This window comes from Aedes albopictus, chromosome 3 (genome assembly GCF_035046485.1).
Source record: "Aedes albopictus strain Foshan chromosome 3, AalbF5, whole genome shotgun sequence".
Classification (NCBI taxonomy): domain Eukaryota; kingdom Metazoa; phylum Arthropoda; class Insecta; order Diptera; family Culicidae; genus Aedes; species Aedes albopictus.
This window is the reverse complement of record NC_085138.1, coordinates 294,041,636-294,106,197: the sequence shown is the minus strand read 5'-3', so window position 1 is coordinate 294,106,197 and position 64,562 is coordinate 294,041,636. Positions and strand designations below refer to the sequence as shown.

Sequence of the window (64,562 nt, the reverse complement as noted above, 5' to 3'; positions counted from 1 at the left end):
TGGTAGTTCTAAAAATAGAGACAGAACAAGACGACATTTTTAGTTTGTTTTATGCACTTTTACAAACAATTTCCATTTATTGACTAATATCAAACGGGAATTAAAACAGCGTTCTAATACTTACAGTTATCGAGCAGAACGAATTAATCACAATTTGATGATGAAATTGGCTGCAAAAACACAGACTTTTTTTTCTTCGCAAGCTGATTCCAGTTTACCTGTAGGCACAAGAGCTTCCTATCTTTTCAAAATGACGACGACGAATGTTCTCCGTTGTAGCTGGGCCGGTTGCTTTTTGTCGTGCGACATCCGAGAGAAAAGTGTTTCTCGTCGTGAGTCATGTCTTTATTTATATTTACTGATACGTGTCCCGTTGTGTGCGTGACGCTGTGTGCGTGGTAGAATTTGACATTTCGGGTTAGACGTTTTCAGTTTTACTTGGTGGGTCTCGTAGCAGAAGCATAAAATTGTTTTGCTATAAAAATGAACCCCCTGCCGATTTTTTTGGTCTGGCTTTTGAAATGTTTTTCACTGAAAAAAGTTTTCAAATGGACTGTTTTCATATGCGTGACCATTGAATTATATGTGAATATCACATAGATTTTGCGAAGTTATGTGTTTTTCCAATAGAAGCTATGTGATTTCCTAATGTTTTCCACATACCGCATTAATTTCATGTGATATTTCCGAAGAAATTTTCTTGGAAATTTTCATCGGAAAATCCAATAAACAGTTATATAGCCAAACTAATGGAAATTTTCCATTGAATATATGATTTATTTTTTCAGTGTTTAGTTTCGAAAAAATATGTTTAGGCACATTTGCCTATCCGCAGCCCATCCCTATAAGATAAGGAAAATCGGCGGTTCTTACTTCCCTTTCACCTGCTTATCATGTTGTAAGATAACATTAGATAACCTCGATTGCGATCCTTTTTTTGTTTTTATTTATGTGTATTTTAACATCACGCTAATTCTATACTTACACACTTAATTTTGAATACCGTGTTCGGTAATTTTTTGACGAAAATAGAACAGCTGTATACAGCTATACTGCATTGTTTACCTTTTGCACCAGGTTTTCACAGTTGGTGTACTGAACCTCAGTAAAATCGATTACCGAAGCTACCGAAATAGTTCTGCTGTTCTATTTTCGTCAAAAAAGTGCTGAACAGGCAATTCAGGATTGAGTGTGTATAGAAGAATTCGAATGACCCCCAATTGTAGAGGTGCTAGGTGAGATGAGGAGAAAATCTTTTGTTTACATCAAAAATGCAATTTTTCGTCTTCAAAATTAACTAATATTTTGCCTTGGTAGTTGCTATTTTCCATTGAATGGCTTCGATTACACAGCGTAACAAAAATTAACTTTTGGTATGTCTCAAGAGCAAACTTATTATGCCTCTCAAGAAAAATCAGAATATGGCGATTATCTGCCTCTGGCTTCTGATATTAGCGCGACAGTCACTAATCATAACACCGTCACCAGATTCAAAAGTATATTATTCCATTATATGGGATTTGACAGCAAGAACACTGATTCCACTGAGCCACTCTTGCTGTTCGTTACAACCCGCATAGGAAAATACAGTTTGCCTTACACTCCAAACAGTGAAACTCTTCTAACTGGTAAGGTTACATTTTCTCAAATTGTTGCATATCAGTTGAACAACGTGAACCCAAGCTCTTTGTAATATCAAAAACAGCATAAACAACCTAAAGCAAATTGTAACAATATATTGTAGTGTTCAAATAATGTTGAATAATATCAGAATGAAACATTTCAATGAACAATTGAAATATGCCTTCACATTATGCCAAACGGTTTGTTTGGATATTTGGGTTTCACACTTACAAACGCACATTGTACTATAGATTACTTTTATTTAACAGTTTGACAAACTGTAGAATGCATTAGTGTTGGTTTCCCGATTCTCGACCGCATCGAAAAGCCAAGTGTCAACTTGGTCGCATTTCTGATCTGCATTTTTGTTAAAGCCTAGGAGTTCCAGCTGAAATAAAAGGCCAGCAAGGATCCCATCGTAGGGGACTTTTTGCAACGTAAGTAATAGGAGTTGGTAGGTTGCTGTTTATCTTAACAACTCGCTAATTTCTTCTATTAGATCACGATCGTGCCGGATGTGCCGCATCGAGTCGATCGTTTGTATGCAGACGGAAAAGGAGAGGACATCAGCGAGTAGAGTACACCGTCGTTGCGCTGGACTACGATGTGGCCTCGGATGTGGCTTTGGATCCGGTGTTACTGGCGATCCACGATAGGAGTGCGGAACACTGCATGATTGGATTTAGCTGGATATCGACTGGCTCAAGTACTGGATCAAGAAGTGAACAATGAGTAGTAATTGGTTCCAGTGACAGCCGAGTCTCCAAAAAAATGCATTTTCGTGGATGAATCAGAACAATTATATTACTTTTTAACACGTATTCGTTACTTTTTATTTTATTTGTTTTTTTCTTGCTTTTTTTCATTCCTCCGGGTGGGTTCACTAGTAGTACAAATGTATTGCGGCGCTCATAATAAATCCACATCGGGCGGCGGCTATATGGCCGCTAGGAGATTCCCGCAATACAGGACGCAGTGTCAAAATCGAACAGATACTGTCACCCACCCAGCAGCATCGCAGCAGCCTTCAGGTCGTTCATATCAAAACAAAAGTTTGCACTATGACAACTCAGGTGGCCAGAAATCGTAATAAAATTTATCGTGACATTGTTTCACTATACTTATACCACGACGCATACGCATCACCTCGTCGGCTTTATATTTGATAATCGGGATGTTAGTGATGCTGCAGGAGGATGTGGCTTCATCTTTTTCCATTTCCACATTGCGTCTGTTTCGCGTACATCTTCTCGCGGCCATATCGCCGCAGCCTCATGTGGATTTGATATAAGCGCCGCATGCAAAATTTTTGACCATCAGGTCGCTCATAGTGGTGCGGTCATATTTTGGCAACTTGATGGGAAAGAAGAAGACAAACGCGTTTCGCGGATTTATCTTGCAAGGCACAATAACAGAACCGTGCAACGTACTGTTATTACAACTGTATGAGACCATTAATCAATAATTACACATACAGTGCTCATTTACATTTGAATTTTGTAGTTCAACTGTTTAAGAATTGTCTGCTATACAGTGAACTGAGCAAAAAATGAATAGTACATTGACCTTATGACAAACTGTAATCGAAAAATTTTGTTCGAGAAAATTGGCGATTTTTTATTGTAACATAACTTAACCGCCTATTCCACATATTGTAATTTGGTCGATAACCGTCTATCAGACTGTTGAAACAGTTTATGGTACTGTCGGTTTATTGTTACTTTGGTGATATGTCATACTGTTGAGATCAAGCATGGGAAAACTCATTCGCTCACCCGAATGCCGGCGATGCAAAATAGCAAAAAGAACGCCAACAACCCAATGCTGAGTGAGAGCACGGCGCACTAGGAACGAACGCAACACGAACGGCTCGCCACCGACGCTACCGAAGCGAATCAGGAGAGAAACAAATAGAGTGCGAAATGAATCAGCTTGCACCGGTGTATACGACAAGAACGTTCGCTCTCTCAACTACCGAATGGCATTCAGCTGATTGAATCAAATCGCACTCACTGATTCAATTCCCAGTACTGAATGCTTCCACTGAACGCCAAATGAACGTTCCAATATGAATGCTCTCGCACCCGACTCAGAACGCAAACATTCGTTCAATCTTGGTTCGTTCGCCTTCGGCACTCAGATTCGGTAGCGATTCATTCGGCCGTCGTTGCTTGCGTCGCTCGGTGCTCGGCTATTAGAAAGAATGGGCAATGAAAGTGGAAAGATTTTGCTTGGCTGGGGGAAAAGCACAATCGCATCAGATTGTGCGTGGATGTGAGTGAGGGATACGCAATAAATTAATGATTTTTTCCCATCCTTGGTTGAGATACCGTTGTAGATAATTGTGAACAGTATGGTGAACAGTACTATTATGGTTCACGGCTATGCGGGAAATACATTCAAAAACATCTTTCACTTCGCGAAACCCACGTGCTTTTGTTTTTGGCGGGAACACTTTTTCTTTTGTTTTGCCTTGCGACTATCATGCGGCGGTATGCCTTACGAGCGTACGACCGCCGCAGGACTCTAATAAAAGATAAGCGCGACAATATGTGTCTCTGACAGATTTTGGGCCGATGAATCCGAATCCGAGCTCAGATTTGCTCCAACACGTCACAATTTTGAGTTATACCTCAATTTATGGGGCAAAATATGCGATTTTGGGCTTTTTTGACTGCAAGTTATTAAGCATGGAAATATTTTTTTTAATGAATCAAAAGGTTAATTGGTCAATCAACATCTAAATTAACGACTTATGCTAAATATTTCGTTTTACCAAATCGAATTTGATAGTTTTAAGCGATTTATGTTAGGTACGATATTTCCCATACAAGCCACCCTCCAAAAGTTGCATGCAAGTTTTCATACTTACATAAAATGCTTAAATCTATCAAATTTGATTAGGTAAAACGAAATATTTTGCATGAGTCGTTAATTTAGATGTTAATTGACCAATTATCCTTTTGATTGCTTTAAAAAAATATTTCCATGCTTAATGGCTTGTAGTCAAAAAAGCCCAAAATCGCATATTTTGCCCCTCGTTTTGCCCTATAAGTTAGCAAGAGCTCCTCAAATTTATCACATAAAATGTTCGTAAGTACCTACCGGATCTAACTGAAAGAGAATTAAATTTTCTTTCCAAAAAGTGCTCGTTTGTTTCTTTACGATGCGGAAATCGATATGAAAAAGTGAAAAAAAGTGCACTTTGCCTATGCTGCGCTATGGCAAATTTTGGCGGAGTCACTCTTTTCATAGGGTTCTCATTCCTGCCACCAGAGAAAAGAGTGATCGTTAGCTTCCGTCAAACTCACCTATTGCGATCCTGATTGCGGTAGAATGAGTTTAATATCAGGGACAGACTGGTGGTATTCGTACCTGGGTGCTGCAGGCTGAATCAAAATGGTTATCACTAAAGTGTCTCGAGTATATCAAAGTGGCGAATCCTTGCTGTTTTGACAGGTTTCCTGCTCGATTGGAACTATGAGTGTTACGACAGTGCTAAACAGCACGACCGGTCAAACGGGCGGTCAGCGTTCGAATAGTTTTACTCATGGTTTTACTCGCCGTTAACTAGTAATCCTACATTATAGAGATCTGCGGAGGCGGCCATTGTGAGCCAATCGTGCAGAGAGAACTGTCAAAGTGTGAGCCAAATGAATATGCTTATCGTTCGTAGGAAGGCGTCTTTTGAACGGTATTGCAATCGGAACTAAATAAATAAAAATTAATTATTTTTAATATCGAGAAACTGGCGGCATATGTATGTTTATTAAAAAGATAAAAAATTATTAATTCTGCTTTCAAAAGCTCATGCTTATGACGACACTTTTGTTGCTGAACTTGTCGAAAAAACTTCCATTGCTGCTTCTTGCTTCACTTCTGCCGATATGATTAGCGTAACACTTTTGCAATGAATTTCAGATTTCTTCGATTGCTCCGCTATTTCAACAAAATTTTGGAAAAAAAATTCTACCATAGTTAGAAAATGTAAACAAAACAACTTGAACCACAACGAAGTCACGCACAAAGTTTGAACATCTAGCTTTGTAACAAGTGTTGGCAGCTGTTGTAAACAAAACAAACAGCGTTGCCGAATCGACGTGTGTAACTTCCGCTCATCTCTATGTAGAGGATTTCTACCGTTAACAGTCCGCAATTGACAGTGAAAGTATGGGAGATAAAAACAAGGCAAAACAGAAGGAAAAGGAAAATTATCAAAACTAGTAGAGCAAGAGCTTAGCAAAGTTTGTAAATAAATTAGAAAGATATAGTGTTAAAAAGAAAATAGTTAGAGTCGCAAAGTATTTGGATCCGTAGGTTGTTGAATTGGGTGGTTTATTAGATTATCTAATTAGTGTTTGAATTTATTCCAGAACTTGTTATTGTAAACATACTGTCGGCGAAAGAGGAGTTGTAATGATTATTGTGTGGATTTGAAAACCAAACATTGTAAGTTGTTTTTAGTTTAGATCAATAGTGAAATATTAATAAAAGTTGAATTCACAGTTTGAGCTGCCAAAGCAAGTAACGGCTGCTACAAAAGCTGGTTGAAACATCTGAACAATAAGGATGACAGCAAATGGACTGTTCCAATTTTGACGTTTCTCCTCTTTGTTTTATCCAGGCTCGTTAGTTGTAACGATATCTCCGTTCACCGCTGTCAAAATATCTCCGTCGAACTGTAACGGCCTTGGTAACGGCTCTCACAGCTACTGTACTTATTCTATAAACCATTCCTGTCTGACTTAACCCCCCGTTTTATATTTTTCTTCGAAACACACATGATTTTTATGACTATTAAGCCTTCAGTACACGGTTTGCCAATATGCGCAAATATTTGGCTATTTGACTTATCAGACGTTAGCAGACATTTGCCGTTTGGCTATTATATGCCAATGGTCAGTACCTGAGACAAGACCGGACAACTGGCTTCTTATTGTTCTTCTTTTCTTCCAATATGTTCGTTGTTTATTTTGGTTTATTTGGCTAGTGTTGCCAAATATTAGATGTTGCTTCAAGTTGAAAATTGTTTCTACGATATTTATTACTGTAGGACTTTATTTAACTAATATAGGATAAAAGAAACAGCCCATAAATTTTGTCATTAGTTTGAGGGAATGGACAAAGGGGCACCGTCGATAGCTCCCATAGTTTAATTGATTGTCCATAGAAGAATGTTGTAAATCGAAACTAATGAAGGCTTAGTTTTAAATGATATTTGTAAACATGTATATTTCTTTGGTAAAAATATCTTATTTAGTATTATGATTTTTTTTTCAAAATTAATTACGTGTCGTGATATTCAAGAAAACAATAGTAAAAGCCGATTTTTATATAAATGGCCAGCATTGAGAACCTGTAACTCTGCTTCCTGGTAAAATATTGAGCCTAAATTTTGACGAGGAATTCCAAATGCCTTTAAAGCTAAATATTATTTTTCATTGTTTTAGCTAACAAGGTTAAATTGTTCAAATAGATCCACTCTCGCATACATCCTATTCGAAATAAGGCATCGATTTTTTGTGATAATAAGTGCCTAATTCAAACACAAAATACAAAAACTATTAACAATTCGCTCATCAATCCTTCATTTTGAGTAGGATTAAATTGATAGCACTGGGTAGCATGCTTCTGAGCAGATAAAACAGTCTCCGTAACAGCAGTGTTTGGCAGCTGAATTTCTAATTCCATTCTCAATAAGTTCAATTAATTATTATGAATAATTACATACATTTACTTGCTCAAAACTACGAATATTTAAATATTCTATCAAAATGAAAATATATGCGACTCGTATTTCCAATCGCTTTTGACAACACTGCCAACACGCGGTCGGGAACAGTCGGGCGGTAGTTTGAATTTTTTGCTTTTTTCTAACACCACAAAATCAACCAATCAGCAGCTGGTCCGTTTTGGCCCCAAATCGAGCTACCTATTGTCACGTCTCGTTTCAGGTCAGTACACGTGACAAACAATTGGCTTCTTTAGCGGTGTTCAGATATGCCATATTCTGAATCTACACTGAAAAACATTTAAACCCAAAGAATAAGTTCTAAAAACTCAAATTTGGCTAAACAGCTTATAGTTTTTACTCAGCATTGGGTTGTTTTCTCCCTCACCCCACACGAATGTTTTAAAAAACGAAGAGAGAAGCACCGACATATCCGTGGAAGAAGCCAAATTTGGGTTATCTTGACTAAACCCAAATTTGCGTCAAATAAGGCCTCCGCTGGGTGAAAATAACTTACCACTGGGTGAAAATTTTTGCAGCGATCAAATGAGATTTACCTAGTGACCACTATCGCTGTTTGAAGCAAATTTGAGTAATTCCACGGAGGTGCGAGATTGCGTCAAAAGAACTTAAATTTGGGTTGATTTGTAGTTCCGTGTACATGTCAAACTGAGCCGAAATCCAAATTTTCATGAAATTTGGTGCCGGGGAACCTATTTAAAAATCAGTTTGCAGTTTGTATGGGAGCGATTTGTCGAATCACCCCTCGTCGCATTTTGTACTGACCAGAGCTGTCAAAAGGTGATTTCAAAAAATTTCTTCAAAATTGATTTTAGATACCAAAATAAATTTCTAAAAATCTGAAAAAAATCATAGTGGCTTAGAAACAGGTACACTTTCGTATGAAATCAAAAAATCAATGTATTTGTCAAAATTTAAAAAACCCAATTGGCAAACTCACATTTGCACATGTTTGCCACTCGAGTACTGATCAGAGTTGCAAACATGACCAAATATTTGCTATATTGCCTTACTTGAAAAGTGCTCAATTTGTAATATTAGCAAATATTCGCCGTAATAAAGTTAGGCAAATATTTGCACAACTATGTTATTGCAAATTTATTTGGTCAGTATACACGCATGACAAATAAATTTGTCAAATTTTGCCAAATATTTGCACATTTGATAGCATCAAGATAGGCCGAGAAATTTCTTAGACACCCCCCCCCCGCCTCCCACCAAAATGTTGGACGTAATTTTTGAACGTTCCCTTGCATCGTAACCTACACGGAACTACAAATCAACCCAAATTTAAGTTCTTTTGACGCAATCCCGCACCTCCGTGGAATTACTCAAATTTGCGTCAAACAGCGATAATGGTCACTAAATCTTATTTGATCGCTGCAAAAATTTTCACCCAGTGGTAAGTTATTTTCACCCAGCGGAGGCCTTATTTGACGCAAATTTGGGTTTAATCAAGATAACCCAAATTTGGCTTCTTCCACGGAGCCGCACGGATATGTCGGTGCTTCTCTCTTCGTTTTTGACAACATTCGTGTGGGGTGAGGGAGAAAACAACCCAATGCTGAGTAAAAACTATAGGCTGTTTAGCCAAATTTGAGTTTTTAGAACTTAATCTTTGGGTTTAAACATTTTTCAGTGTAGCGATTTATGACCAAAGCGTGAAACCGGTGAAACCCAAGGTGAAACCATACTGCAATTATATACCGCATTTAGTTCACTACTGGACTGCGAACTGCGACATTATAAGTGCGAAAACGTAAATAAAAGTGCGCGGATGCATCAAATCAGGTTGATGTCTTCGGCGCACTATTTCTTCAATCTATGGAGAACAAGTGCTCTGAAGACACCGAGTTGATTTGATGCAATCGCGCACTTTTATTAGCGTTTTCGCACTCGTGAAAACTAGTGCGATAATCCAGTGGTGAACTAAATGCGCTATAAAATGAGCGATCAGCACATCCGAAACGTCTCGTAAAATGGCCAGCGGGGTAGCGCGGACGTCAACCACGAAGAGATGTGCCGTAGTCCACATGAATTTGACATGTTTGGGAAATTGACACTTTTGGGCACTCTGACAGCAAGGAGAATACATTTTACTAAGGTGGCGCAGATAAACATTGCAAACCACTGGTTGTCTCTTCCATTCTTCTGGTGTTCTTATGGAACTGAAATAATGACGTCACTATTTTAGTTGCATAAGAACACCAGAAGAGTGGAAGAGACAACCAGTGGTTTGCAATGTTTATCTGCGCCACCTTAGTAAAATGTATTCTCCTTGCTCTGACAGATCTGGGATGTGCACGACATTTGCGAATTAGTCATTACCAAAGTTATTACTTAAGTAAAACGTGTAAAACTAGCAAAAGGTTACCAAAATTTTGGCGTGCAATCGTTCGAAATTACACGACAACGCGGAGATAGCAAATAAATCAGTAAGAGATTGTGTAATGCATCAATTTTCAGCACAAACCATTTTGAACGTGTTTTTGTTGTGAGCTACGGGGATTCTGCCTTTTGCTGGCCCCCTGAAAATGGCTCATTTCCAATACTGATGTGGTTCCTTGACCCTATAATTTGCTATAATAAAAACATTGTTCTGTCTGAGTTTGAACCAAGGTTTCAACCCCACTGGGGCATTTGATTTTGACAGCTTTTTGATTTGACAATCTCGAATCAGCGTTAAAAAAATGTAAAGAAACCATAGAAAAAATCAACTTCAGCACTCCAGTTATAGTGGTTTCTGCTTTTGGTAGTGTTGCGTGTACGTACACGCTGCATTACACGAACACTACTTGAGTTACTGGTTGAAAATAGTAAACAAAGATCAGCTGTTCCCAGCAAAATCAAATGGGCATATTTTCAACCAGTAGATTTGCATTAGTGTTCGTGATACCGCGCTGCGAAACCACTATGATTGCCAGTTCTTTTTATTGTAAATTCAATAGTTTTTCGGTGAATTTAGGTGCAAAAATGTCGTTCTATCGTTTTTGAAATCAATCAACAATCAGTGTAGACCGTGGAAAGTGGAAGCTAGTGAAAAACACCGAAACAAGAGGATTGGGCGTATTGAGAGTTGCCAAGTCTAGTTCCTTGGATTGGAGCAAACAAAAAACGATGAGCTCCGGAAGCTACGATTCCACAATCATCGCCACGGTCACGCGAAAATTTCGCGAGGATGAGTCTGTTCTGGCTGTAAGTATATGCAGATGTACATGTAATGTTGGAGGGAACGTAATCAATAAGCGGGAGGACCTATGGCAATCTATTTTAAAACGTTCTTATCAAAATTCGCCACAGCAGATAAAAGCGCAATCGATTAATTTATTCGCTTTTTTCCGTTTGTATGTTTTCCTTGGTTGTGTGAGTCTTTTTGCAACATAAGTTCCATCATCATCCGTTTGTTTACATCACTGCGCGAAGGTCGTAGAATATTGCACTTTTTTTTTGCTGCTGATGATTGATGTGAACGGCCTTGTATAAGCACATAGCTCAGCTAATTCTAGCTATGTACAGCCAGCAAGGTTCTAAAAATGCAACAAAGAATGTCTCCTCAAAGAGAAAAACCGGAAACATTATGCCCTCCAAAATAATCCACTTAATGCTCGGCTCAAATGACGTCATCCGCTTGGGGTTTATTTGTGAATTAATTATTTTTATTTCCTTTTTTGCCAGATCTTCGAGGTTTATCAAATCATTGGAAGCAAGCACCAAAACCAATTGCTGGTCATCGTCAGTTCTAATTATACTTCGGCGCTGTTTGCCTTTTCCATTTCGCGCTACCCGCCCGAGAGCATTTCCGATTTGACTGTGGTAGCCGTTTATGCGATCGATGACTCATTTTGGATAAATCCGGGTAAGTTCTGTGCGTGGGTCTTTTTATGTTTTTGAACCGGTCTTATGGCAGATTAGTTTATTTCACTGACTTCACGCTGGTACGTAAATCTGTGCGATCGAAGTATGGGATTTCTGATTTCTGCATTACCAGACTTCCGCTGGCTTTATTCTGTTTATCACACTTCCACACTCAGGAAGTACAATTATGACACTACGACGTCAAGATCATCAGAGGGAGACCTAAACGCTTAGGTAGACCAGGAGGAGGGATTCAGACTGACGATTGGAAAACTCAGCGACCACCTGCTGACGAACGAACACGGCCTGGGACTCATCAATATCGTCGCCTCCAAAAAATCAAATGCACATACGTAGCACATTCTTCCAAGACAACCCCCCTTATCGTTACTCCTGGTGACTACTACAGTGACGGAATTGTAAACTGATCACGCAGAATGATAGTTGGCACTTCTCCGACACTAACGGCGACAGGAATTATCGTGGTGCTAACATCGATTCTGATCACTGGTGATCATCAAACTGCGCCAAAGCTCTCCGTTATCAACAATGTACGGTACCGACGGCCGCCTCGGTATGCCGTAGGATGATTGATGCAACCGAATGTCGAAACGCTAGAAGCAGCGTTGCCGGACTAGGGTGAGCTCCTTGAGGTTCCTCAAGAGGACTGATAAATTATAGACATAGCTGAGACCACCGTCGCTTACATGGTTTGGAGCCGAAGGAACGATTGGTTCGATGAGGACCACGGGGGTGCTACGGTGATCTGATTTTGTTGCCGCTTATCATGCGCAACCAGTGCTCACTAATACCAACATTCACTCAATACATCAGCGGGAGAAACGCACTTTGGCGAACAAAGTTTGCGAAAAGAGGTGTTGTGTGTATTTTCACAAGCAATTCACTCTCTCTGTAGGAACTTTACCTAAACATCGACACTCTGAAATTGAAAATTATCAATTAATGCCACTTTTTCATGATCAACACTTTTATGAGATCTAATGTGTTGTAAGCGTTTTGCACCGATATCCCTCGTAAAAAGGTCAACATTCAAATTCCACGACAGTGTTGGTGAATATTTTGGCTGGAGCATAAATTTATGCTCCACGTAAGAGCATCGCCACGGGCGTCCCTATCTGGGTCCCTATCCCTATTTCCGAACCCTGAATATAGGGACTCATGTTCACACCGGTGGTATCTAAACGGGAATGAAAAATAAGGACGCGACATGGGATTAGCGATGGGTTTCCACATTTGGGGACCCACTCAAATCTTGCACTGAGTTGCTATTCCGATGGTTTGTGAGACGTCACTTTCTTTATTTACATTTTGCGGTGAAGTGAGCTGAGCGGTGGTGTTGAAAATGAACAGCAGTGGTGTGGATCAATAAAGCAAGAGGTGAATATTGATGCACTTTGTCTTACGGGACTAGATGCTCTCCAGAACTCTATCACAAACAAACAGACGCAACACTAATAATTACCACGTACACCGGTTCAACGGTTCATTTAAAAATTCAATAGGTGGCCAACTGCCCATCTGTGGCGCTCGCAGCGTTTTTGTTCAAGTTTTACATTCGCTCAATATTGTCACCTAGTTTATGATTGGCCACTCTATTGGCCAAACTCAGTCCTTTTAGATTGGGAGAATATAGCGCATTTAGTTCACCACTGGACTATCGCACTAGTTTTAACGAGTGCAAAAACGCTAATAAAAGTGCGCGATTGCATCAAATCTACTCGGTGTCTTCAGAGCACTTGTTCACCATAGATTGAAGAAATAGTGCGCCGAAGACATCAACCTGATTTGATGCAATCGCGCACTTTTATTTACGTTTTCGCACTTATGAAGTCGCAGTTCGCAGTCCAGTGGTGAACTAAATGCGGTATATGTTTCCGCGACTATGATTTTGAATAGCAAACGTATCACTTGAAAGAAATTTGAAATTATTGTGTATCCTAGCTTAATCACTCAGATCCTGCTAATCTGAGTCAGCCGCCATAAGATTGCGCCCGTTTGATTTGTATACGGCGGCTGACAGCTCCATCCGGCGGCTGCAAAACAGTTTTAGCCAAGGTGCACACCGTGTACAAATCATACGTGCGCAGTCTGGCGCGATCTGAGGCTGCGCGTTTCGAACGCAGCTTGCTGAGAATCTAAGATAAGCGCGACAATAAAATCATCGTCATGTAAGTAAACATAATCCCCAATGCCAAACACGCTATTTCACAAAACACTCAGTAGCTGTCGGTAGTGAGCGAACGTGAAACAGGAGCAAAAATTATGTGAGCGCCGTCTGCGAACAATTTGCAAACTACAGAAAATTTGATTAAAATATTCTTAAAAAAATAAAACGATAAGAGGTGACTAGAGGGAGACTGGAGACGTCTGCTTGTCTGTGACGAAATGTTAGAAGTGTTGTGTGCTTGTCTGTGACCCTTTATGCCTTTGTGATTTTATGCAGGATTCATCAAAAGTTTGGGCATTTTTAATGTGTTTCAGTTTGTACTACGTCCGATAAAAAATGAGGACCACTTTTAGCAACGCACGGTGGTAAATCAATATGTTTTTGAAGCCCCTAAACCCAAAATAGAAACCACTGGTGAGAAGGTAGGGTGCTATCCTAAAATAGCACCCGAAAAGGAGTGGTATAATAGGGATAGCGATGAGGACTCTCGTGGCGATGCTCTAAGGAGGCACAATTCAACCTGTCAAACTCCATAGTGAAAAAATAGGTTGCCGTCCCCTTGATGAGGACTGTAGATAGATTTTGGAGCAGAAGAACGCAGCGCGGACGGTCATGCTGCAGCAGTGGTCTACTTTGATTCAGCAAGCTGCTTGATGGCGGTTGATCACGGTACATCTAGTCATCCCTGGATACAGCAAATAGATACTATTGCCTTGCCAGAGAGAGAGCTGGGTACCTGCACATGCGGGCATTGCAGGAAACGAGAAATCGGATCGACCAAGACAGCACTGCCATAATTCTGCAAAGTGACGTAAGCGCCATTCAAAATTTCGAATTTTTTTGGTATATTATACAGGGTGTTAGGTTCCCGAGTGCAAACTTTTTAAAGGGTGATAGAGGACCATAAATGGAGAAAAAAATTGTTCTACGCATATGGTCAAATCTCAACCGTTACGTAGTTATTGAACTTCCCATGTTTATGACTCTTATTGCCTTAACTGGCAATAACTTGAAAATGGTCAAACTTATCGAAGTTTTTTTACCCTTATTCGAAAGATTATTGAATTTTCTAATAAATGGCATCTTTGAATCGATTGGTTTAGTTAAATAACTAAGTTTTCTAGAGCAAAATGGCTAAAAATAGTGTATTTTTATTGGTTGTTGTCAATTATCTTTGAAACATGCGTAATAAATAAAAATTCTTTCTTTGGCAAAGTTGTGGCTCCTGTTACACACTACAATTCGTTCTTTGACACCAAACTTCTAGCTCTTATCGTTTTCTTGCAATTTTGATTTAAATGTGCGGCACTATGCGCAAAAAAGTGCTTTCCATGACAGTTGCAAATTTATGATCTGAAATGCGATGTTAAAATCGAAATTTCAACAAAACGATAAGAGATAGAAGTTTGGTGTCAAAGAACGAATTGTAGAGTGTAACAGGAGCCACAACTTTGCCAAAGAAAGAATTTTTATTTATTACGCATGTTTCAAAGATAATTGACAAAAACCAATAAAAATACACTAATTTTAGCTATTTTGATCTAGAAAACTTAGTTATTTAACTAAACCAATCGATTCAAAGGTGACATTTGTTAGAAAATTCAATAATCTTTCGAATAAGGGTAAAAAAACTTCGATAAGTTTGACCATTTTCAAGTTATTGCCAGATAAGGCAATAAGAGTCATAAACATGGGAAGTTCAATAACTACGTAACGATTGAGATTTGACCATATGCGTAGAACAATTTTTTTCTCCATTTATGGTCCTCTATCACCCTTTGAAAAGTTTGCACTCAGGAACCTAACACCCTGTATATAATATCTGGTGTACAAATAACACTGTGGTATGCCTGCTGTATTAGAATGCAAGATCTAGTCGTAATCTATCATCTATGGAAAGAAACTTAGAGGATGAGCAAGAGTTTTATGCATAATAACCAAAAATTGGGCCAAAACTCTCAATGTCGCTTACGTCACTTTGCAGAATTACGGCAGCAGCAGTAAATGTGACGCTTGCGGAGAAAAGATCACCGTTATACACATCATCGCCAACTGTCCTAATTACGAAACAGAAAGGATAGCTCAGCTGGACGCGAACATCAGCAACGATGAAGCAAACGAGGAAAAATAATTACCGTTTTTGAAAAAATGTCAGCTGTTAGATAGAACTATAATAACGAGTAGGACACAAGCCCACTGCGATGCCAACAACGTGATCACCGAGGAACTAAAAGGGTGTCTCAAGAACACGCAGAGCTGCAAAGATCAGGTCACCATAGATGCAGCCATTGTGGGTCAAGCCTCCGAAAAGCTGAGCGTATGCCATTGACTACAAAAAGGCGTACTACTCAGTACCGCACTCGTACCTCCTTAAGGAACCGCAGTTGTACAAGATAGACGGGAACGTCATCAGGTTGATGCAACACGCGATGGGTATGTGGAGCATGTCCCTACAAATTACCGACGGAACAACTGTGTTGCGGATCAGAACTCTCAGCATCAGGAGGGGGTATTTCAAGGCGATACCTTTAGTCCGCTGTGGTTCTACCTTGCGATGAACCCCCTCAGCAGTGCACTCAACCAATGCAACTATGGCTACCAACTGGTGGGGGAAGGAGTACAAGCATAACCCATTTCTTCCTTATGGACGACCTGAAACTGTTTGCGAAATCAGTACAGAGGCTACATTAACTGTTACAGCTTGTGACGGTGTATCAGCAACGACATCCTTCCAGTTTGGAATTGACAAGTACCGGCCAGTCCATCTTCGCCGGGGTCAAGTAGTGGACGCTAGCTGTTTCCGCGTCAATGAACAGGAGGAGATTCGGGATATGGTTGAAGGCGAAGCGTACTAATATCTTGGCTTCCTGCAACTTAGAGGTATTCGTCACACAGCAATCAAGAAGGAACTGTAGGACAAGTTGCTGTATCGTAGCAACTGTGTTCTGAAATACTTTCTGTCAGGCTACTAGTTGAAACGATCAACTCGTTTGCTGTGCCCTTGTTGACCTACAGCTTTGGGGTAATAAAGTGGATCAAGATTGACCTCGAGCAGTACGAGTGGCGTTCACCAAGCACCATCCAAAGGTGTCCATCGAGAGAGTCACCCTGCTACGCGCAGTAGGAGGAAGAAGCGTCACCAATATTCAGACTTCCAGATCCAGCAGTTGCGGGCATATTTCGTAGAAAGCCAGAACCGTCATGGAATGTAGTGCGCTGTATGTGAAACTGACCACGGTTACAGTGCCCTGCATCTGGCGCAGGAGGATTTCCACTTGAACTGCGACATCAAGACTGTTGACGAGATGATCGTAGCGTGGAAGCAGGAGTTTCATGGGAGCTCGAGTACATCGATAAGGCGACGTCGAAGGCGCGGCTGGTGCGGGGTGACCTCTTCTCGAAAACAGAAAGTTTCATGGTATCCATTCAGGACCGGGTAATTGCGACAAAAAACTATCGGCGGTACCTATTGCTCGAAGACGGGGAGGACCGCTGTAGGAAGTGCAATTCAGTAGAGGAAACGATCGAGCATGTCGTTTCAAGCTGGATCGTCATAACGAAGTTGACAAGATTGTGCACCAACAATCTTTGGCTTTAAAGCACAACTTGGCCGACAGATTTGTACCCTACTACAAGTACCAGCCGGACCCGGTTCTGGAAAATAGTAGCATAAAGCTGTACTGGGATCGCTAGATCATTACGGACGTCCTCATCCGTGCCAACCGGCCTGACATGACGTTGTGGTTTACGAAAAAAGGATGAAGCGGGCAACCCTCATCGACACCGCTGTACCGTTAGACTATAATATCCAATCAACGTTCTCTGCCAATCTGAGTTCTCCCAAAATCTTTCCTAAGGTCCCTAGACGAGCTGGAATTGAAGAAGGACATGAACAGCATCCCCAAAGCGGTGATTCTTGGAACCTGTAGTATAGTTAGGCGGTTCCTGAATCATCACAATTGACAGTACATCCGAAGCAGACTCATTAGGATATAAGCAAACCGATTGCCCGGGGTAGGTAAAAGTTTCCAGCGTTTTTGCTTGGAAGTGCCAAATATATGCCGAAATATATCAGGACAAGGACAGAGACTTCTTGACGGACCAATGTGAGGTTATCGAAAGAGGGAAGCAGCACCGACGAACACCTGAATGGTGCAGAGAACACAGACACTGATGATCAAGGCAGTGGAAGAAAAGACTACGTCAGCGTGACGAATAATGGGAACCAATCAACTCCCTCGCTGAGTAAAGCTAAGGATACTATTTTACTGCTTCAGACTAATAAACCAGCTGAACTGCACATCAAAATGGGCCTGGAAAAGTTGGCCATTTGTCTACACCGGCTGATTGTAAGAATCTGGGAAACGGAGCAACTGCGAATGAGTGGAAGAAAGGGGTAATTTGCTCTATTCACGAAAAAGACGACAAGATAAGCCTGGCACACAGCGTCCGTTTCGAGGTTTGCGTTTTTTTACAGTTTTCCCATGAGAAATCTGTAAAACTGAGAACTTGGGGGCGACTACCATTCTGAATGCCGCCTACAAAGTGCTTTTCCTGATCTTCCGTCGTCTATTATCTATAACGAATGAGCTCGTGGACGTTATCAAGCCGACTTTGTCGATGGCCGGTCGACAACGGATTAGATCTTCACCGTTAACGTCTTTGTAAAAGATTCCAGAAAAATAAAATCATTCAAATTGTTTTTTTTTCTCTCTCTTTCAAATGTTATGTTAAAACTAAATGATAATAGTAATAGGCCTAATTTGTTTTTATGCCAAATCTAAATGCTTTTTAATTTACAGAATCCGGCGGGCACGGTTCCATATCCAGTCATCAGTTTACGATATTCTCACATAATGAACCGACGGTGTACTACTACCAGGCCACGCCAGATGCCATCGCTTCGCGGGACAATTTCATCGGCAAGTTGAAGACCTTGATCTCCACCTTCAAAAGTGCCTCGTCGCAGGCAGCTACCGTGTCCTTCCCGCTGGATTTCACTTGGCTGGATTACTATAAGCGAGCCGACATGCTGCTCATCGATCGCAGCATAGCGGAAGGCAGCCAAGCACCCAAGTCGAGGGATTCCAAATTCAAGGAAGAGCTGGAACGTCGACGGCACGAGTACATTGTCTACGAACCGTACAAAATCTACACGGCCACGTGGAATGTGAACGGGCAGACATCGGAGGACATCGAACTGCCGGAGTGGCTCTCGACCACCGAGGATCCGCCGGACATCTATGCGGTAGGATTTCAGGAGATCGAGTGGACTCCGGAGAAGATCATCATGAACGAAACCAAAATCGATCGGACTTGGGTGTAAGTCTATGGTTGAATGCACGCTTACTAGAATAAATGACTCACGAATTTTCGCTCTTTAGTGACAAAGTTATGAGCGGACTCCATACGGGAGCGATCTATGAAGAGGTGGCGTCTGTTCGTTTGGTGGGAATGATGCTCACGGTAGCAGTGAAGAAATCGCTACGGGATCGAATTTCAGATTGCCTAACGGCTGCGGTTGGAACCGGGACTCTTAAATGGGTAATGATCGATCTCTCAGTTTGAAAGATGCATTCTGATCTAATTTTGAAAACGTTTCAATTGTAGGGAAACAAAGGTGGTGTCGGAGTGAGTTTCCAGTTGAATGAGGCTCTGTTTTGCTTCGTCAATACTCACCTGGCGGCACACACCCAGGAAGTGGTACGAAGAAATGAGGACCACGACGAGATCATCCGGAGAATGTCCTTCGAAAAAACATTCCGGGGTCGCTCGATCGACGAACATCAGTGAGTGCTACAATAGAAAAACAAAAGCTTACATGAATTAATCATAATCATTTCAGTCACATATTCTGGATCGGTGACTTGAACTACCGGCTCAATGAAGTGTCGCAGGATATCGTAAACCAGAAGGATCGCGACTACAATCAGCTGTATCCGTACGATCAGTTATACACAGAGAAGCTGAGAAAGCGGATATTCCGGGATTACAACGAGGGTAAAATATTGTTCGGTCCCACGTATAAGTACAACCCGGGAACGGACGATTGGGACAGCAGTGAGAAAAGCAGATGTCCGGCCTGGTGTGATCGAATTCTGTGGAAGGGCCAACGCATGGAGCTACTCAAGTATGACAGTGTGATGCAGTTGAGAAAGAGTGATCACAAACCGGTGTACGCGGTATTTAAAGTGAATGTAAGTATCGTTCAAATTGTTCAGTTTAGTGTTATTAGTGGCCAAGCGAGGAGGGACTTATTTCCGTAGTAAGCACAACGACATTCCGGGTAGAAGCAAAGAACAAACCAAGGACAAAATAATAAGAAATTATGCCATCATACCTCATTTTGTCATTCTTATGTTATTTATGAATAACACAAAATAACTCGCTTAGCACAATAGATGTTATCATTACAAAATATGTTATTTCTGAGTTAGAATAACCATAAATAACTGAATAATAACAAAATATGCAAGCATAGCAAAATAAGTTATTCTGAGTATCCTAAGTAAAACAACATCCCAATGGCATATTTTGCAGTCATAAGTTGTTTTGTTATTGATGAGTTATTTAGTATTTATTTTATTTTAAGTCAAATATTGATGAACAGCAAAACCTAATAACTAATTTTGTTATTATAAGAACAAACCAAGGACAAAACATTTCTGAACTTACAATACAGTTTTTTTCAATCATAAGAACAAACTTTACAATTATCATGATCTTTTTTGAAATAACTTATTTTGTACTTTACTTTGTTCTCAATAACTCGAGAATAACTTATTCAGTTATTCTACATTTTGAAATATTTTGTCCTTGGTTTGTTCTTACAAGGATAACATTAGTTATTATTGAGTTATTTTTCGGTACCAAGTCAGTTATTATTTTTATTGTTTTAGCTCTTATTCCTAACAAACCAATAACAAATTTTGCCATTCAGCTATTCATTTTCAATGACAAAATTTGATCTTCATTTGTTATTTTCTTCTACCCGGGATGGTAAGAAAGATCTATGCTTTTGTTCAATATGGTAACTTTTGGAGCAACGTTGAAGCACTCGCGAGGCCGTTGGCTATGAGAAGGTTTAAGGTCTTAGGGTTTATAAATTCTATTGCACCTGACAGGAAAACAACGCGTTATGGCAGAAACTGAATACTTGCCACATGATAATTAGTTAGCTAGTTTTTTTGTTTATCAATAATTCCACTATCAAAACAAGCAGTTAGCGGGCCTGATTACAAGTGTCACTTCACGGTGAAATCGAAAAAGTGACACCGGTAATAAGGACGGTGCAAGTGATTCCCATTTGATTAACCCACAACTTTTTCACCGTGGATTCGCAATGTGTCACCGTGAGCGATTTTCACCGTGAAGTGACACTCATAATAAGGGCCAGCATTTGGGTTAGCCTCGAAAGTTGAAAGTGCTCGAGAGCAATCATTTGAAGTAGATGGTTAAAGAATTCTACAACTAACATTTTTGCTGCATAAAGCCTAGTTTGGTGTTCGAAAGGAATCGCTCAAGAAACTTCTTGACCGATTCCTGGCAGAAACTTTCCACGGTGACTGCCATTTGAACTGTCATTTCTTCGCAACTGCGTACTGTGATCGAAGAAAAACGGTTTCTTAGGCGATTCAGACAAGTAATTTTCCATGCATCAAGATAGGCCGAAAAATTCCTTCTGAACTGCAAACAGCGCTTAAGAGTTTAAAAGAGCTGTCTTCCAAAAGCGTTTGCTCCATAAGCTTTTATGCAGCTACACTTTTGTTAGTAAAGTCTGTAGTTCACTTTCATTCAGTATATTCTTATTTTACAGGTCGAAACAAAAGATGATCATAAATTCAAGAGGGTCCACGAGGAAGTATTAAAAACAGTCGACAAGTATGAAAATGACAACCAACCACAGGTGAGACCAAAATAATCCTCAACAAAACAACCATATTCAGCTAATATTTCTCTATCGTGCAGATAACGGTCGAACAAACGGATTTGGACTTTGGTCTGATCCGCTTCAACGAAAACTATTCCCGAGAACTGCTCGTAGCCAACAATTGCCATCTGCCCGTACAGTTTAAGTTTTCCGCCAAGGACGAACGCTACAGCCACGTGTGCGAGGAATTCATCCACATTAGTCAGAAATCGGGCGAACTGTTGACGGGTGATAGCCGAAGCATACGGATAGACATTTTCATTGATGCTAAAGCCGCGTCGAAGATGCTGAGGAAACTGAAGGACGCCAAAGCCGGCGTCAAGATCCCGTTGGATATTCTGGTGTTGCATGTGGAGAATGGGCGGGACATTTTCATCACCATCTTCGGAGAGTACAAATCAAGCTGCTTCGGAGTCTCGCTGGACACGCTGATGAAGTTGAACAAGCCGATTTTCGAGTACGAGATCAATGAACTGATCGCGCTGGAGAGGGAGGAGAAGCTTGTCGATTTGACCAACGACGGAAATCAACTCGATGTGCCACGGGAAATCTGGAGGTTGATTGACTACCTGTGGAATGAAGGCATGGATACGCCACATCTGTTCGCGAATCGATCCTACGGCAAGCACGAAAGCATTGTGGAAATTCGTGACTGGTTGGACAGCTGGTCGTTGGCACCTTTGCGTATCCTTTTTACAATTATTTATTTATTATATTTATCACCATTATCAACACATCATCGAAAACGAATTTTTCTTAACCTCCCGTACATCTAGCCGTAACACCGAAACTTGCGGCGGAAGCTTTGCTTATTTTTCTAGAATCTCTTCCAGAACCAGTGGTTACCATAAGTGAACGGGAGTGCATTGTGAACGCAGATAACTACGACCGATGTCGGGAGCTGATTCGCGTGAAGCTGAAGCGCGTAAATAGGGTACTGTTTCTGTACATCTGTAGGTTGCTTATCGAGCTGATGCGGAAAAATTCGACCGTTCGATTGAATAACTTGGGTGAGTATGAGTGGTTTCCGGTGGTTATTTGTGACTTCTCACTAAGCTACATTTCAGCAACCACCTTTGGAAAGATATTGATCCGCCCTCAGCTGTCCACCGGACGAACTCCGACCGGTAATGACGTGTACGCCTACACCGAGGGAGAACGGGATCAGAGGCGGCGCTTCATGATGACCTTTTTGACCAATAGCGACAGTGTGCGGGACTTTGCGCGAGCGGAACTGATGAACGGATTTGCAAAGTAGGGGAAACTTGTTTTGATAAACCACCGTAGCTTTAGGAAACTGGAGTGTCTGAATGTTGAACATTTGTGCACGATCGTACTTTTTTTGCATGCGTTGTTGTGAGTCAAGCAATAACAGTATTGTCATATCATAAGTTGCTCCAAAAACGTACTGTATGTGATAGTATGATTATTTTCTCCAGCTGTATGAACAATGTGCATAACAATGAAAACTAGATATTATTTGTTATAACGAATTTACTTGAATAGTACTGTTATTTTGCCTATTGGTAACGTTCTGACGTTCTTGGAGCGAATTATGGTGTGAGAATTTCGTTAACTTAATCGTGAAAGTCTGGGAATTTATATTCCTCACTCTAGAAAAGAACCACACTTGTAATGATAAAAAAAAAACAAAATTTTGAATGTAATTTACTGTAAGTGTCGTGTAATATATACGTAGTAAGTGGGACCGCAAAAAAGAACAAATAATAAAGTAATAGCGCATTTCAGCGTCACCACCGATTGTGTTTTTTTTATTTCAATACTAAGGTTTTCTGACTAGAAGCTTAGCTATTCTGAAAAGGGATGGCTGAGAGTGGTTCAGCTTAAAATGTTGCTGAGTTATACTCAACATATTCCCAGATTTCCAATGTCCATGTCTGAAATACCATTTGCCGCAGTAAATGTAGTTGAAATGTAGGTAATTAAACCCGAAATCTAAAGAATATATTTGTTTACTTTGCTTACCGGCCAGACTAAGGCCTGAGTGTCCTCTGCTGTACGTAGGAGTCGTCTTCATTCGATTCGGTCCATGTGCGTCCCCAGTCCCGCACTCTGCAAAGGGTACGCAAATCGTCCTCCTCTTGATCGACCCACCTAGCTCGCTGCGCACCACGTCTTCTTGCTCCCAAGAACCATTTTAGTCGGTTTGCTATCCGGCATCCTGATGACGTGACCCACCCACCGTAGCCTCCCGATTTTCGCGGTGTGGAGGATGGTTGGTTTTCTCAGCAGCAGATGCTGCTCGTGGTTCATTTGCCTTCTCCAAGTCCCGTCTTCCATTTGCACTCCGCCGTAGATGGTACGCAACACCTTCCGTTCGAAAACTTCAAGGGCACGTTGGTCCTCTGCACGTAGGTAGAGCCTATGTTTCGTGCCCACCTACCGGTCTAATCCTAGGTTTGTAGGTGGTTAACTTCGTGCGACGACAAACTTTGTTCGATCGTAGAGTTGCGGAGTCCAAAGTAAGCTCAATTCCCTGCCACATAATTTACTATAGTGACCACCACTGTAATGTGAGTGATTGAGTGCCATAGCACGTCGAATAGAATTTAAAATAAAGTCCTGCTCAGTTGTTATCCGAGCGTGCAACAGTATACATCTCGGTATTATACCTCACGTATTCGAAATATATCCGTGTACACCAGATATTACAACTGGCGTACGAGGTGAATTTTATTTTACTTCAAGTAATAACTAAGTGAATAGTTGCCATTTACGTTTGTGCAGGGTAGTTTAATTCGTCGGTGAAGAATTATCGCCACGAGTGGAGCGAAATAAAGCTGATTCGTTCCACCGTAAGTTTGGTGACGCCACAGTAGCGCATGGATGTTTAAAGCCCTCGCCGTAACATTATATGCAGTTACAAAAGTTGTGCAGAAGTTTTTCCATCAGTTTAGAATTTCTACGAAAATCAGTAAGAAAGCGCTAAATTTCTTTTTAGTTGATATCACGTGCGTTAGGGATTTGCTAAAGTTCCCATTGTTCAACTGCTGCAGCATTGTGTGATAGAATTCCGACAAAGCCAACCGCCATAGTTCATCAGTTTGTGTTACCTACAAAGCATTATGCTTTTTCAGATAGATTATCTTGCTTTCTGTTTAATTATTGTAACACATGTACGAAAGACTCGAGTTTTCCATCAGAAAAACTGTTAAAATTTAAACCAAAAACGATTCTTGACTTAGTTAATCCAAAAAGTAGTGTTAAAAACCATGTGACGACTCAAAAGGAGGAAAAAAGGACTAGTTTCAATACAGATGAGTTCAAAAAGGACAAGTTTGTCCAGTTGCATACAGGCGATCCAGTGTACTTCAAAAACTTTAAATCGAGTGATGTGAAAAGGTGGCTGGACGCTATTTTCCTAAAGCAAATATCTCCCAATGTGTTCCAGGTTTTTTGTAGGAGGCATAAATTGCCTAAGAGCATTATGTGGAGTAGCAATGAAGCAGATAACAGGAAGCGTACCATGGAGAGGGCAGATGTTCCTGATCCAGATGACGAGTTTTATGGTTTTGTTTTTGATTCATGTTTGTTCAACACACAGAATGGCAATAGTTTGCCAAACTCATCAGCTTCTGGCAATAGTTTGTCAAGCTCATCAGCCTCTGGCAATAGTTTGTCAACATCAAGGTTCCCAGGCAATAGTGTGCCTATTCGAAATTCTTCAAGGCGTGATGGTTCAGTGCAGCAGTCAAGCAGCAATTCGGAGTCATCGAGGAATCTACCAGTTTCATCTCCAGATGATCTTGACGAATCACCAAGACATTCTGCTGCTCCGTCATATACCAATCAAAGAAGAAAACGTAAACAAGAGGTAGCCTTTGGCATTCAAAATGATTTAAGTTAACGAAGTTCACTTCGTTCGAAACGCAAAAGAAAAGATTTTGAATTTTTGTACTATTGAATTACTTTGAATTCTATCGAATACTTATGTACATAGTTAAGAAATAAGAAAATTGAATTTGTTAAAAATATTTTGAATGAATTGTAAAACCAATCTCAAGAAGAGAGAACTGTAGTGACCACCACTGCACTAAGGGCCAGAATCGCAATCTAGCGGAACAAAATTAATTACTCCAAAACGAAGCATTTTCGACACATGGTATCTTCGACAAAGTTGCTTGACATCACCAGGGGCATCTATTGATAAGAACGCAGTAGTTCGCAATTCGTCCGCATAGGTGGCGCCACTATCTAACTTCTTTGTTTTACGTTCTAGAGACTTGGCGTCTTCGGCAAAGTTGTTCATTTTGGCAAAATAAATAACTCTTTCTCAGACGTCAAAAATCCACAGCCTACTGTTTTCGAATTATTTTAAAAATAAAATAAATTAAATGAAAAACCAGTTTTTTAAGCTTATTTTGACATTTTTACTAGAAACCATGTGAGTTTAAATTTTTTCCCAATGCAAATATGTCAAACCAAACACATTCTATGGAAATATATTCAATATTATCATTAAAAATTTTAAATTAAAATACAAATTCAAAAAAATAGTGTGAATTTCAAGCCTTAATATCTCACAAAGCGCAAAAAATCGCAACTTCAAATTTTCAGCAAATACGAAGCAATACTAGGTGAACATACTGTCAAAAATTTGGAGAGGTATTTTTTGGTGTTTTTGAGATAATAGCTTTTTAGTAACACCATAAATATAAGTAGTGCCAGCGTGTAACTTTTTACTGTTGCACATTAGAGAGTTTATGTCTTCGAGAAAGTTGTTCATTTTGACTAAATAAACAACTGTTTCTTAGACGTCAAAGTTCCACGGCCTACTGTTTTCGAGTTATTGTGTATTAACTAGATTTTGTTGATAAAATTTGTCAATAAAACACATTTTGATGCAATAGTATGAACTATTTTTTTTATTGTTTTTGATTTTACGATACATAGTAGGTCATGAAAATGTCAGTTTCGTGGAGCTCCAGTTTCACAATCTCTAGAGATTGATCAACGTCCTTTCCATCCAGGAACAAATCCACGAGCTCTCAGCAAGATATTTTGCGCTCTAAAATTTAAAATGATTAACAAAATTGGTTAAGCTTAAAACATTTGGAAAATAACATGCAAACAATTAAAAGTTACCTTGAGCCATGCTGACAATAGTATACTGACATTTTCATGACCTACTATGTATCGTAAAAATTAAAACAATAAAAAATGGTTCATACTATTGCATCGAAATGTGTTTTATTGACAAATTTTATCAATAAAATCTAATTTATATACAATAATTCGAAAATAGTAGGCCGTGGAATTTTGACGTCTAAGAAACAGTTGTTTATTTAGTCAAAATGAACAACTTTCTAGAAGACATAAACTCTCTAATGTGCAACAGTAAAAAGTTACACGCTGGCACTACTTATATTTATGGTGTTACTAAAAAGCTATTATCTCAAAAACACCAAAAAATACCTCTCCAAATTTTTGACAGTATGTTCACCTAGTATTGCTTCGTATTTGCTGAAAATTTGAAGTTGCGATTTTTTGCGCTTTGTGAGATATTAAGGCTTGAAATTCACACTATTTTTTCGAATTTGTATTTTAATTTATAATTTTTAATGATAATATTGAATATATTTCCATAGAATGTGTTTGGTTTGACATATTTGCATTGGGAAAAAATTTAAACTCACATGGTTTCTAGTAAAAATGTCAAAATAAGCTTAAAAAACTGGTTTTTCATTCACGGACAGAAATGTCTTCTGATTGATATAACCTTTTCCATAGTTCTTTCAAGCTTTGAAGGTATGCTTGACATAATTGCTTCAAATGGTTGATTCACAATGATTTGATGTCTACATCAAGCATATGTTTTATTTAAATAAACATCACTGAATACCAACCATCAAATGCTTCAACCAAGCATAATATGTCATTAATTGAATCCGTGTTGACCGAGCCTCCTGACTGCTGTCTACTCAGGCATTATTCATCATGGCGGCGGTAGAAAACTGACGACGACGATATTGCGGAATTCGCCACTGTAGCTCCAGGTAAGTGTGCCGCCGAATGGGGTGTACGAATTTGAAAACTTATGATGTCTTTTTTCTAATGTTTTCCGGGTGCAGCTTCTAATCGTTCACCACCGATCGAAAGGTATGCCACAAATGCAGCAGCCTTATCACTGAAACCGAAGCTACCGGAATCAACGTGGGAATGCCTGGTTCGGACGAGGAAACATAGGTTTCGCTGGTAAAGAAGAAATTCTGCGTGTGCCACAGATAACATGATGCGAGTGTAAAATGCCGCTGGCGCTGGGCGCCCAGCTCAAGAATGCGACGAAATTGGACAAATTTGTATTTGGATAATTGTAAAGAAAATAAACAATAAACAAGATTTTGTTTTGCTGCTTGAACGATTCTATAATGGATGTGTTCAGTTCAATATATTATAGTTATAACATATTGTACTAAACACGATCATTATAGAAATGTTTATTTTAAAATAAAAGCTTTTGATGATTCCAGGAATGCAACATAACCTCATTTCAACGATTTTTTGTACATACTCAAAGCAAGCATCTGATATAGTTGGTTTGGCCCTCAAGTAAAAAGTTAAGTTAAGCATAAACATGCTTGAATCTACCATGACAATAAATGAGCTGTCAAACCGCCAACAATAAATATCGTTGATGTATGCATAATATGATTGAGTCAAGCATATGTCTTGCTCCATGCAGTTCATCAATTCTGATCATTCCAAGCTTCTGGTATGCTTCGACCGATGGTATTATGCGTAATACAATCTTAAAAAGGGCTTATATAAAAGTCAGTGCACAAATATGCTTGTTCGCGACCGTAATATGATTGATATAACTTTATTTTTTTCTCCGTGTTGAATGTATTTTATATTTAAAAAAACTCGAAAACAGTAGGCTGTGGATTTTTGACGTCTGAGAAAGAGTTGTTTATTTTGCCAAAATGAACAACTTTGCCGAAGATGCCAAGTCTCTAGGACGTAAAACAAAGAAGTTAGATGGTGGCGCCACCTATGCGGACGATTTGCGAACTACTTCGTTCTTAGCAATAGATGCCCCTGCTGATGTCAAGCAACTTTGTCGAAGACACCATGTGCCGGAAATGCTTCGTTTTGGAGTAATTAATTTTGTTCCGCTAGATTGCGATTCTGGCCCTTAGTGCACTGTAATGTGAGTGATTGAGTGCCACAGCACGTCGAATAGATTTTAAAATAAAGTCCTGCTCAGCAGTGATGGAATACAGTGAGGAATGCAGCTGAGCAGACACAAACGCAAAGCTATCTTACTCGTGAACAACAGAAGCCTGAATATATTCGCACTTCCTTCACTCGCGAGCTAACGAAGCTGGCCGCACTCGTGATTGATTCGCGAAGCAGCTCTGAACATTTTTCAATTTTGTGAAAAAAAAACGAATTTACACGGCCGACAGCTCTACCTACTTTTCAGGAACAATGAAGCACAAAACACTCTATTTGATGGATAATTACTTGTTTTGCTATTAAAATCGCACTTAAATACAATTCCCGCATCTCCACTTGTTCTTCGCGAATAAAAGTTCATGAGTGTTTTTGTTTTGCTTCATACTCATGAAGCAAGCGGGTGCGAATAAACTCACACAAGGCTTACTCTCGGCACCGTGAGTAAACCGTTTGTTGGTTTTTCACTCGCGAGTTGATTCACGATGAGAGTGTTTCCATCTCTGCTGCTCAGTTGTTATCCGAGCGTGCAACAGTATACATCTCGGTGTTATACCTCGCGTATCCGAAATATATCCGTGTAACACCAGATATTACAATTACGTAAGGTAATTTTAGTAAACTTTCGACACCCCCTCTCCCCCCTTGTAAGATTTTTTGTATAAGAACTCAAAAAAATTTGTATGGCGCGTAGGATTTTTGGAAACCCCCCTAATTAATGGACAGCCCCCAATGCGTCTCTGATTTTCGATTAAAACTTTTTAATCGATAATAATAATAGCCTGGATGTCCTGAAAACTTTGCCGAAGACCGCAAAGCGATCCGATTCTTGTAAAAACAGTTATATTCAACAAACCGCATACATGTGTTTCAGTTTTAACATGTAAAGGAATAATAATAACAAAATCATGCTGTTTCGGCAAGCAATGCCAACACTATAACTGTTTTCATAAGCATCAGATCACTTCGTGGTCTTCGACAAAGTTTTTCAGGACACCCTAGGCTATGTTTTCACATTACCGGTTACATGGTTTTAGAAACATTCGAGCTTCTTATGACAGAGCTTCCCAAACTCGGTTTTCGCGGCGCCCCAACTCGTCGCAAGCTCGCTTTTTCTACTAGTTTTGGCGAGCCTGCAAGAGGCGGATGACCCACTCTAAAAACAAAAATTTATACCTGTTTTCATTTATGGTCTTTCTAGCGATTCAACATATGCTAAGGGCTTGGTCAAGCATGGTTTGTCTAAACATACGATTTACGAATCTATAATGCTTCATATAATGCTTCAATTTTAGGTTATTTGTTGTTAGGAGTAATGTAAAAGTATTGGTTGTCATTAGAATTGATCATTCAAAAACAGATTTAATGGGTTTTAACCTTTCAGGACGCGCGCCGTTGTGAAAAATACAACATAACCAAACAGCGCGAGCGCGGTGCAGTTTCAGCTGCTTGATGGTGCGCGTCCTGAAAGGTTAAATAAAAAATCCAGTAGGTGGGCGAAAACTGGGGTGTGGTCGATTTATGGGTACCCTACCCTATATGTGCTCTATAACATGCAACATGCAGGGATTCAAAACATAGGCGCATCGCTCTCTGGTGAACGCGACGAGAAAACGAATCGTTCTTTTCGATCCGCTTCTTCGCATATAATGTGACTCATAATCATCATAGGAGATTTGAACGCTCAGGTAGGCCAGGAGGAGGAATTCAGACCGACGATTGGTAAGTTCAGCGCCCACCAGCAGACGAACGAAAACGGCCTACGACTCATTGATTTCGCCGCCTTCAAAAATATGACCATACGTAGCACCTTTTTCCAACACAGCCTCCCTTATTGTTACACCTGGAGATCACCACAGCAGACGGAATCTCAAATCGACCACGTTCTGATTGACGGACGGCACTTCTCCGACATTATCAACGTCAGGACCTATCGTGGCGCCAACATCGACTCCGACCACTATCCGGTGACGGTCAAACTGCGCCCAAAACTCTCCGTCATCAATAATGTACGGTACCGACGACCGCCACGGTACAACCTAGAGCGACTGAAGCAATCGGATGTCGCCTCAGCATACGCAAGCCGCGTTGCCAGACGAGGGCGAGCTCGATGAGGCCCCTCTAGAGGACTGCTGGAGTACAGTGAAAGCAGCCATCAACGACGCAGCCGAGAGCACCATTGGGTACGTGGAACGGAATCGACGGAACGAATGGTTCGACAAAGAGCTCTAGTGCAGAACGGTTTTGAAGGAGAAGAACGCAGCGAGGGCGGTAATGCTGCAGCAAGGGACTCGACAGAACGTGGAACGTTACAAACAGAAGCGGAAACAGCAGACCCGCCTCTTTCGGGAGAAAAAGCGCCGCCAGGAAGACGCGGAATGTGAAGAAATGGAACTGCTGTGCCGTTCCCAAGAAACACGGAAGTTCTATCAGAAGCTCAACGCATCCCACAACGGCTTCATGCCGCGAGCCGAAATATGCAGGGATAAAGACGGAGGCCTCTTGACGGACGGACGTGAGGTGATCGAAAGGTGGAAGCAGCATTTCGACCAGCACCTGAACGGCGTGGAGAACAAAGGCACGGGAGCACACGGCAACGGAAGAAACGACGACGCCAGTGCAGCGGAGGACGGAAATGAACCAACTCCCACGCTGAGGGAAGTTAAGGATGCCATTCACCAGCTCAAAACCAACAAAGCAGCTGGTAAGGATGGTATCGCAGCTGAACTCATCAAGATGGGCCCAGAAAAGTTGGCCACCTGTCTGCATCGGCTGATAGTCAGGGTCTGGCAAACCGAACAGCTACCGGAGGAGTGGAAGAAAGGGGTAATCTGCCCCATTCACAAGAAAAGCGACCATTTGGAATGTGAGAACTTCAGGGCGATCACTATTTTGAATGCTGCCTACAAACTGCTATCCCAGATCATCTTCCGTCGTCTATCACCAAAAACGAATGAGTTCGTGGGAAGTTATCAGGCTAGCTTCATCGACGGCCGGTCGACAACGGACCAGATCTTTACCGTACGGCAAATCCTCCAGAAATGCCGTGAATACCAGGTCCCAACGCATCACCTGTTCATCGACTTCAAAGCGGCATACGACAGTATCGACCGCGCAGAGCTATGGAGAATCATGGACGAAAACTGCTTTCCTGGGAAGACCTGGCTAGACTGATTAAAGCAACGATGGACGGTGTGCAAAACTGCGTAAGGATTTCGGGTGAACTATCCAGTTCATTCGACTCTCGCCGGAGACTGCGACAAGGTGACGGACTCTCATGCCTACTCTTCAACATTGCTCTGGAAGGTGTGATGCGACGAGCCGGGCTCAACAGCCGGGGAACGATTTTTACAAAATCCGTTCAATTTGTGTGCTTTGCGGACGACATGGACATTATCGCTAGAACATTTGGAATGGTGGCCCGAGCAGGGAATGAGGACTTATTGAAAACAAATTGAGTATTTTAGATATCACGTATTTTGATAACAAAATGAGTTTTCATTTTGTATGACTTAAGTGTTAACATAACAAAACTGATAACAAAAAAATGTACTGAACTATCTAAATAATTGAAAACGAAATAAGTTCTCATTGATAACAAATTGATATCTCATTTTGTTATCAATCTTTTTCGACTTGATATCATACACAGTTCTCAGGGAGTTATCAATTCCATAGGATAATAACTAAAATTTAATAACAAATTTAGTTTTCATTTAGATATTTTGCTAAAAAAAAAACGCCGCCATAAACGGCGACTATTATCGATTTCATCTTACTAAATTGCTACTGTTAGATAAAAACTTGTTGAAACGGTTCAGAAATGTGAAATAAGGTTATAATAGTTTTTAAAAGATTTTCAGTGTTTCTACCGCTAAGAATCTTTTCATGTACATTTGATCAATCATTTATGCCAAAGTGTGAGAAACTTTGGAGCACTGTGAAACTCCTCGTTATTTTCATACAAAAATACGAAGGGTGCAGTTTTAAAATATTGAACTGGAAATAATCACTCTGTTGTTCAAATTTGGAGGTTCAAATTTCAAGGTGGAGCCTCGTGGCCGTGCGGTTATCGTCACCAAGCTATAAACGTGGGTGAAGGTTCGATTCCCGCTCCGAGTGATGAAACTTTTCGCAAGAAATGTTTCTTCCTCGTATCCACTGGTGCTCGTAATGTGTGTCGTGTCCATTGTCTAATGTTAAGTTTCGTTCAGTCTGTACAGCCTCTGCTACTGATGTAATACTTATTAGATGAATCAATAAAATTGGACAATAAATTATTTATATTTTAACTAAGTAGATCATGATAGATATAAACTTGACAATATTCAATACCAAACGCGAACACACGAAGAATGTAAAAAATAGGATATAACGACTCATTTATAACAGTAGGAAACTACGACACATGAATGCTTATACAATGTTAGCTTCAAATATATCTTTTAAATATTGTTCCATTGTTGTGAAAAAAAAATTAAAGAAAAATGTTTCAAACTAAACGACCATTATTTTGAAAAAAAAAAATAAATAAATTGGTTTTGAAGGTACTGAAAATTCCCTGAAATCTGTGTTCGTTAGCAAAGCTGCCAAGGAGGGGCTTCATGGGGACAAGTCTGTGCCAGTATTATCGTAATTTCATCTATTATCTTATGCTTTAATTACAACAAGTTATCACTTCCAAATTTTAATTTATTTCATGTGCGCAGAATTGAAAACTTTGAAAAAAATCAATATTTTGTATAAACATCATATTTTTCACTTATTAACAAGGCTTGTAACTATGCACTGCCAAAAATTCAGACACATCGGTGCGAATTGCAATTTATTACAGCTCAACACTTTTTGCTACTTCAAAGGTTTTTTTTTGTAATTTTTCCTTTATTTGATAATATTTTTGAAGTTGTTTGTTAAGCGCTAGATTGCAGAAATTGAATTATATAGCTGTTGAAAGGTAGTCCATATCTCAGCTCGGGAACATTATTTGCACTTATGTACTACGGAATAAATACTGAATAAATAAATAAATAAATAAAAAATTAAAAAGGTCTTAGGTGCGCAGAATATGGGCCCTCCACGGTAAAATTAAAACTAAAAACATGTTAAACCTATTTTGGATTTTTGAAATCAAATCTTGTTATCATTGAGTTTTTGATATGATAACAAAACGATTCAATTTGATATTCAATTTTAAAAAACCGAAACGAAAACTCGTTTTGATTTCATTTTGTTATCAATAACAAAATTAGTTATCAATTTGTTATAGTTCTGTTCTCATTCCCTGCCCGGGGGCAGAGCTGTACACCCGCCTGAAACGCGAAGCAGCAAAGGTCGCACTGGTGGTGAATGCCTCAAAAACAAAGTACATGCTGGTAGGCGGAACCGAACACGATCGGATCCGTCTGGGTGATACTGTTACGATAAACGGGGATACTTTCGAGGTGGTGGAGGAATTCGTCTACCTCGGATCCTTACTGATGGCTGACAACAACGTGAGCCGTGAAATTCGGAGGCGCATCATCAGCGGAAGTCGGGCCTACTACGGGCTCCGGAAGAAACTGCGGTCGAAAAAGATTCACCCACGCACCAAATGCACCATGTACAAAACGCTAATAAGACCGGTGGTTCTCTACGGGCACGAGACATTGACCATGCTCGAGGAGGACCTACAAGCACTCGGAGTTTTCGAGCGACGCGTGCTAAGGACGATTTTCGGTGGTGTGCAGGAGAACGGTGTGTGGCGGAGAAGGATGAACCACGAGTTCGCTGCACTTTACGGCGAACCCAGCATCCAGAAGGTGGCCAAAGCCGGAAGGATACGGTGGGCAGGGCATGTTGCAAGCATGCCGGACAACAACCCAGCAAAGCTGGTGTTTGTAACTGATCCTGTTGGCACAAGAATGCGTGGAGCGCAGAGAGCACGATGGGCGGACCAGGTGGAGCGTGACTTGGCGAGCATTATTGGGCGCGACCGAGGATGGAGAGCGGCAGCCACAAACCGAGTATTGTGGCGTACTATTGTTGATTATGTCTTGTCTTAATGATGATGAACAAATAAATGTATGTAATGTATGTATGTATGTATGTGACTCATAATTTAAAAGTTCCCTCTTGAAAAGATAAAACCAACGGCGGGTCATCAAATTGAAGGTAACGTTGCTGTTGCATGGAAATGTATATTTACAAACCGATTATGGAAATTCTTTACTGAAGCAAAGGACTAAAATAAGGATTTCTAAATAAATCTCAGGCATTGGACCCCCACGTAGAATTTGTTTCGTGATTGCTTCATAAGGGCGTGAACTTAAGTCAAATATAACTTTTTCCATGATTTCATATAATCTAGATTTATCTAACTAATTATTTACCTTACTTCTTGGGGCGGCCGGCTGCTTTTCTGCTTGCTGCTGTTACTTTGTCCTTATTGGCTTTGTTTTGGTTCAGCGGATGCACGTCTGAAAGAAACGTTTCATAATGATCATCAATTACAATTGCTTGTTTTACCTATTACTACCTTCAACCGGTGCATTGTCCAACGCTATGTCGTACGAGTTCGCCTTCCTCTTTTTCGAAGCTGGCTCATTCTCTTTCATTGACATTGCATCGTGTCCTGAATTGTTATTGTAACCTGTACCCAAAGGATCCGAGTTATCCTGTGAACCCCATCCATCTTCCGGATCTTCAACTTCAGGAGCGATTGGCAGAAACTGCAACGCGTGTTCATCTTCATATTCTTCATCGGACGAACAAAATGCCGCTATTGGTTCAGCGGACACCACATCGACCTCCACCTCTTCGTCCTGTTTCGATTCGGCAGCTAGATCTACCGATTTATCCTCATCGGTTATATCGAATTCGGACTCTCGCTCTTCGTAGTCTACATTTTCGTCCAGTTCTTTGAAGTCTGGCGCGAACGCAGACCAGTTTTCCACTTGGTTCTGAGCCCAAATCGAAACCAAACCTGAGCTTATGCTAGCGATGATTGGGCGAACTGGATGCCACACAACGTCCAACAGCAGTTCTCCCTTGGTACCGTGAAGAATCTTTACCAGATTACCAATAGATTTCTCCCACACGTACAACGCGTGCTGACGGGCGCTTCCAGCGCAAATGTATTCACCATCTCCAGAGAAGCAACATTTTTTCCACGTTGTCCTACGGAACACGATTTTAGAAAAACACACTTATTGTTTTTCAATCAAAACTTACTTGTTAACCAAGTCCTGAAGTTTTTGAATTGGTTCTGGCTCGCCTTCTTTACCACAAGCAACAACTTCCTTCGAATCATAGACTCGTATTACACGATCCGATGTATTCACAAGAAACGCTCTGAAATCGTAGAAAAGATCGCAATCAGCATCTCCCTAAGAATACAATTCAATAGAAACACCTACTCTCCGCGCCTGGCAAATTCTATGCTTTTTACTGCCGTGGCACTGGACGTTCCAACGGCAATCTTGAAACTAGCCACAATTTCCAATGAGTTGGAATTCATCACGAGAATTTTTCCCTTTGCATTACCAGAATAGATGTGAATACCTCGCCTGTCGAATGATGCCACAATGTTCAAGTCTCCCTGAAAACAGTAACATGATCTTATAACCCATCGATACAAAACCACAATTCAATCCATCTTACATCGTTATCCAGCGGCAGGCACTGGTGCTTCCCGCCAATATCCACCAAAACGGCCGCGTACCTCATCGGACAAACGAGGAATTTATTATCGTTTCTCGGATGGAACTGAACCTTCAATATCGGCGACGGAAAGCGATACTTGTGCTCGCAGTCTCCGCTCATCACGTCCCAAATGCAAACGTTGTTATCCGTCGAGGCCGACAGCAGCTTGTGACCGTTCCGGGACCAGCATAAACTGCACACCGGATGAACGTGGGCGGAAATGATCTTGGCAATGCCCCTGGTCAGAAAGTCCCAAATGACGATGCGGCCATCGTTGCAACCCACCGCCAGCAGGGTTCCGTACTTGTTGAAGGCACACGTTACCGCCAGGGAGATACAATCCAGCGAACCATCGAACTCTTCCGGGTAGTTTTGGCCGAACGATTCTGCGGGATGGGAAATGCATTATGTATTTCTCTGTCAATAAATCACTTTTTGAAGGGATTTTGTATTCCACGTGTGAAACTTACCAAGTAGCTGAAGATTCATTTTAAATGGAACGAAATCACCTAAAAATCGCGATGAAATTGCAAAATATGTATCGCTCAATTTTTCACACAAACAGCGAAGCCATTACAACGGCATGTAAATAACAACAAAATGCGATGAGCGTCGCGTGCGCCGCTACCGAAATGTCAAAAGTTCGTATGGGGTTCGGGTCGTGTGCTCCAACACTTTCATGCTATAAAAAAAAGAAGTGACCTAAAATTTATTTTATAGCGTAGTTTCGTGTGTTCGAAAGGAATCGCTCAAGAAACTTCTTGAGTGATTCCTGGCAGAAACTTTCTTCGGTGACTGCCATTCGAACTATCATTTCTTCGCTACTGCGTAGGGTAAAAAATATAATTTGCACATGCACGGCGATGTATGCCTTGTTCCGGAGAGCTAATAAGATACTTCTCAATAAATATCGATTATTGGATCAAATAGACCCTATTCTGATATTTATTCACTTTTTTCTCTTTCATTTCCTTTGCAACAAAAATGTCACGGACATCAACAAAACAAAGCACGGAAAAAATCATAAACTGAATAAAAAATTAAAAATGCACGGAAAAAGATTGTTTCGGAATAGTGAATGGTTCAAACGTAAGAAAAACAGTATAATATATTGTTACATAAAGATCGGATGTAAATGTATAATAGCTTTTAGCGAACCATTCCATTACAATACACTATATTGTAGCTGGTACACTGTATGGTACAGGAATGGTTTTCACCAAATACCCTATGGTTAGTTTTTATCCGGGTGAGGGAGTCCAAAACATATATTCGGTGTCCAAAATGCAATTCTTACAGGCGATCGGAAATTGTGATTTTCTCAGCCTAAAATGCTTTCGTTAAGGTTTTTGTCACCAGGAACGTAATGTAAAATCATATTATAAGAGTATTGATAACTTTGCAAAATAATCAATTGCTTTCTAAGGAAGCTAGGGGAAGATTTTTCCAACGTTGTCCTCAGCCTGTCCAAAATACATGAATTACCCCAACTAACAATCACTCATTTAACAGGCACCATTATGACGAATTAATTCAGCATGATGTTGAATAACATTTGAATTATTTTCACGTACAACCTATGTTCGGGTTTTGTTCACACAAATTTGGAGAAGTTGTAAAGCATCATGTTGTGCACCAACTTATTTTTTTGTTCTTCAAAGCGTTTTACAAATGTACAAGAAAGTTGTTATTAAGCTTTGGCAAAAATGACTGAAAATAAATAAAATGCAAAAATGTTGAACTCTCACGAGAGTAATTATTTGCTCTCATGTTGAGAACACCAATTATGAAATAGGAATTACATATAAAATTACCTAAATCCGGATTAGAACTCGAGACCTGTCGATTGCCAGCCGCATGCCTTCCTATCTGCGCCATCCTAGAGATGGTGAGATGCAGCACCCAAAGCAAAACATGGACTTACCCAAGTAACCACGAAGCCGTATATAAGTGCACCAATTTTGCCATATATTGATAATTAAAATTGTGAATATAATGCTGCATTACTTTAAACACCTCATTAAAGTAATATTAAAGTCGAAAAGGGCCCCACTAAAATCCAATTAGTGCCACATATTGCAGCACGCTGACAGCCATTGCTAAAGTAACATAAATGCATGTGCTGTACATTTGCATTTGCACATGCTTGATACGTGCAACTAGAAAAACCAAAACAAAAATGTATTTTTAGCACCGGTTTCGTTATCGACGGTACTGATGCCCACATGAATGTTTTGATCATTATTTTTTGTCGCCGGGTCGGGAGTCGAACCAGAAGTGTTGAAGACCGCTAGATGAGTTCCATACGCGCTGGTGCCTTGGACCGTTTCTGCTGCAGTGATAACAACAGATATTTCATTAACTTAAAGGAAACTGTTCTTCTGTCTCAATCATTGCAGTAGAGGGCAAAACGACTATGTCATATGTAATAGAATACAGTAATTTATCACAATCTGATAAATTACTGATAAATACATAATGCATTTTCGAAGATATTTAATCAATATAAGAAAATGAAAAGCACTATTAAAACACCCTTCGCTTCGCATACGGCTCATATGCTAATTGTGGTTTCCATCATTATTGGCATGTGATAGCAGCTTACAGAAAAGAGAAAAGGTCATCTTTAAAAAGGTTTTGCTGTCGTCGATCGGTGGCTCAAACGGGGATTAAGTTGGCCGGGAGTCGAACCAGGAACGTTGAAGACCGCTTGAGTTGACCGTAAAGTTGTTCAATCTTCTTGATTTCATTTGTTTACCATTAGAGTCAAGCTTTTATAATTGTATTGTTAGAGCAAACTTTGCTAGTTTGTGCATTGCATTTGTTCAGTTTTTGCAGTGTTGAATTATTGAAGTATCTTATATCACCATTTAATGAACCCTAATGTAAAGAAAAATGCAATGCATCATTACATTGATAATGCCAATCTAAAGGATTATTGCATGACAAGTGTGGAATTACTGCATTTCGCATTGCAAAGGTTGATATTCAGTCTAATTCGTGCAATGATATAATGCTTGTGGTTACTTGGGTATCGCCACCTCTATAGCGGTTCGCGTTGATTTGCTATAGCTTGACTCGGAACCCCCGTGTGTTCATATAGGGATAGGTTCACGCTTGAGTTCGCGTTGACAGAAGCGATCGCTCGCGAGCGTAAAATTAGGAGGGGGGGGGACACTTTTGAATCACTACTGTCACGTCGGTTCGTCGGTGATTACAGCACCAACGAACCGACGTGACAGCTAGAACAAATAAATTCAAACTTGTTGTCCGCGACGCCATGATGAAAAATAGCCGAACACTATCGCCACCTCTATAACGGCTCGCGATGATTTGATAGCTCGACACCAAACCCCCGTGTGTTCATATAGGAAACGGTTCGCGTCTGTGCTGATTTGACAGAAGCGATCGCTCGCTTCGCTGGTCGACCGTTAAATTAGGGGGGGGACAGTTTTGGATTGCCACTGTCACGTCGGTTCGTCGGTGATTACAGTACGTTTGCTCCTTGGTTCGCTCGGAGCAAACGCTTCAACTGCAATCACAGAGAAACAGATGTCACACTCCGCTCGTTTCCCTTCGATCACTTTTTTAATGGTTGATTTAGATTTTCGGTAGAAGGTCGATTGACCACTTGCTGCGTTGGCGTCGTTTTTGCTCCTGTTTGACGTTTGCTCACTCAGGGATTGGCGGCATGCACCGTGCGGTGCGAAAACAGCGTGTGCTTCACACAACCTCAAGTGCTCGCTCCTCTGATAAAAAATATCATAAAAATACGAGTAATATTATTGTTATTGTTATTGTTATTTATTTTTAACTAAAAATTTTGAAAGAGAGAAAAGCCCCTTTGAGTGATTACGATAAATTTTATTGTTACAATACCATTTTTCGAAAATTATTCACCATTAAACATATTGTAATAGGCACTTTTACAACAAAAAATGGTGGTCGTTATGTATTCATTTATTAAGTTAACATCTAATTCATGATTATACTGAATCAAGTACTGAATCAACAATTTGCCGCCATAATACTCGATTTGGAGCTGCAGCTCTCCAACGTTGGTCACGCCCAACGCTCGCCAGATCACGCTCCACCTGGTCCGCCCATCGTGCTCTCTGCGCTCCACGCCTTCGTGTACCAACCGGATGGTTAGTAAACACCAACTTTGCAGGGTTGTTGTCTGGCATTCTTGCAACATGCCCTGCCACCGTATCCGTCCAACTTTAGCCACTTTCAGAATGTTGGGTTCACCGTAGAGTGCAGCGAGCACGTTATTCATTCTTCTCCGCCACACACCGTTCTTCCAATGAGGTACAGATGCAGGTGGTGCAGATAAACATTGCGAACCACTAGTTGTCTCTTTTGTTCTACCGCTGATCAAATGCAACTCAATTAGTGACGTCACTAATTAAGTTAGTTGCATAAGATCAGCGGTAGAACGAAAGAGACAACTAGTGGTTCGCAATGTTTATCTGCGCCACCTGTATCTGTACCTCATTGCCGTTCTTCTGCATTCCGCCAAAGATCGTCCTTAACACGCGTCGCTCGAAAACTCCGAGTGCTTGAAGGTCCTCCTTTACCATCGTCCATGTCTCGTGTCTGTAGAACCCCCGGTCTTATTAGCGTCTTGTACACTCAGAAATAAAAGCATACACGGAATTACTATTATTTATGCATTTTGTATCCGCATCTCTCTCATTCTCTTTCTGCAGAAGAGAGATGCGGATATAAAATGCATAAATAATAGTAATTTCGTGTATATTTTTGTTTGACTGTGTACCCATGGTACATGGTACATTTGGTGCGAGGGTGAATCTTTTTTGACCGCAGTTTCTTCTGGAGCCCATAGTAGGCACGACTTCCACTGATGATGCGCTTTCGTATTCCACGGCTCACGTTATTCCCAGCAAACATTTTAGTTGCATAAGAGTAGAATAAACAACTCTTAAGCAAACTTCAGCTTAAGAAACTGTTATTCAGCTATCTCTGTTTCTTGGGTTGTCAGCCGTTAGCAAGGAACCGAGGTAGACGAATTCTTGTACCACCTCGGAAGTATCCCCGTCTTTCGTAACATTGCTGCCAAGGTTTGTCCTGTCTCGCTCAGTTCCTCCTACCAGCATGTACCGTAATCCGGGGTCAAATTGATCACTTTAAAACAACTTTTGCGGATAACATCAGTGCCAATTCAAATATTGTCAAAAGAATTTCTGTAAAACCAGTACTCTGTGGATCTCCATGGAACCATGTGACAGAATTTTGTTCAAAAAATTTAAACTTTAGGTTAAATAACTCCAAATATCAAAAAATTGGAAATCTCACTTTGGGGCGAAAATGATCAGTACACAAATAAGCATCAGTTGGAAAGGAAAATTTCCTTCTCCGCTTAATGTTGCTCTTCTAACCCGAATAAAGTGTTTAAAATCTTATTACTAATGAATTTAATACTTAAAATGCTAAATTAAATTTTAAAATTTTCCCTTAAACGCCTAAAGGTACGCAATTTCCTTTGAAATTAGTAACTTCTATCACACTAAACGACTATTTCATCATAAAATGAACTTTTTAATAACTATTTCATGTTCTAAAAAATGTTAAAACAGGGAATTTACGGGAAGTCTTAAGCAATTGTTTGTTTAGTAGCGATGATTCCAGCTAAATGAGAAATACATTGCAAATTCCTTGAAAAAATAAGGAAAAACTTACTTTCTTCTAAAAATTTAAAAGTCTACACTCGTCTTTAGACAGCTACGAACCAGATGACATAAAAAGTTTAAGATCATTACGACGCTTAAGAGTTCCTAGTATGGAATTACAATCTAGTACCCGAATGATCAATTTCACCCCACTGATCAATTTGTCCCCGGTTTACGGTCTTAGCCGCATTCACCACAAGTCCGACATTGCTGCTTTACGTTTCAGGCGGGTGTACAGTTCTGCCACCGTTCCAAATGTTCTAGCAATAATATCCACATATCCATATCATCCGCAAAACAGACAAATTGGCCGGATTTCATGAAGATCGTACCCCGGCTGTTGAGCCCGGCTCGTCGCATAACACCTTCCAAGGCGATATTGAATCACCGACGAACCGACGTGACAGTGGTGATTCAAAAGTGTCCCCCCCCCCAAATTTAACGGTCGACCACCGAAGCGAGCGATCGCTTCTGTCAAATTAGCGCAGACACGAACCGTTTCCTATATGAACACACGGGGGTTCGGTGTCGAGCTATCAAAATTTGATTTAATCATCGCGAGCCGTTATAGAGGTGGTGATAGTGTTTGGCTATTTTTCATCATGGCGTCGCGACAACAAATTTGAATTTATTTGTTCTAGCTGTCACGTCGGTTCGTCGGTGCTATAACTGCAACACCGTCAATTCAAAGTCGAATATAAATTCAATTATTTAAAAAATACATCTTCGGTTCAAACCAGTTCAAACTACCTAGCCGGCAAGGGAGGGGTTTTGCGTAATCTCAACAAAAGGTGCAGGAACGCTTATTGCTGTTTGCAGCATAGTTGCCCCATGCTCCATGGGCGGGCATCCCTATTAACAACGGACAACAGCAGCCTAGTACATCAAACCTTGACAATAATGGGAGGGGTTTACTCCCAAAACGCCACCCATGCAAACGGGCTTGCAGTGAGCAGTTTTTTTTTCGCAAACTTGTTTTAGAGATCCATCACATTGGCAAGTGTGGAAAAGGTTTAACTGGAAATTGAACGATAGATATGTAGTATCCGATGCTTCTGATGGAGTTTCCGGCTTCTCATGCGCAACCAAACCAGCAAAGCACTGTAAAAATGTGTAAATGTTTCATTTCACGGAATAAGTTCGTATTAGGTAAGTTCAGGAGATGTAAATTAATATTGTTGGCATTTTCGGATGACTTCAAATAATGAAAACTGAACTTTAGCTTAGAGCATAATTGGTCTGGTGCGGCTGTATTTGCTAGATTGCGCATTTGACACCTACACATACGTATACGCAATCTGGAACATATATGTATAGAAGTATGAATAGTAATTCAATTTCAGTGAAAATCACATGAACCAGTTTGAAGAATGTCGATGGTCAGCATAGGTATGATGGTGTGAGCACTCGCGTGTCCAATTTCAGCCAAACAAACATCTATCGTGCTAGGTAACGATTCGGAAACGGTAAAAAACCATTCAGAATCCAAAGCAAATGAATCAAGCTTGTACAAATAGGTATTTGAGCAAGTAAAATATGTTCACTTTTTTTGAAGGCATACATGGAAGTTTTGTTTAGATTCAATTATTCCTCCGTTTTTTAATAGACATGGTCTTCAAACGCGAGTCTTTTATAAATTCATTCAATTCAGTACGTGATTCAGTATCATAATCTTGTACCGACTTTTCGAACCCTCTAAGCAGAATACCCTCTTCGAATTAGTGTAATCAGTTTCGTGCCTTTTAATTCCGCCCTAATTGCTTATCCTTTGACAGATACGCGTATTTCGACTACCACTTGGAAGATTACAAGTGGTAGTCGAAATACGCGTATCTGTCAAAGGATAAGCAAATAGGGCGGAATTAAAATTCGTTCCTGATTACACTCAGTATCATAATTTATTTTTTGCAATTTCTCATCGTAATAGGCTGTTTTACCTCACGCAAATCTGACAGGAAAAGGCCTACTTTCCCACACCAAATTAACAGTGCTGTAATGTTTCATTACGGCACTGATTTGCGTTGCATAATGAACCATTACAACTGCGCAGTATAACCTGTTATGATCAGATTTTCTTGAACATGGCTTTGAACATCAGTGTGCTGTTTGATGTAAAAGTTTTGTTTAAAACTATCCTCAAGGGTAATTTATGAAATTGCAAAAAACGTTGTACGCAACTCGGTGCAGAACTCGATTTTTCCAGCACTCGTCGTAATTATCCAACTCGGCAAGCCTCGTTGGATAAATGTACGACTCGTGCTGTAAAAATCGCCATTCTGCACCTTGTTGCGTAAACTACTATTTATACTACTCATTTCAGTATCATAATGACCTACTTTTCCGTACCGTATCATTATGCAACTGAAATGAGTTACATAATGACAAATAGTTGCATAATGATCATTATATACTTATTTGAGTTGCATTAAGAACATTATACTACTCAAATCAGTCGTAAAATGAAAAAAAAAAAATCATTGCATAAAATTTTGTATGGAGCTCGTTGCTAAACTTGATTTCTTCAGCACTCTTCGTATTTATCCAACTTGGCAAAAAATCTACAGTTCGTGCTGAAAAAAAAAATCAACTTTTTGCAACTTGTTAACATAAATAACTATTTCTAAACTTCCAAACATACTTTGAGTTTATTTTAGATTTTTCCCGCTTTTCCGTAAAACAAGCTTTTCTAATAGGGAAATATTATTTAAGGAACTTACGTAGATTTGAAGTTATGTTTTAAAGCAATGAAGTCTGTTTCCAAGTCGTTGTTAGCTCAATAGTGAAATACCAAAGCAAATGTGTGGTATGGTAATTTCTTCATCATGGCGTAACGCCCTCACTGGGACGAAGCTTGCTCCTCAGCTTTGTGCTATCTGAGCACTTAAACAGTTATTAACTGAGAGCTTCCTCTGCGAACATTTTACAAGTGTGTATCGTGTGGCAAGGAGAAAACCGCGCTTATTACTTTGGATGTAGGGTCTTGTACCATTTGGGCAGGTGTATCTATTTTGGGCACTTGCCGCTATAACTAAGTCGATTTCAAACCGATTGATTTGAATTTTTGTTCAGAGTTCGATACTGTACGTGCCTAACTCTATATGAAATTTCAAATCAATCGGTTTGAAATTGGCTTAGTTATAACGGCAAATGCCCAAAATAGGTACACCTGTCCAAATGGTACAAGACCCTATATGTTCTATGGTATGGATTCTATCAACATTTATATTCCTATAACTATACTCAATCAGCATATAATCCGTCAGTAATTTCAGTTGCGTCGGCGGTTGCATCATCCTAGTGAGATTTAACATTTATATCTAAATTGGATTCCCGATGTTGATACATATTGATCATATGGTTTTCGGTCGTTAACTGCACGCTCATTTTGAATCTTTTGCCATAACTGCAGATTACCATTAGGCATTAGATTGATGGATGATGTGGATGGGTAGGTATCTATTTCCACATTACTCCATATTTTCAACTCGGAATCAGCTTCTGACAAATTGGGCGCCACAAATGAGCGCTCTCTGATTGTGTTAGAATAATAGAATTTGTATAACATACATGTTGGCTTATCTATCCAACCAAGTTTGGGAAGACGTTCGGATCGCTTGCACACTTGAAACACTTCGAATACTTTCAACCGTTTATTCACGATAACAATTCTCGCGCACTCTCGCAATAGGATACTTCCTTTGCCTTCTCCAATGTAAGAACTGCCCGTGCACTTTCTTAGGTTCCCTTATATAGCTCATCTGCCCGTACATTGGAGAAGGCAAACTGGCTGAAGTGACAATGGTTCACAAAATAATCAGTTGCTTCATAATAATTCTAACAATCGGCCATCCTGACCGTCATTCGACCCGAATGACGTCTTCGCTATCGCTACCCTCATTTATTTCATCATCGCTATCTTCTTCTAAGGGAATGAATCTCTTCATGAACTCGGCACAAGTGGATGTACGATTGGGTCCTTCATGGTTACCTACTTTCTCTACATCATAACGATCATTTCTCTTCTTCTTAATCACACGGTATGGTCCTAAAAATTTCTTTGCTATTTTAAGATGTGTTCCAAATTGAGTTCGATTAATTGCTACTAAATCTCCAATATCGTAATCATTTGATTCTTTTCTAGTTTGATCAAATTGTTTTTTCATCTTCGTTTGTGCTTGTTGGATATTTTTTCTCGCTTCTTCTCTAATCTCATCTCTCGATTCTTCGAAAAGGTTTATCCATTCTTGCTCTACCGCTTCTGCTAGTTTCACATCCTCACGTGACCTCATTTTCGTACCAAATAACAATTCAAAAGGAGTTCTGCCAATACTTCTCTGTAAAGTGTTGTTCAAAAATCTTTGCAAATCGCCTACATACTTATACCAAGATTCTGGATTATCAATGGCAAGTTTTGCCAACGCTGGAACTATCACACCATGAATTCTTTCTACCTGGCCGTTGCCACGAGGTACTCCCGTTGTTATTAGAAAATGCTCAATTCCTTCTGTTTCACAATACGACTCAAAAACTGTTGATGTAAAAGCTGCACCTCTGTCAGATATAATTCTCTTTGGACTACCAAAAACACTCTTTTGTAAATCGAGTTTCTTCAAGACTTCATCTGCTGTTGTTGATTTTACTGGATAAATCCATACAAATTTACTAAAAGCATCTATGACAGTGAATATGTAGCGATATTGTTTGTTCGACGCAGTTAAAGGACCCAAATGATCGATATGATAAGTTGTAAGTGGAATGTCATCTTTGGGAATTGGATACAAAAATCCTTCCTTTTTTCCTGCTTTGCGGCTTGCTAAAATACAGGAAACACAACTCTTCACGAACCTATCTAATTTGGCTGACAAATCATCAATCCAGTATTCTCTCATAATAAGCTCACTCATTTTTCTTGTGGAAAAGTGTCCTTGTTCATGAATCTGTCGAATAACAGCGTTTTGCATCAATCTCGGTACCACTAAAAGCTTTCCTCCTGCATGACTTTTATACAAAATTCCATGATCCAAAAAATAATCGCCATAATTTCCTACTGCCAGAGCCTGAATTATTGCAGCAAGTTTTTCGTCTCTCTTTTGACAAGCTTTGATTTGCTCTATAAAATTGCTTTGTAATAATAACACAACTGGATTACGACTAAGTGCATCAACGTGTTTCATACGCTCTCCAGGACGATGTTCTAATGTGTACTCATATTCTTCTAACAAAAGCGCCCACCCTGCAATTCTTGGAGAAATATCTCGTTTTTCCATTGTCATTTTAAATGCAGCACAATCCGTAACAATCGAGAAAGGAACACCAAGTAAGTAAACTCTAATTTTTTTCAGTGCAGATACTATTGCAAGGACTTCTAACTCATAACTAGGATATTTTGATTCAGCAGAGGACGTTTTTTTACTATAATAACAAATTGGATGAAAATTGTTTTCACTAGAAGACTTTTGAAGTAAAATAGCTCCGTATCCTATTTTACAAGCATCTGTGTGTAACTCTGTTTGTGCATATGGACTATACAGTTTCAACGTAGGCTCATTACATAACGCATCTTTGAGCTTTTTTACGGCCTCTCTTTCCTTTGGACCAAATGAAAATACCATTTCTTTTCGTAATAAATCGGTAAGTGGTTTGGCAATAATTGAATATCCTTCTACAAACTTCCGAAAATAGCCAGTTAGCCCCAAAAATTGTTGAATCTCCTTGAAATTTGTGGGTTCTCGAAAATTATACACAGCTAAAGTTTTATCTGGAGTTGGGCGAATCACCCCATTATCAATTACATGCCCCAAATGTTCAATTTTTGTCTTTAGTAGTTGACATTTCTTCCATTTTATTTTCAAACCATGTTTCGCCGCTATCTCTAAAACCATTTTTAATCTCTCCAAAGCCTCCTTTTCATCTTTCGCAAGAATAAGCAAATCATCAATGTAAATAATTACAATTTTTCTCTCTATAAGCTCTCGAAAGATATCGTTAATAAAACGCTGAAATACTGTTGGTGAAATACTCAACCCAAACGGAGTTTTAAGGAACTCGTATTGCCCGCAAGGAGTGACAAAAGCCGTAAATTTTATGCTCGCCTCATCTACTGGAACGTGAAAAAATCCATTCTCAAGATCTAATGTTGAAAATACTCTCGCGGAATGAAGATCATCTATTATATCCTCTATCAATGGTATTGGAAAATGATCCCGCACGATCAATTTGTTGAGTTTTCTGTAATCAACGCACAGACGCCTGGTCCCATCCTTTTTGTGCGCTAAAACAATTGGGCTGCTGTATTCAGAAGTACTCGACCTGATAATTCCCTCTTCCAACCAATTGGCTATCTGTTCATCCACTATCTGCTTTTCTAGGGGAGCTAGTCTTCGTGGTAACTGCTGTATGGGTGAATCATTTTTTAATACAATTTTCAATTTTACTCTTGTCTCTGCGTTTTGATGTGGAGTGTAATTTTCAATTAAATTTTTAACTTTATCGCGAATCTCAACGTCGTTGATATGCTTCAACGGGTCATCTTGAATCTCATCTGTTGTGATTCTCAAAGCAAAATTTTCCTCTTTAGGATGAAATTTAGCACCCTCAGCCGTGACACTGACGTCACCGTACATCAATAAATTCCTCCCAATTATCACACTCTGCGGCATATCTACTTCGGCGAGAATATCAAAGACTATGCAGAGAGGAGTGTGCTCTATTTGTACGTCAACCCGAGCTGTACCCAAAGTCCAAATAGTGCCATTCAGCGTTGTTAGTCTCTTCTTCTCAGTTTCATCAACTATCAGATTTAATTTATTAGCCCAATCCTCTCGCAACAGAGACACATCAGCCCCAGAATCGAAGAATGCTTCTACAAGGCAGTCGTTTAAAATAACAGTCATGTAAGTCCCCTTCGAAACCGTTGAGGATTTACAAACATTAACTTGTCTTTCGCCAAACCTTCTAGGGCATTCCCTCGCTAAATGACCAACTTTACCACAACTATAACATGCTGTTGATTTTGGTACACTATTAAATCTGTTTGGCGATCTTGGTTTATAAACACCCTCCGAACGAGAATTCCCGTACCTCTTTTCTGTATTAGTAGGTGTCAATCGACTATCCCTATTATACTTGCTATCTTTATTTCCCTGATAAATCCGTAATTTGTCTCTGAATGCGCTTACCGAATTTGCTCCATAGAGCAGCATCTTATCCTGGCCATTATCATTGATTCCGTTTATCGTGTAGGTAATAATCGACTCGGAATCAATTTGTGCCTTTGCGCCAATCTCTCTCATTACCAAAAAGTATTCGAGAACATTTTCTCCCAGGTGCCTTTTTCGTGCTCTGAGTCTCTCATGAACTAAAGCGCTATTTTCTCTATGCGCAAACTCATCGATCAAAAAATCTCTGAGAGACCACCAATTGGTAACGTGGTGAGCACTATTGAGTGACATCTTCGCCAAACCGACCAACTTGCGCTTCGCCACAACAAATTTACGCAAATCAGTTAGACCGATCGTTTCAGCCATCTCCTCGAAATCATAGATCCATTTGTGCACTGGGTAATGATCGGTACCAGAAAATTCAGAAAAGGCAGATTCAACTTCACTTACCGTCAAACGATGATCAGAGCCTTCGTAACAATTGTCACGCGATGTCCTGTAGCGCATTTCCGCGGTTGGCCAAGTGTTTCGCACACCACCGACGGACCTTTCCGGTACATTACAATTTCTAGCGGTAGAGTAATCGTTGAACATACTATGCGGTGCACTAAATTGAATGGAATTGCCTTCGTTATCGTTCCTCATAGCCCTTGAAAAACTATCATCCCCTCGACCGTTGCCGAAAGGAATATTGGTTGCACTTATCACACTTCTTTGTTCATCATGTCCCAATATTTCACTACCGCGTCTTTCTATTGCTTGGTAAGCATGCACGCCATTTGGCGTACTGCAACTTGGAGGAGCCGCATTATTGGTACCGTCAAATGGGGTAACTTGCAACACTTTTCGACATTGAAGCAATATCATTGAAAATCTAAATATTTGGAACATCCTGTAAAGCATCGTGTACGCTAATTACCCCGAGTAGAATACTATGCAGCACTTGATTTACCAAAATACGTTGCCACCTAATCAAGAGGTGCGAAATACATGCTTGTTGCAAGTTTCCCCATTTGTGGGGTAACTTGCAACACAGGACATGAAGCTAAGTTAGCTGTCATTATACAGCACTAACATTCTAGTGCTTAGTCGTATTGTAGAATTTTGATGTAATGCATGGAAAATGTATTGAAAAGATTTACACTAACCAATTGACATATATTTTTTCATGAAAGGGTTGATAGCTATTGCAAGCGAGAGTATATCGTTTAACAACAGGTCTCACGTCCCTTAAATATAAAATGAATATGGATCTCGTGACTCAGTATTCGTTACAAAATGTCAACAATGATTATTGTCATTTCTTGAAAAGGTAGAGTGAGTCATCTTTAAGTAGTTTTCAGTTTGAAGTGTTGTTTGGCAATTTCAGCTAAAATAACATGATAGAAACACGCCCATTTAACTTTGTAAATATCAAAATCGTTAATTTGGTTCAGCTGAAATAATTTACTCCATCTGGGTTCGGAATTGATGTTGGTGATTGTTTTAAAGCATCCATAAACTAAATTGAACTTTTAGCAAGATGAAACATGTATAGAACTTCAAAATATTGTATTTTCTAACAATGTTGGACGATCACGTGCTAAAATGGAAAAAATGAATTGTCATTTGAAAATGAACGCATTACGTAATCAATAAATGATCCATTTCGGTTATTTCTGTCAAAACTATCGTAAAATGAAGATAAATAATTGATGAGTTTGTCAAATTCAACTGTTGCAAGTTACCCCATAATGGTTGTCGAATATAATAATGTTTTTTTACATTACTTAGACGATAAGTTTATCAAACTTTCATCGTTTAGCTAAGCTTACTATTAGGTATCCTAACTACAAGCAAGGTCATCAGACTTATCGCACTTACCGTAGGAAAGAGGTGAAGCACGATTTTCATACTTGTTTTTATGGCATAAAATGAGCAAACCGTTTTAACAGTGTAACTAAACAATAAACAAAGAAATAAAACTAATTTACCACTGAATCGATCTTTGATACTCATAATCTCTTTTAATGAAATAGTAGCGCATACTAGTTTTCATTATTATTAGAAAATACTTCACATTCAGTGTATGTCATCGTGTTGCAAGTTACACCGCTGTTGCAAGTAACCCCGTTTGACGGTACGCTCATCTTCCAATGCACTGTTTAGTCTAAGTCTGGAATTCTCCATCCTCAAACTATCAATTTCATTTCGCATAGCGGTCATTTGTTCATTCAAATTCACAACACTCATGTTCGAGAAATTCAGTTGGTCAATCATACGCGTGAAAGTATTATTGTTCGGATCAAATGGTGGTAGACCATAGTGCATCACTGGTGGTTGAGGTAAAGGGTGATGAGGTGGGATTAAGGGAGGAGGTTGAAGATATTGCTGATGGGACGGAGGTGCTCCGTTCCCATATGGTGGTAAATTTGCCATCACTATGGTTCGCAAATTTGCGAGCACAATTGTTCACTACAATGCGAATTATTTGCACTTCTTCTTCGAGTCCGCTGGTTCGATCCGCTTTGACCAGCTAACAATTTATTTTGGCGCCACACACAAAGTAGGCTGTTTGCACAGCTGAGCGCGTACTTTTTGAAAACGCACCTTCGTGTGCTTTGACACGTTGATGAAAGAGAAAAAAAATCAAATAGTTCACTCGTTGCCTATATTTTAGTTCACTTTTAATTCAATTTTAGTTCAAATTTTCACTTAAAGCTAAATTTCAAATTCAATGTTCTAATTCAAACTAATCACTAAGTTTCTATAACTAAACTCTATTTACACTTTTCTTCACTTATTCTCAATCTTCTCGTGCCCTTCGACACACTTGCGATTCCGACACTTCCCGGACGAGCCCCCAAATTGTTGGCTTATCTATCCAACCAAGTTTGGGAAGACGTTCGGATCGCTTGCACACTTGAAACACTTCGAATACTTTCAACCGTTTATTCACGATAACAATTCTCGCGCACTCTCGCAATAGGATACTTCCTTTGCCTTCTCCAATGTAAGAACTGCCCGTGCACTTTCTTAGGTTCCCTTATATAGCTCATCTGCCCGTACATTGGAGAAGGCAAACTGGCTGAAGTGACAATGGTTCACAAAATAATCAGTTGCTTCATAATAATTCTAACATACATTCGACAACGGCTCCGGTAGCGTTGAAACCTAGACTACATAATCTGTTGAATCCGCATATCACTGGTTACGTTCGCACGGCAATCAATTCTAGATTGATTGGAATAAAGCTAGACACAATAGAAACTGATTTTGAGAAAAAATCTATAATAGATTTCAAGTGAAAGCATGGTTCTGTCGACAAAAATATAAACTACGATGAAAAATAACAATACGTAATAATAATAACAATTTTTTTTCAGAAAAAATGCATGGTTCTGTCAACTACTGATGATGTGAGGAGACTGAGGACGACATGACAACTTTTTGTCATGTATTGAAAGAGAACAAATTTATTGAATTTTACAACATTGTATCACAGATAAACGGACGTAACACTGGGAACAATTCTCATAACATCCCGTCGTACAGTTCACACTATCATCACCTGGTGGACATGTTTCATGACACACTGCGTTATGCAAAAACTTCAATAGAAGACACTACACTGAAGGATGGCTTGCGGTTGAAATTACTATTCTGAGGGTCAACATAAATGCACAATGCCACTTGATTTGTGCAGACTGAGTTTCGTTTCAATTCAACAGATTAATGTTTTCAATTTTACCATGGACCCGATTTACCATTAACCTTTCAGTACTCGCGCCAATTTTTGTAACGCGAGCAGTCGCGCGTTGTACTTTGTACAACACCCATACATTCTGAAATATCTCAGGATCCTGATTGTTTAGAGGAGGACTGTCTTTGGCAAAGTTGTTGTAAATTTCATGGGCTACTTGATGCTGACAAAGTTGATTCGTAGTACGTCCACTAGGCGGCGCTAGTGAGCAATATCATGTTATATCTTATATCTCAGGATCCTGATGTCTTAGAAAGATGGGGTCTTCGGCAAAATTGTTTGGTAAGTCAACGGCTTACAGATTATTGGCCATTTAATTGGAAATTCCACCACTAGGCGGCGCTAGTGAGCAAATAAACTTTTTTTTTGGTTTTGATTGGTTTTTCTCGGTGATACTGAACTGTAATTACATAAACGTCGTTTTTACGTTTCAACCTACTTTTTTATTTTTTTGGTCATCTTCAGAAAAAATCCGCCGCCCGTCCGTTTCCCAAGGCGGTTCCCAAGGCGGTACTTTTACTTACTAGAATGAAAAGTACCGCCTTGGGAAACGGACGGGCGGCGGATTTTTTCTGAAGATGACCGAAAAAACAAAAAAGTAGGTTGAAACGTAAAAACGACGTTTAATTACAGTTCAGTATCACCGAGAAAAACCAACAAATAAAGCAAACGGTGATTAAAACCAAATAATAGCAAATAAACTTTATATCCTATGTATCTCGGGAACCTGATAACTTAGAAAGATGGTGTCTTTGATAAAGTTGTTTGGTAGGTCAAGAACTTACGGATGATTCGCAGTTAAATTTGATATTTCACCACTAGGCGGCGCTAGTGAGCAATTTCATGTTATATCTTATATCTCAGGAACCTAATGTCTTAGAAAGATGGTGTCTTCGGCAAAGTTGTTTGGTAAGTCAACGGCTTACAGATTATTGGCAGTTTAATTGGAAATTCCACCACTAGGCGGCGCTAGTGAGCAAATAAACTTTATATCCTATGTATCTCGGGAACCTGATAACTTAGAAAAATGGTGTCTTCGACAAAGTTGTTTGGTAGGTCACGTACTTACGGATGATTCGCAGTTTAATTTGAAATTTCATCACTTGACGGCGCTAGTGAGCACGTGAATATTATATATTATGTATCTCTGGACCCTTATTACTTAGAAAGGTAGTGTCTTCGGCAAAGATGTTCGGTATATCAAGGGCTTATAGATGAGTGACAGTTTGATTTCAAATGCCACCACTAGGAGGCGCTAGTAAGCATGTAAATTTTTAATCTCATGTAGCTCAGGATTCCGATTAAAAAGGCACGGGACACCGTCTTCAGCCAGAGGCTGTACAGACTGAACAGAACTTAACACTAGACCATGGACACGACATTCATTACATTCACCAGTGGATAGCATGGTGTGGTTACACGCTTAGTAACGCTAACCGAACGGCCACGAAGCTCCACTTTACTCAGAAAGATGGTGTCTTCGGCAAAGTTGTTTGGTAGATCAAAGACCAAATGGAGGAAAAGTTACCTCTCGTGCCGACCTTCTAAAAGATCGAAAACTTAAAGATAGTTGTCCGTTTGAATCGTAATTTCATCATTAGATGACGCTAGTGAACATAAAAAATGTATATGCAATAGTTCTCAGGATCCTGGTTACTAGAAGAGAGATGGTGGTTTCGGCAAAGTTGTCAAATAGGTTAAGTGCATTTGGTTGATGGGTCGTTGAAATCAATATATCGCCAGTAAGTGGTGCAAATTTTATATCTTATATATCTCCGAGTCTGATTACCTGGGAAGTTGATATCTTTGGCAAGGTTGGTTGGTAGATCAAGGGCTTTCAGTTGATTGACCATTTGATTCTTCCTTCTGCCACCAGAAGACGCTAGTTGTAAGTTTGCATGAGCATGAACGTGTTATTATTCACCTAGAAAAAAAATAAACGAGCTGTAAATTTTTATACTTCCGAAAGTTTTCAAAATTTGAAAATTACACAACTAGTTGATTATAATTTGTTTAAATTTGCACTTGATTGATTAATTTTACATGGAGTTAAAGCGCTTAGTAAAATATTCAATATCTGACCGTCCTATTTCAATATACTCTATCTTAAGGTTGACAATGTCACGGGATAAGTACATCCATCCTTTATCCATCAAACAACAATGTCGAAGACATCGTCGGTTTCCTGCAATAAGGGCACAACTCAAAAAATGTGAATTTTCAGAATGGGCGTTTGAAAATTGCCAATCTTGAAGCACCTCCTGCAAGTTCACTTATTTCTATCATCATTTGACAGAAGTAAACGAATTTTGATTGTTGTATCATGGAAAGGGACTGAAGGACTATCTGTTTCATGAATTTTCGGTTACTATTTTTCAACGATTATTGAAAAATTTGACTGATTTTGAGTTGTGCCTTTATTGCGGAAAATTGATAAAAATGCAAAATTCTCGCGTTTCTTATCGAATTTTGGAATCATTTGCCATCAAAATCTCAAAAATGACCAATTTTGAGTTGTGCCCCTATTGCAGGAAACCGACGACATCATCTTTCTATGTAATCAGGATCTTGAGATATATGAGGTATAAAATTGGAATCCTCACTAGTGCCACCTGGATGTGAAATTGCACGTCATATTTGTCTTCGTCAGTTAGTGTTTGATCTACTAAACAACTTTTCAGAAGACACTATCTTTCTAAGTAATCAGGGTCCTGAGACATATGACAACTTTGCAAAAGACACCATCTTTCTAAGTAATCAGGGTCCTGAGATGTTTGAGTTATAAAATTTCAATGCCCACTAGCGCCACCTACATGTGGAGTTTCAAACCAAACGGCTCTCCATCAGTTAGTGTTTAACCAACCAAACAACTTTGCCGAAGACACCATCTTTCTAAGTACTCAGGATTCTGAGTTATATGGGATATAAAAATTACATGTTCACTAGCGCCACCTATCGGTTGAAATCTGAATTTCTCAGATCACCTCGCGAAAGCCCTTGATATCCCAAGTAACTTTGCCGAAGACACCATATTTCTAGATCATTTAGATTTTGAAATTCACTAATTCACATTCAACTGTCTATCTTATCTTAAATATAGTACGTTCTTTATATTGTGATTTTCAATTTTCCGCATTATAAGGAGTTATACTGTTTTCAAAAAAGGTCTTATAATATTCCAAATAAGATTCCTGTAGAATACATTTGGGGTTGACATCGATAGAAAAGATGGTTTCAAAGTAATAGTCGATAATTCTCATGTGTTGTACAAAGTACAACAGCGCGATTAACGGAAGGTTAAAAAAAGCTCCTATTGGCAACCGGATTCGAACCAAGAACCTTGAGATCAGCAGGCTCGCACGCTACCACTCGGCTATCGAACCGGTTGATATGAGAGGAAACAAAATGCACACAAGAAGCGTTTATGGGTTGATGATTATGTTTTGCCATATTAAATTTGAAAACATTTTTGTGCTTGTCACTACCGCAAGCCGTCTTTCAGTGTAGTGTGAAACGTCAAACACGAAGAAAAACGATGCGCGTGCCTCTGATTGTGAAGATTTAAAATGATCGTTAAAAGCGTGTTCAATGGAAATGTTGCCGCCAGTGCTACGTCTGTTTGTCTGTGATTATATCATCGGGAAATTTGATTCCATTTGGTACCTGTTGAAGCGAAAAAAATATGCATTCATGTACTAGATGAACCAATAAATCATACTCGTTTCATCCCTTCCAGGGAATAAAACAAGTCAATTAGTCGAGCTAAATTTACCTACATGTAATGTTTTTGAAAATGTGCGAAGGGTGGTACAAAAGCTCAAAATTTGTACTGCAGACAACGGCTTCCGTATGCTTTCGTATCGCATTCAATTTCATCGCGAAGCTAATGCGAATGGAATTGCCGGGCTTTGCAATTTTGCATTAATACATTTTTCTCGGGAAATCACTGCACCGTGTGCTTGTGTCGCTTGCGTTGGTCTCATTGTTGGAAGCTCTCATGTTAACAATCGCGTTGGTCTTCACACGTCCGGTTGTTTTTTTTTTGTAGTCGCATTTTTATCCTGGATGCTGTGGACGATGTTGTAGATATGGTACAATAATTTGATGAACGTGGGATGGATTTGTGACTATGTATATATATATTCTTTCACATTTTGTTGAGGGTGCTTCGGTAGAAATAATGGCTTACATCACGGCATTTTTTGGAATGTACATATTTTGTATAGCATAGAACATTGCAATAATGTACAACCAATTGCATAATCTGAAAAAGAAAAGTTGCGAAAGTGGCGAAATCCAAAAACGAGCACGACCTGATTGATGGATGACACTTCTTCAACGTTATCGACATTAGGACCTATCGTGGCGCGAACATTGTACAGGGGATGGCCAAAATGTTTGGGATAGACAACTTTTTTTTCTCTCACAAAAAAGTTCAACATAATATAACTTTTCATAGAGTGCATCAAAAAATCTCAAATTTTGACTGTTTATCAACTTGTTATATGTGCATCATTGGTACAAATTTGGGCTCAATTGAATAGTTTTTCGCGAAGTTAGAACCGTTCGGGTAAAACACTATTTTTCAGACAACTCATTTTCGAGCTGTCATATCTCGCAAACCAGTGAACCGAATTGAATGAAATTTTGAACGTTCACTAACAATATACAAATGCTTCACAAACTTTTAAAACATAGATATTTTTTGAACGTTGAAAAAAGTTATCATGGATTGACACTTTTTGGATTTTTCTCGAAAAAATGTAATTTTTTTAAGTCAATGTCAATAAATTTTAGTGTTGATGTCCAAAGATTTTCTGCTTCTGTTCTCAAATTATCTCTAATCAAATATATTAGAGCCTATTTAGATGAAAGGAAGAACACATGTAGTAATTTTTGTGTGGTATTGTAAATTTGACTTATTTTCCTCTATATGGGTGAAAATTTCAACCCGGTATAACTTAATTCGCCGTAAAAAAATATTACATTTTATAACGTTGTATTAAGTATCAATATAATGTTGATAAACGTTGAAAAATTCATTCAATTCGGTTCACTGGTTTCTGAGATATGACAGCTCAAAAATGAGTTATCTAAAAAATAGTGTTTTACCCGAACGGTTCTAACTTCGCGAAAAACTATTCAATTGGGCCCAAATTTGTATCAATGATGCACATATAACAGGTTGATAAACAGTCAAATATTGACATTTTTTGATGCACTCTATGAAAAGTTACAGCATGATAAATTTTTTTGTGGGAGAAAAAAAGTTGCCTATCCTAAACATTTTGGCCACCCCCTGTATATGTACAACCAATTGACCACTATATGTAATAGTCAAACTCCACCCAAAACTCACAATGTACGCTACTGGCTACCACCACGGTTCAACGTTCATTGATTTCATTTACTTAGTTCAACATCAAATTCATGATAGGGTATCGGGATGCTTCGTTGGCATAGTCCCCTCGTTCGGCCTATCTTAACATTAACCAAAAACTCAAACAAACTCGCCGAACTGGATATCGGAAAAGCTTTGCGCCAAACAACTGTAACATTTCGTTTCAATTTTAGCACTTTGGAGTATTAAAATTGTATGAAAATGTCACTTTGTTTAGCTTTTGTAGACGCCATGATTCTTCGGCTTAGTGGGTAGTCTATACACATGATCATAAATGGCATGATTCTGGAATATTTCGAATTGCCCTTTCAATAAATGAACATTTGATGCGATGGTCAAAGATGCTATTTTGAATTTGTATGTTTGTTTTTAACGAATAATAACTATTTTACAAATTACATGTGGGCCGAATATTGAGGACATTTTTTTCACTATGTACCCAAATCTTGGCCCATCAGCAAAGTGACGTCAAAAACACCGATAAAGTGACGCCAACAATATTGCTTTCGTAAGAACCAGAAAGAACGAACAGAAAGATAGATTTTGTGTGCGGTGACTGTAAAAATATAACACAATAATCGGGTTACATTGTTTTCGTTACTTAATAAGAAAGAACTTTAGTTTAAGTGATTTTTTTTTATAGTTTGTTGAAAATTTGACTCCGCAAATGTAATTTGAAAGTATGATTGGTAACCAAACAGAGGTAATACCTCAGCAGAAATATTGAGAAAATGAGATAATAAGTGGTTCTAGTGCATGGAAAGCAATAGGCCAACGTTGTATCCACTAATAGGCCAATTTTTGTACCATAGACCAACGTTGCATACCATTACATCGAATCTTTTCAACTTAGTTATGTAAATTCTTGAACATTTACGTTAGTTTACTTCCAATTGGTGAAACATGCATTGCCTAGAGTGCGTAATAGGGTCAACATATTATTTCTAGTGCTATTAATTCATGAGTTATGGTCAAAATTGTCAAGGTGGTTTGCAAATTAGGCCAAGGAATGATCCATATACCCTAACTCAAAATCAACAATTTGCCGCCGTAATTACCAATCGGTTTCAAAAGCTGTGACTCTCGAACGTCGGTCACACTCAACCCCCGCCACATCACACTCCACCTGGAACGCCTATCGTGCTCTCTGTGCTCCACGCCTTTTTTTACTGAGCGGATGATTAGCAAATACCAAAACTTTACAGGATTGTTATCCAGAATTCTTTGAACATGCCCTGTTCACCGCATCCATCTATTTAGCACAGACAAACAGACGTAACTCTTAGAAGAAATTCATCAAAAACTTTTGCCCGGTGTCATTTTTATGAGCACACTGCCACCTGTTGGTAGAACCGCGCGCGACACTTGTTTGCCGGGACAGCTAGTATCATAATATATGTGCTTATTTCATCTAGTATAAGGCAATCTAGCGCTCATCACCCTTCTCTCTCAAGCAGACACAGAAGATAGCATTTTTTTGTTTAATATTTTCATACGGAAACGTTTCCGTATGAAAACAAACCTATCCTCTACGGTAGCGAAACAGAGAAAGGTGATCAAACGTCAGATAGCCTTATGTGAAACTACATGGCTCTGGATTAGTATAGCTTGGTTTTTCATCGAATTAAAGCAAATTTTGTTACTGTTTTAGGGCCGATTTCTTCACCTCGGCTTAACCGGTAAGCCAGGCTTACCCATATAGTTAAACTTGGTTTAACGCTTAAGCCAGGGTGAAGAAATCGGCCGTTAGTCATTTTGTCTTATGACCATTGGGCGCGCAGTTTATTGACACCCACTTTTCAGGCTTACATTATCACATGTGAAAAATCAAATATTTTTATTTTTATTTTGTAGTGCTAGAATATAGACATTGACTGATACACTGTCAGGAAAAAATAGTCATATATATCCCATATTCAGCGTGTGATAGCGTCTTGAAGTTTTCGCATTTTTTCCTGCCGCACCCTGTAACGGTCATATCAGAGTATGTGGTTATGCTCCCGTTGCGTGGCGCTAACATTCCATCACTTACACTGCTGTGTTGTCATTTTTGTTTCCAGTGCTTGCCGTTTTTGGCCGTTTGACGCTCGTGTCACTTTGTGGGCTAGTGTGTTTTAACGATGAACACTGCCATCGGGGAGTCAAATCGACTTTATATGTGGGGCAGTCTCCGTTGGTGGCGATTTTGACGTATTTTTGTTTGAGCCTAAATGTCTGTTGTCTGTGCTTGTAGCACACGTCGTTCGAAAACTTCGAGTGCTTGTAGGTCCTCCTCTAGTATAATCCATGTCTCGTGTCCGTAGAGGACCACCAGTCTTATTAGTGTGTCTCACACCATTTACACGGACCCGTCAATTGTAACATTACTACCCAGACGGATCCGGTCTTGTTCGGATCCACCTACCAGCATGTTCTTTGTTTTGGACGCATTCACCAACAGTCCAACCTTTGCTGCTTCGCGTTTCAGGCGGGTGTACAGTTCCGCCACCGTTCCAAATGTTCTGGCGATAATATCCATGTCGTACGCAAAGCACACAAATTGACCTGATTTTGTGAAAATCGTACCTCGGCTGTTGAGCCCGGCTCGTCGTACCTAACAGGAAAGCCGTTTTCGTCCATGATTCTCCATAGCTCTGTGCGGTCGATACTGTCGTACGCCGGTTTGAAGTCGATGCGTTGCGACCTGGTATTCATGGCATTTCTGAAGGATTTGCCGTACGGTGTAGATCTGCTCCGTTGTCGACGGCCGTCGGAAGCTGGCTTGATATCTTCCCACGAACTCACTTGTTTTAGGTGATAGACGACGGAAGATGATCTGGGATAGCACTTTGTAGGCAGCTTTCAAAATAGTGATCGCTCTGAAGTTTTCACATTCCAAACGGTCGCCTTTCTTGTGAATGGGGCAGAATACACTAGTTTACAATATTTTTGAATTTTGAAAACACGAAGGAAAAAAATACAGTAGTGCGGAAATTTTTTCGACTTTCCATACAAGGATGATGATTTGAAATCGATTTTTGTTCTATTTTTAAGCAAAGTCGCTCACTTCATTTATCTTATTCTAAGTAATCAAAGCTCCGATTGAGCTGATTTTTTTACTGTAACTCGGCTCCGCTACATATGAATTTTTAAATTGATTTTTTCTTATTAAAAAAAATACATTTGTTTTTTTTTTGTCTGTATTAACGAGATTTTTAGCCCTAGCCTTCCGAAGGAAGTACCCACATTTTGTGAGTTTGTCGGGAGTGGGATTCGATCCCAGGTCCGCTCCACGCATACATTTCTTTATATATTTTTGGAAATTTTGCTAAAATTTAAGGAGATTGCTCCAAAAACTCGCCAATTAATATCTTAAATTTCATTACTTTGACGCAAAACCTGCATTCCGATGATCGAATGGTATCATATTCAGCTCGTAATTTATGGAAAAATATTCAAAATTGGTTGAACAAAACGAAAGATATTTGAATTTTAGTTAATTCCATATTTTATAAATTTGTAAAACTCAATATTGAGATAAAACTCAAAAACTGTTCTACTTAAAAATTTTTGAAGCACGGTTTCGAAATCAGCGCCAAATTATGAATTAAAAATTGTGGTCGTTGACAGAAGTTCACGACTTTCGTTTTATTTTGTAAACTAGTGTTACCGATTCCTTCCACTCTAGCTGTTTTCAGATTCTGACTACAGACTACAGACTACAGACGGTACAGACAGGTGGCCAACTGTTCTAGTCCCATCTTGATGAGTTCAGTTGCACTACCATCCTTACCAGCTGCTTTGTTGGTTTTGAGCTGATGAATAACATCCTTAGCTTTCCTCAGCGTGAGGCTTGGTTCATTCCCATCCTAGTTGTATTGGCGTAGTCGTTCCCGCCGTTGTCGTGGTCTCCCGTGCTTACGTCCTCCACGGACTGCACGTCATTCAGGTGCTTGTCAAAGTGCTGCTTCCACTTTTCGATCACTTCACGTCCGTCCGTCAAAAGACTTCCGTCCTTATTCCTGCATATTTCGGCTCGTGACACGAAGCCGCTGCGGGATGCGTTGAGCTTCTCGTAGAACTTCCATGTTTCATGGGAACAGCACAGCAGTTCCATTTTCTCGCACTACGCTTCTTCCAAGGGGCGCTCTTTCGCCCGTACGAGGCGGGCTGCTGCTTCCGCTTCTGTTTGTAACATTCCACGTTCTGCCGGGTTCTTTGCTGCAGCATTACCGCCCGTGCTGCGTTCTTCTCCTCCTTCACTTCTCGTTGAAGTTTCGCCGACTCCTTTCAACGTACCCGATGGTGCTCTCGGCTGCGTCGTTGATGGCTGCTTTCATTGTACTCCAGCAGTCCTCTAGAGGGGCCTCATCGAGCTCGTCCTCGTCCGGCAACGCGACCTAGATATTCTGCGCGTATGCTGAGGCGACATGCGGTTGTTTTAGTCGCTCTAGGTTGTACCGAGGTGGTCGCCGGTACCGTACATTGTTGATGACGGAGAGTTTTGGGCGCACGTTGACCATCATCAGATAGTAGTCGGAGTCGATGTTTGTGTCACTATAGGTTCTGACGTGTCGATAATGTCGGAGAAGTGCCGTCCGTCAAATCAGAACGTGGTGAATTTGCGATTCCGTTTGCTGTGGTGATCTCCAGGTGTAACGATAAGGGAGGTTGTAATGGTAAAAGGTGCTTTGCATTGCCATGTTTTTGGAGGCAGCGAAATCAATGAGTCGTAGGCTGTTTTCGTTCGTCAGCTGGTGGGCGCTGAACTCGTCGGTCTAAATTCCACCTCCTGCTCTACCTCAGCGTTTAAATCTCCTATGATGATCTTGACGTCGTGGCTTGGGCAGCGGTCGTAGGACTCGTAGGACTCGCGTTCGAGCTGCGCGTAGAATGCGCTTTTACTGTGGACTGTGCAAGTTTATTATGCTGATGTTGAAGAATCGGCCCTTGATCCGCACATTTTTTCGTCGATCGGCCACCAACCGATCATGCGTCTCTGCATGTCGCTCATCACAACAAATGCTGTTGCCAGCTCAATTGTGTTGTCACTCTGATAGATGGTATGATTACCTCTAAGCTGTCCAACACATTTCCTGCTGCGCTACGTTTCCGAACGTAGCGGTTCTTGAGTAAAACGGCGTGTATGCGGGTGCTAACGAGCTTCCAATCGGAAGTCCCTATTTTTCACTGTGGCCGTCGCGATTGGTATGGGTTTGCCTTCTTCTCTTGTTTATTTTTCTGTGGTTGTATTCTTGGGTTGACTCGCAGGGACTGACACCAACCCACAAACCCAGGGAACTGGGCTTACTTTCCCGGAAGCTACGGGTTCTGCATTGGTGTTTCTTCCAACTACAGTGCTAGATAGGCTCAAGCCCAAGCGCCAGTCTTCGCGTACATCATAAAGCGAACGAAACAAACAACGGGCGTTGCCTCAGCATGCGCGCATAATCTCGAGGTAGAATTGCCAGATGAGGGCGAGCTCGATGTGGCCTCTCTAGAGGACTGCTGGAGTAAAGTAAAGGCAGTCATAAATGACCTAGTCGAGAGTACCATCGGGAACGTGAAGCGGAACTATTGGAGAAAAAGAACGCGGAGCACAGACAGCCGATCATGCTGCAGCATGGGACCCGGTAGAACATGGAACGTTACAAACGGAAGCGAGAGCAGGGAGTAGCAGAGGCAAAGTTAGATGAAATGGAGCTGCAGTGACGTTCTTAAGAAACACGGATGCTCTATCAGAACCGAAATGCGGCCCGCAATGGCTTCGTGTCATGATTTGAAAGGTGCTTCATGACGGACAGACATGAGGTGATTGAAAGGCTGAAGCAGTACTTCCATGAGCACAGTCGAAAAATGTAGGAAGAAGCAGTACAATATTCCAACAGGTTAAACATTATTTGTTATAGTGGTCTCTTACATAAAGTTTCAAACACCTTATGTTTGAAAGTGCCGCACTAGGTAGGGTGCTTTTTTACTCCATATACTCATCACTAACCACCATATCAACTCAATGTGATATGATGCCAAACGCGCATTTGTTGCTTCTAGTCCCCTAAGGATATTCCACAGCACATCCTAAACGATTTGCAAATTTACGCCAGTCAAATATTCATATTCAGACGTTCAGTACTATATGCATAATAAGCCAAGCGAATGATTTTCCAGACAACATGCAACCCAGCCAGCCGAACGTTCTTGTTCTTCGATGGTGATGAGGGAACGACACACTGTTCCTCCTACGTCGTCGTCTGACAACGACGACGACGATGCTATGACCCCGTAAAGCAGAGCAAAAAGGGAAAAACGAATTCGAGTGGTTGGTTATTTGCTTCTTCCGGTCGGTGCCAACATACACAAAA

General features: G+C 40.0%; 3 protein-coding genes and 1 long non-coding RNA gene across 7 annotated transcripts in view; 2 read left to right on the top strand and 2 right to left on the bottom strand.

Annotated features, from left to right (window-relative positions):
- Positions 1–320, bottom strand: part of LOC109412925 (B-cell receptor-associated protein 31) — a 9,820-nt gene extending 9,500 nt beyond the window's left edge. For 2 of the 4 annotated variants that reach the window (XM_029857218.2, XM_029857221.2), the window contains exons 1-2: positions 125–316; positions 1–8 (exon numbers count right to left, since the gene is read on the bottom strand). The exon at positions 1–8 is cut by the window's left edge. The gene's annotated coding sequence lies outside the window, so the exon portion shown is untranslated. Of the gene's footprint in view, positions 9–124 lie in introns of all 4 variants that reach the window. The other 2 variants (XM_029857219.2, XM_029857220.2) reach the window with 2 other exon arrangements.
- Positions 321–1,576: 1,256 nt separating this feature from the next.
- LOC134291369 (uncharacterized) lies at positions 1,577–2,378 on the top strand. The gene is made up of 2 exons (XR_009999052.1): positions 1,577–2,060; positions 2,123–2,378. It is a non-coding gene; the product is annotated as an uncharacterized LOC134291369 (long non-coding RNA).
- Positions 2,379–10,278: 7,900 nt separating this feature from the next.
- Positions 10,279–23,109, top strand: LOC115257397 (inositol polyphosphate 5-phosphatase OCRL). The gene is made up of 10 exons (XM_029856952.2): positions 10,279–10,570; positions 11,051–11,231; positions 18,221–18,740; positions 18,803–18,962; positions 19,029–19,207; positions 19,264–19,615; positions 21,235–21,324; positions 21,387–22,032; positions 22,125–22,358; positions 22,416–23,109. The coding sequence occupies exons 1-10, from the start codon at positions 10,493–10,495 to the stop codon at positions 22,604–22,606; spliced, it is 2,631 nt and encodes an 876-aa protein (XP_029712812.1). The 5' UTR covers positions 10,279–10,492; the 3' UTR covers positions 22,607–23,109.
- An 11,596-nt stretch (positions 23,110–34,705) lies between these two features.
- Positions 34,706–36,835, bottom strand: LOC109418696 (retinoblastoma-binding protein 5 homolog). Its single transcript, XM_019692922.3, has 6 exons — positions 36,696–36,835; positions 36,184–36,611; positions 35,940–36,121; positions 35,755–35,874; positions 35,060–35,700; positions 34,706–35,000 (listed from the first exon to the last, which is right to left on the bottom strand). The coding sequence occupies exons 1-6, from the start codon at positions 36,712–36,714 to the stop codon at positions 34,915–34,917; spliced, it is 1,476 nt and encodes a 491-aa protein (XP_019548467.3). The 5' UTR covers positions 36,715–36,835; the 3' UTR covers positions 34,706–34,914.
- Between the last annotated feature and the right edge of the window lie 27,727 nt (positions 36,836–64,562).

Bases quoted from the DNA above. Each gene is read 5' to 3' on its own strand.
- LOC115257397 (XM_029856952.2), top strand. From the start codon at position 10,493: ATGAGCTCCGGAAGCTACGATTCCACAATCATCGCCACGGTCACGCGA. The intron at 18,963-19,028 runs GTAATGATCGAT...TTTCAATTGTAG, and splicing joins GAACCGGGACTCTTAAATGG to GGAAACAAAGGTGGTGTCGG. The intron at 22,033-22,124 runs GTATCCTTTTTA...CCGTACATCTAG, and splicing joins CTGGTCGTTGGCACCTTTGC to CCGTAACACCGAAACTTGCG.
- LOC109418696 (XM_019692922.3), bottom strand. The intron at 36,122-36,183 runs GTAAGATGGATT...TACTGTTTTCAG, and splicing joins GCCTGCCGCTGGATAACGAT to GGAGACTTGAACATTGTGGC. The intron at 35,701-35,754 runs GTAAGTTTTGAT...CGTGTTCCGTAG, and splicing joins CTTCAGGACTTGGTTAACAA to GACAACGTGGAAAAAATGTT.